General features: G+C 37.9%; 2 protein-coding genes across 2 annotated transcripts in view; one reads left to right on the forward strand and one right to left on the reverse strand.

Annotated features, from left to right (window-relative positions):
• Positions 1 to 8,104: 8,104 nt before the first annotated feature.
• On the reverse strand, positions 8,105 to 32,847 carry eda2r (ectodysplasin A2 receptor). Its single transcript, XM_056458088.1, has 7 exons — positions 32,719 to 32,847; positions 31,098 to 31,188; positions 29,846 to 30,024; positions 29,597 to 29,685; positions 15,519 to 15,686; positions 15,305 to 15,409; positions 8,105 to 12,125 (listed from the first exon to the last, which is right to left on the reverse strand). The coding sequence occupies exons 2-7, from the start codon at positions 31,179 to 31,181 to the stop codon at positions 11,740 to 11,742; spliced, it is 1,011 nt and encodes a 336-aa protein (XP_056314063.1). The 5' UTR covers positions 31,182 to 31,188; positions 32,719 to 32,847; the 3' UTR covers positions 8,105 to 11,739.
• Positions 32,848 to 55,988: 23,141 nt separating this feature from the next.
• ar (androgen receptor) overlaps positions 55,989 to 72,089 on the forward strand; it is a 126,900-nt gene continuing 110,799 nt past the window's right edge. Inside the window, exon 1 of the mRNA XM_056458089.1 lies at positions 55,989 to 58,109. Within this exon, the coding sequence (XP_056314064.1) occupies positions 56,626 to 58,109 (1,484 nt within the window). The 5' untranslated portion in view covers positions 55,989 to 56,625. The remainder of the gene's footprint in view (positions 58,110 to 72,089) is intronic.

The following is a 72,089-nucleotide window of genomic DNA, read 5'->3' on the forward strand; positions in this document are numbered from 1 at the left end:
CGCTGACTTACGGCATGTCTCCTGGGACAGTTCCCCCAATATAACAGGAGCTATCACTTGCTGGAATATTTTCCATATTGACTGCCAAAAATGCTGACTGTTTTGCCCTTTTCTTTTAAAGTTTTGCTCTTCCCTGACTGCACGGTTGGCTCCGCAGGCTGCAATAATCTTGATCTCCCTCCAGGACCTTCTTTGCCAGAATCAATCATTCATTTATTCTGTGACCTTCACTGAACAGACGATATAGCAGTGGAGGAGCCTAAGGCTTGCCTCAGATTCAGACAAATGTAATTGCTTTATTGATAATTCAAGTATTTTCTATGCTCAGCATGTCGATTATTTGTGATTTCAGTGACTCTTCTGCAGTTGACACTGGTGCTCCAGTAGCTAGTGACAGGAAACAAAACACTGATTCATAGGATGAAACAATTGAGGCACTGAGTCTCAGCACTATTTGCTTGAACAGGAGTACTCTCCACAAAAAAAAAAAAAAAAAAAAATGCATGAATTTGTTCTTGATCTTATTGTAATGTATCATCTCAGCAGGCTAAGCTTTAACATGTTTATCTATAAATATTAATTTAAGATTCATTTTTATTTTCAAAAATAGTTTTATCAGAGAAATTACTGGCAATTCTTAATTTTTTTTGTTTACGGCACTTTCTCTGTAAACAGTGACTGGTCTGTCGCACAGCTGTAATATGATTGGTTATCAAAGAGCGCACACAACTTGCCATTACACTTTCTTCAATGGTAGAATTATTGATTCTCTAAGTAATGATACAATCTAAGATTCCAACTTATCCAAAAAATCCATTACATCCTGATGAAATTTGAATTTTCTGAGAGCTACAACTTTTACTTTTTGACCTTACAACCTAATGTTTGCAGATAATAATGAAGAAAATTAACATGATTTTGAGATGGCCATGATATTATGCACATCCGTAGACTTTATAGCAAAACTATCAACATCTTAAAGGCACAGCATGACTCTAGGCAGTCTAATAATATGCACAAAATATTCAAATGTCTTTGGTGTTTCCTGTTTTCAAACCAGAAATCAAGGATGTATGGCATCATGACGGCACAGGACGGTCTGTCTCACTTCTAAAATAGCTTTTTCTGTGGTTTTGAATAGTCTTCAAAACATTTGGGATCATTTTAGTACAAAAGCCACCAAAATATGACACTGTTCTAGTGGTTTTTGACATTTTTATTTAAAAATAAATAACCCAAATTGTCCTGCAGAAGTCATGTCGTGGGCTTCAATAATTATTAGAAAATTCTGAGATTAAATTATACAAGTACGTAGAAGCTTTTTACTATTAGGGATCTGGTTATTATAATTCAAATGCACTTTTAATTGAGGTGTTTTGACCTATATTACTGAATAGGGTGAAAACCAGGTTCATCTTGAAACTTTATGCCATGTCATGCAAATGTGAGCAGTGTCCTGCATTTAAATTTGTCTGTTTTTATTTTTTCTTCCTCGAAATTACCATACCTATTATTGGATTTTAAATGTCACTTACGCAGCTCATAATGTAACTATACCAGGAAAAATAATCAATAATCATATTCATAAAGATTTTTTCTGCTGATCATGACTGCATGGTCACGGAGCAAAGGAAGCAGAGGAATTAAAGAGAGCAGCCACCAATCAGAATTTAGGACACCGCACAAGAGCACTGTGTTTAATGCTGCTTAAACCAACTGCTCTGCATCTGGTAAAATGCAAATAAATTATATCTTACCAACAAATATGTGAAATTAGTACAAATATTAGTCTATTTATCGATAAAAAAATAGTATTTCACAGTGTTTCATAGTATTTGTCATGTATCTTTTCTTCCAGGAAGAGCGTTAAAATATAAAGCCCGCGAAAGTTCGGTTGGAAATTGAAATGGTGAAGTTGGTAGGAACTCCGGTTCACGGATCACAGTTTGGCCGAGCATGTACTTTTGCGTAAGTTTGCTTTGTTTCTACAAGTTTCTACTGACCTGGTTGTGGTATTATGAGTAGCCTAATTAAATCATGCAGCAAGTTTCGTTCAGAAGTAGGCTAGGCTACTGATTCGTTCAGAAATTCACGTTAGGAGCAGGTTCTTTTTGAAGTATATATTTGGAGTTAACTGTCAAAACCACTCTCAAACTGTCTAAAACGTAAGTTACTCAATATTTATTTTGTACAAACATAAAATGAACATTTGTGCAAAATGTCACTGGCAATTGCTTTTAATTTATGGCTGTCTCAATGGGGTGGTAAAGTTGTTTATTGGACATTCATTTTACATTCATTCTTTAAAATTAGGCTTAACGTTATATGAAAAAAGTTGCATTTTCGGCAGTGTCTCGTTTAGCATAATTTTATGGCCTAGCTGCCATAAACAGTTCTACTGTAGCCTAATCAACGATGAATAACGCACAATGAGTACTGCACAGTTAGGGAATTCCTCAAAGGTGCAAAAAGGACAAATGTGTTTCAAATTAATTAGTTATTTTTATGTAGTAATTATTATGCTGGTAAATAAGTGTGTAGATATTAAGCATTTATATGTGTGTGTTGCTATTAAAGTTGATCAGTACAACAGTTGAGAATGCATGTGGAGTCATTGCAAAGTATAACCATATAATTTTTATGTGTTTTAAAGGCATGGAGAGTTTAAAGCAGGGGTGTTCAACCCTATTCCTGGAGATCTACCTTCCTGCAGAGTTCAGCTCCAGCCCTAATCAAACACACCTAAAACAACTAATTAGAACCTGAGCTGCACTTGATAATTGCAGGTAGGTGTGTTTGATATCGGCTGCAGCTGAAGTCTGCAGGAAGGTAGACAGTCAGGAATAGGGGTGGGTCACCCCTGGTTTAAAGCATTCAGGCACAAAAAAAGTACATTTGTAACTTTAGTGAAGAATTATTTTACTGAATTATTACAATGAAGACTATACAGTGTTATTTTACTTTTCATTATTCTATTTCTGGCAGCATGGTGGCGCAGTGTGTAGCACTCTTGCCTCACAGCAACAAGGTCACTGGTTCGAGCCTCGGCTGGGTCAGTTGGCATTTCTCTGTGGAGTTTGCATCTTCTCCCCATGTTCGTGTGGGTTTCCTCTGGGTGCTCCGGATTCCCCCACAAGTCCAAAAACATGCGGTGTACTGTAGGTGAATTAGGTAAGCTAAATTGTCTGTAGTGTGTGTGTGTGATGGGTGTGCAGCTGGAAGGGCATCTGCTGCGTAAAACATGTGCTGGATAAGTTGGCAGTTAATTCCGCTGTGGTGACCCCAGGTTAATAAAGGGACTAAGAATGAATGTATTTCGTTTCTGAATACTGTTCGACTCTATATGGAAAAACCATGTTTATTTTACTATTTTTGTTGCTCTAATATAATAATATTTGCTTGCAATTTGTTTATTATTTTGTATACATGATTCATATCCTTACAAAAATCACCCCAATCGATGCTAATTAATGATTTCTTTCCAAATAGAGCTATTCAAGCCATCTGGTGAAATTAAGGGTTAAGACTCGCTTATGGTGCACTTGTGCAAAAGGGTTTAATAAGACTAATTAGCTGTTTCCCCTGATGGTGCTTTGTTTACTGTTATTAGTTGTTACTAGGTTACTAAAACTACAGTCAGACACTCCTAAAACAGCTTAATGGAAATGCACCTGACAAGAATTTTGCATTTGTTTTATTTCTTGCAAACTTTGAAAAGATTGGCTTCACATTAAGATGGAAGCCTGGCTTATGTCGATATAAACGATTTGTTACTAACAAAATACTTTGTTGGTGCTTTAAAAATACTTTGTGACAATCTTGTGCCACAGTTAGAGGAAACCCATGCAAACACGGGGAGAACATGCAAACTCTACACAGAAATGTCAACTAACCCAGCTGGGGCTCGAACCAGCAACCTTCTTGCTGTGAGTAGGCATGGGCTAGTATAAGATTCTGACGGTATGATAACCTTGGATAAAAATACAATTATCACGGTATCATGATTACTGCTCTAAAACATTTTCTTTTTAAATGTCTGGGTTAAAAGCAAAAACTTTTACCCTTTTGAACACAATATATTTTATTTTGAGAAACATTTTAAATATTTTTGAGCAATAAACATGTCAGACTAAATTAAATATTGACTTCTGCTGTCATCGTTTGTTTTAAAAGCAGAATTTTTTGCAATGTAATACGACATCTTTAGATATATTTTCTGCTGGAGATACTGTTGTCCTAAAAAACGAAACAAAAAAATGTAAATAAAAAAATCATGCACATACCTTAGGAACTGTATTGCAGAAAATTTTGACAGGTAAAACCTTGACATTTCCAAACCGCGGTTATCGTCCCATGCCTAACTGTGAGGCGATTGTGCTACCCACTGTGCCACTGTGTTGCCCCCATTTTAGAAATATCAGAATTAAATTTTACAAAAGCATCATTGTTAGGTTGACGAAATCTAACATTTTGAACAGACTATATGTTTAACTCGATATCCCTAGCACTATTTCCCATCTAGCAATGACTTTGACAATTGTCATCTGCTCAACCATGTTCCTTTTTCTGCTATTTGCAGTGCTCTTAAGACTTTCACTGTTGGCATTTGACCCCAGTGAGACATAAAGTCATTGCACCGTGGGCCAAGAACTAGGATGTAATAGTCCAATGCTAGCTAATGCATTTTGCACTAAGTAATGGCATTTTACGATACATTCAGTCTCAATGCGGTTTTGTTTTTTATTGGCTCAAGTAGTTTGCAATGTCAGTCAAGGACTACAAGAAGCAGTCATGATCTGGGATTTTCAGAACAACCATAACCTTGTCTACTGTACCAATTTGAGTTAAAGTAACATAATTTTTGCCTTGGGAAACTCACTCTCGTCATTTGTCACCAGCCTTCCGACTTTTACTCCCAGAACACCTGCAGCTTTAAGATTTCCCACTCTATATAATTCACTAAAATCATTCCCTAAATGAAAGCTCTTGAGTTAGCTGTTCATCTAGTCCTGCCAATCACAGCACTGAAGCATGGCCTGTAATTAGCCTCAACCCCATGACGATTTATCCAACTCCAGCCTCGTTTTTAATCTGTATTCTGTATCCTATATAAATGAACGTATTTTAATTAAGTAGTCCAGGGAGGAATTAAAAGCACTACAACTTTACCTTCCCTAATACAGCATCATTACAAAGAGATAACAATGAAATGTAATGTCATTTAATAAAACTAAAATAAATATACACAAATTGGCTTGATAACGTTGAAATAGCTTTTTAAATTGTGGATGGATGGATTCACATTTTAAATAAATATAGTAATAAAATACATTATTGTATTAGTATTATATAGTATTATTATAGTATTATATATAAGTACATACAGGATTCAGAGAGTGAAATCTGACATTTATAAGACTCTTTCCATACATTAAGACCTCATTGCCACTTTAGGATTCAACGGTAACATTGGTGACAATTTAACTTAATATATTTACTAATTACTGATTGTAAGAAGGGCGACGCGGTGGTACAGTGGGTAGCACGATCGCCTCACAGCAAGAAGGTCGCTGGTTCGAGCCTCGGCTGGGTCAGTTAGCATTTCTGTGTGGAGTTTGCATGTTCTCCCCGTGTTTGCGTGGGTTTCCTCTGAGTGCTCCGGTTTCCCCCACAGTCCAAAGACATGTGGTACAGGTGAATTAGGTAAGCTAAATTGTCCGTAGTGTATGAGTGTGTATGGATGTTTCCCAGTGATGGGTTGCAGCTAGTAAGGCATCCGCTGATTAAAACATATGCTGGATAGGTTGAATGAATGAATATTTATGAAATGAACACACTGTCATTAACATCATAAATGAATGATTGTATGAAACTAATCCTCAACTAAAACATTATTAACATACTGAATAAAAATGCTAATCCAGCAGGTGGCGCCTACAACAGCAGGAATAATGGTGTTGTCTTGGTTACAGTAAACAAAGCACTGCGACATCAAATCCAGCAGGATTTTATCGATTTCATAAACTACGCAGCATCTTAATAGTCGCAGATTAAATTCAAGCAAACTTTAGCATACTAATACAAAATGTAAAACATTGTAAAAAAACATTTAAGACTTTTAAATACTTTTTAAGGGCCTTACATTTCTCTAAATTGATTTATCAACTTTTAATACTTTTTAAGACCCCGCGGACACCCTGTACATGTTTGTATGTAAATGGAGCTTTGAGAACATCAACAATTCTACATCGACATTGTCAACAATTCCTTTAAAGAAGTGAAAATTGCCATGATGAGATTAATTAAACTTGAAGCAATTATGAAATAGATGTACAGCATCACAAGACATGCAGTGCCAAGATGTGGAAAAACAAAGTCTTTACATTCCTTGTGACAATAACATTTCTACACTGAACACACTGTTCCAACCACCATTGCGTCATAGTGTATAGCAAATTTATGTTGATGTCAGAGATTACGCACTAGCGTTCATTGCACAACTCTACTAAATACCGCTGGCAAAGCCTTAGTTAGTTCATATGAAAAGAATTCTTACCTGTATGTGCTTTGTAGTTTGTTTCATTTGAGTATTTATTATTTTAGTATATTAGTATTTTCATTGGGATTTTATTTATTTTAGTTTTGGCATTTGATATTAAAGATATTTCAATCTGACAAAGAAATATCCATCATCTTTTTAAATAAAATGACACATATAATTAGTCTTAAGTTTAATTTAGTTTAAAAAACTGTTGTGAATCCTCACACTACATTGTAAGCAGAGTGCCTCTTTTCATCCCTGTACTGTGTAACATCAGGAAAGACGGATCATGTTAGATTTATACTTATACACACTCTCGGAAATAAAGATATGAGAGATGTCACCAGGGTAGGATCTTTTCAAAAAGTACATGTTTGTACCTAAAAGGTCCACATTTGTGCCACATTTCTACCTTAGTGCCTAAAAACTACAAAGTACCTTTTAGGTAGCAATGATGATTAATTAAGTACAAACATATCTTTTGAAAAGGTACTGTCGTGATGACGGCTCTTAAACTTTATTTCTGAAGATGTTTTTTTTATGTGAAAATCTTGTTAACATTATAAACCTCAAAGAACATTAAAAAAGATTATTTTTAAAAATGCAGTTCATGACCGGTTTTAAAGAGTTTATATCTATAACATTAAAGTGGATCGCATAGCTCAGATAATTGCTTCTTTTTTCAAGAGTTTGATGATACATTTTTGAGACTAAATTCTCAGACGTTTGTTTGCAGACTTTGGTATCCCGCTATATCAAATTAAAACATTTTTTATTGGGGTCTTTTTCCTCAGCAGTGTAAAAAATAGATATAAGCATTTTGTGCATTTCTTCTGTGAATAAATGCAGAACACAACTGAATGTTATTTAATGGAAAGTGAACGTTGGTTTTTTTTTGCTTGTTAGATGCTCAAGTGTCTCTTGCTTCTTTTTCGTCTCAACCAGCACTTATCAGCAAGGGTTTTTTGATTTAATGTTTTGCAGTTAAGCTCATGGCCCAGTAGGGGGCTCTAGACACTCGGTTTCGCATACAGTACAGGCCATCAGCACCTAATTCACCTGCGATAGTGTTGAAATGTTTTTTCCTCTTCTTGTAGATTTGCCATTAGCACACACATTAGTATGCTTGATTTTACCTGTGTTAGATGCACATAAAACCAGTTGCTTGTCAAAAGTGAAAATGATGTGAGAAATCTGGTTGCTACTTTCAGGTAAATGATTTTTTTTACCTGAATTATATTTCTCAGCTCTCATATTTTTGGCTATCATCCTTTTATTGTAAAACGCAAGTACACCTGAACATATCCGAGGATAAAAGAGGCAGATCAAACTACCTAAAGTTTCTGCATTAAGATGCATTAAACAAAGCTTAGTCTAGTGCTCACAAATGAACAGTAGGTGGCGGTCATATCTTAACATGTGATTTTGTGTCAGTCACGTATATTCCTTTGTCAGTCTGATCTCTTTTTTTAAATTAATGTTTTATAGAGTAGTACTTTGCATTAGTGACACTCTTCAACTTGTATGTTGAGAGCTAAACCAGCAAACAAAGTAAATGTGATATCAAAAAGTAAAAAAGCAGTTTATTTGAAATCTACTCAAACAAAACACTGACAATAAAAGCACCATTGCATGTCCTCCACAATACTGGTCCTGATTCAAGAACACTTTATACATTCAGGTCAACAAATCAGTAAAAAAGCAACAACATCATATTTCTTACTTTGACATAATAGGACGCCACACTCAACACCGATGATAATCTTAGAAAAAAATAAAACTCTGATATATATATACAGTACACACATATATTACAATCAACAGAAATCACTGAAGAATCAGAACATCACAATGCAGACGTACAGAAAATAAAATGTTAACTAGCATCATTTTACAGTACAAAAAATCCCATTTTATGCTGAAATGTTCAAGCTATTAAATTAGCTTTTTAAATGAAAAGCAATATTTATCTAAGGTGAAAAAAGAGGAACAATTGCTTTAAATGCCTTTTTGGATGCAGTCCATTTTGAATAGGTCATCGCTGTGCCTCATTCCCAGCGACTTAAAATGCCAACTCTGAAACTACTCAGGAAATAGGTCTAATAAACTGATGTGTTTTTGAAATCCACTTCAACATAACCTGAATAAAGCAGAGAAGATTGTATCAAATTGTTCATTTCAAGATTTGTTTTTTGTTGTTGCATTATTTTATAGAATGTATCTGCTTTAACTTTCAAACTCAAAGCCTAAGAAGTGAATAATGGGACCATTTTAGGGAATGTCTCCTGGAAAGTGTTGTGCGTGGGCACTTTTTAATAGTCCTCCTGGAAGGCAATTCGGAATGATCTGGTGTGAACTCTCAATTTAATGAACCCAACACCTTCTAATGATGCTTGCCACTCGGGAAAACCGCGCACGTGTAAAAAATCCATTTGGTCTTCGGCATTCATTGCAATATTGTATAATTAGACGGTTTTTGCAGTATCTGCTACATCCAACCAGCATCTGTCCACCAAACCACCTCAAACGCATCTTTGTATATTCGCAGACACACCTGTTGACTAAAGTGCTGGCATCAGCCCACACGATAACACTTGATGTCTTAATTCTCATTTGTACTTACAATAGGCTTCGCACCTCAGGCGAATAACAGCAGCCTTCTTCAAAGGACAGTAATGCATGCATTTTGAAACAGGTTTGCACATGCACGGTTGTTATGAAATTAAACAATGTTTTTACGAATATTGAAAACATTATGTCCTTTCTGCAGTTCATTTACTGTACGTTAGTGGTTGTGTACGTGAAACCTGAGTTATTGGGCAACTATTAAACTTGAAGTCTTCATCCAGAATCTTGGAATGTTCACGCTGTGCATAAAATTACAATGGCCCTTTTATCACCTGCACTTTTGCACCGCTATTAAATTAAAAAAGTGGGAAATGTGATTGACACATGCTCACATGAGTTTCCCCCGCAGCGCTGACAGGTTAGAGATGCTATGAATGTGTTGAAAAGATGCATTTAACAGTCTCAACAGAGCATCATGTGGTTCTTGGTGTTCAAGTAAGATGAAAGCAACTGATGAGAAGAAAGCTAGATTTAGACTAAAGCAGTTTTTCAATATTGCATTTGAATTTTTTAAATAGTTAATTATGCTAATCCACCATACCACATCTTAAACTTGAAGCTTTGAGGCATGAGATAATTATTCATAAAGATTTTTATGTTTAAGAGACATCTAAATATAGACAGCTGGCAAAAGCAAGGCTAAATAAAAGATTAGGCCAAAAATAGACTAGTCATCAAATAGACCGACTTCTGTAGTCATTCATTCCTTTGTATTTGATGACTAGTCTTTTTTTGCACTATTTTTTCATCGACAGCCCAAATTTTAATCTGTTTTTAGCTAAGTAATCTATATTGAGACATCTATTATACATCTACCTGACCTCTTTAAAAAATGAATAAATAAAATGGGTTCCTTTCCCTGAAATAATTTCTTACACGGGTTGAAATGTAGAGTAATATTAATAGCTTTTCATGTTTTGTTGGTTTTTAGTAGTAATGCGCTGCCAAGTTAGGATAATGCAGCATGTCTAAAACATAAGACGGTTAGATTTGTTTTGGCAGCGTGCTAAAATTTAGTCCAAACTGAATAAAGCTTCGCAAAGTAAACAATATCTCAGGTACTTCTAAACTGACATAAGAAAAATTGTAGTGTTAGTTGTAAATCAAGTGATCATCGTAAACAGTATCTGGAGGTTAAAGAGGATTTTACAGCAGGTCTGGTATGATTAACTGAACACAAAGCAGCAAACATGTTCAGACCAATGCAGAACCTGACCTGCATCACTGAGGTGCAGTGGCAGCTGCCTGTAGCTTTTGGCTTCAGGAGGATATGATCCATTTCCTGAGCTTTTATTGAAGACAGCAGGAGTGAGCTTACTGAGCAGAGACATACTGTACAAAATTTAAAGAGGTACACCACTGTTCAAAATTTTGGGGTTGGTCCAGTTTGTAACCTTTTGCTCATTCAGGCTGCACTTATTTGATTAAACACAGTCATAACTGTAGTGTTGTTAAACGTTATTCCAACTTATAACAGCAGTTTTCTATGTTAATATATTTAAGAGTGTAGTATGTTTAAAGACGTCATTTCAGCATTGTTACTCTGGTCTTCAGTGTCAAATAAACAATCAGAAATCATTGTAATACACTGATTTAGCGTTCATAAAAGTTACAATTGTTGTTGTTGGCAGTGTTGAAAACAGTCATGCTGTTTTAATCAAGGTTTTAATTAGAATCTGACTGTCTTTGCTGTCATTTTGAATCAATTTTCTGTGTTCTTGCTGAATAACAATGTTAACTTATTGAAAAAAAGCTTGCTGACCCAACTTTTGAACAGTACTGTAGTTCATCCAAAAACTTGTCATCATTTGCTCACCCTCTCTCGTGTCATTCCTGTGGTTCTATTTTCATTAATAAAAATGAAAAACCACGTTTTAAAGAGCTAATAAAAAGTTTTTCCCAGCGACAATATAGCACCCACATCTATAAAATATCAAAAAGCATGGCTAATTACTATAAAAAGAATATAAAAGTTACATGTACGGATGGTCTGCTCTATTTCAAGTTTTCTGACTTTTCCTTGGAGAGCAACAATGAAAAGTGTCTGAATCCAAACTCTGAGTCAAATTGTAGCAGCTTATGGGTTTGGAATGGCACAACAGTGGGTAAAGATTGACAGAATTTTCATTTGCGGTGAATTATTCCTGTAAAGTCGTCATTATTGATACACATTATTGATCTTTTTATGAGTAATTCAGCCAGGCATTTCCTTAAATCGACTACAGGCTTGCATTCAGATCTGCCTCACTCCAATCAACAACCAATGGATGGAACCAAGCCCCTTTTTTCATGGTCTATAAACAGTTTAACTCAAATCTATATCAACATGAGAAAAAAAAAGTCACTTTTACTGTCACATTATGACTTCACTACACTGAGGTGTTACTTCTGACGTAGCAAACAGATTATAACACACTTAAATGAACTCCACAAAATAAATATCAAACACAAGTTGGACAGAGCGTGGGAGATAGATCTTTTAACGTCTCATTACCTTACATATGCATCTGTGATCTCACGTTAACAATCTGCTTTTCCACTTTCCCTTCTCTCTCTTTCTCTCTCCAGCATCAGGCCTGAGGGTGCACTGGAGTCTGAGGCCAGACATTGTGGGATATTTCTGGCTTGTATGTCTGAAGGTCTGGGCTGCTGGAGAGGTGCTGAAGGTCTAGTTCAGAGCACTCTACCGGAGCATGAAGCCCCCAGGCCGCCCGCTGCTCCACGGCACAGCAGGGTCTCACAGTAGACTGTCCTCCTAGCAGAGTGAGAATGACATGCTGGCTGGAGAGGGCAGAGTCCGAAGAGCCAACATCAGGTGTTTCTGTGGCCTGCCTGATGAGTGCCGTCGCAGGATCAGTGGAGGCCGATTCTGGTGCCAGAGGAAGAACCTCGCACCCATGCAGGCGAAGATCTGAGGTCAGCAGAGTGGTGATGTCATTAAACGGCAGGCGGGGATCTTATAAGACAGAGAGCACAAGTAAGACGCACAACAAGGTTATTATAGTTAATGAAAACAAACAAACAAATGAAAACTAAAAATGAAAAACATTTTCGTTAATGGAAATAAAAATAAAAACTATAAAACTATATATCTATAAAAAATAAAAACTTTCTTTTAAACTAGAACAAACTGAAACTATTGTGTACATACAAAACCAACAAACTAAAATTATAGCAAAAACGTCCTACGTCTTTCTAAATGTATTCAATACATAAGCCTACTGTATGCCTTTTAGAAGTAAATCAGTTTACTTCGGGCTGCCAGGTGTTTGACCTGTACGGCACCCCAGAGTCTGTATTTCTGATGCCATTTGCCAGACCGACAATGACAAAAACAATGATTGGACATGACAGAAGCACAATGACCGCATTAAATACAACCTGAGCAGACACTTACAATTATTAATTTAACACATTTGTGCCCAATAATGGGTTTTATTTCCGAATTAGTGATCCTGATCACGAACGAATCTTTCTTTTTAACTGTGTTGACGTAGTTCACCAAATCAAACTGAATCATTTGAAATGATTTGCGTCTCCAGTAAGCACTCTTATCCACAAACTACTTACGTTTTAACATGCCTGGTACTTCCTCTGACTCAAAATAAACATTTCCTGAGTTATTCAGGTATTAGAACAGTACATAGAGAGCCGATTTGAGAAGCAGGGAACAGATAACACTGCACATGCGTGATTCAGCAGGTGAACCGAACACAAACAGTACATGACAGCCTGGTGAGACCGAACTAAACTTGAACAACCAAGGGTTTAAATGAGAAGATCTGGTGAAACGCAAGTTTTTTTTCATAACAGAAAGTCATAATGGAATTTAAATAAGTGAATCATGCTTCAGTTGGGTTGCAAAACTTAATTGTAAGAAACCTTTTCTGATCATGCTGATGTTTTAACTGACTGAAATTATAATTGCTGACTAGGCTACATATTTTTGGTATGTTGAGTCCAAACATGGGAGGATTGTCACAAAAGTTCCCGTTAAATATCCGAACTTCCCATCACTACTGTGTATCTAACATCAGAAGCAGCCTTGCACACGTATTGTACTTAGGGCTATCTTGTAGGCTGTTGTATTTGAATTTGTGGATGAGTAGATGGTAGTGGTACATGGTAATGTTCATGTGTCCTCTGAATACATGTTTCAAAAAAATTTATCTTTGGTTGAGTTTTTATTATACAATATTTATTCTGATGATTTTGAATCTTGCACCTAACAAATATCCTTATTTAGAAAAAAAACATGTAAAACTAATACTGAAACTTATAAAAATGAAACTAAAACTAAGCAATTTCAAAACATAGAAATGAATAAAAACTAGTAAATATGCCTCTAAAGCTAATTCAAACTAACTGAATTTGAAAACAAAAAGTTAAAACGAAATAAAAACTAAAACCACTGAAAAATCCAAAACTATTATACACACACGATCGCTGTAAGCTTTTGAAATATGTCATTACAATACAGTATAAAAATTGTGTGCACACTATGTTTGGTGCAATACAGTGCTAACATTATTTTCTATGGAGACCCGGAAGATACGTGGTGGTGGGAAAAAAATTGGTGGAAGAAAAAAAAAAAACTGGGTGGGAGAAAAAAAAACAACCGTTTTTATGTAGTTAAATAATAAAAAAAAGGACTCTTTTTTTTATATCAGCTCAATATGATGGTCTATACACTATACCTACACACATGTCTGTCCAAACAGCTTGAAAAGTAGATTTTTCACCGTACTGTAGGTGCCCTTTAATGTAAAGAAAGTGGGATAGAATGGTAAAATATGGGAGAATAGGTGTTTGTGGAGAATAACGCAAAACATCTTTGCGAGGGAACGCAAAAACCTGAAAAATATGTTTTCCTATCACTCCGTTTTTTTTCTCCCACCCAGTTTTTTTTCTTCCACCAATTTTTTTTCCCACCATCACGTCCCTTTCGGGTCTCTGTAATTTTCCTAGTAAATAGTCTGATTACTTAGGTAAATGAACTTATTAACAATATGAATTTACTCTAAGTATAATTGGAATATCAGAGAGCATTTTGTGGTAATTTTGCTAGATTCTAGTTTAGTCCTAGTCCTGTGCCAAAAGTTCTTTTTATAGATTTTTTTTTCATATTTAATCTAACTTTCCTGTTTTTGTTTAATTTTAGTTGAGCAAATGTGTGAACATTTCAGTCTAGTTTTAGTCAATGAAAACATCTGACGTGACATTATGAAATGGCTAAAGTGTTATGAAAATAATTATATATTGTATTAATGTTTTTTTGTTTGAAGGACAGAAAAATCCTTCAGTCTGTGATATTATGGCTTAGAGCTTGTGCAAAAACAAAAAGATCACGGCTCTCATATATAAACATGACGTATGACCTAAATGGAGGGGTAAAATTTCATATGCCACTTCTCACTCAAAGATTGTGATCTATAAAAAAACAAACTTGACAGGAGAACGTGTGCAGCTGTAATTAAACTCCTGGTAAACATCTTTAACTTAAAGCCTAACTTTATTTAAACTTTAAACTCACTTTAAATAGTAATAGCCATGATCATTTATTAATTATTAGCAATTTATTCTAGCGCATGTTTAATTTTAACAACATTTAATTTATGAAACGTTGTCTAGAAACCTTCCTAAAATTAAACATGCGCTAGAATAAATTATTAACTGTGAGAGATAAAAGAGAACATCAGACAACATAAACGCCCAGTTGTGGAATTTTGAGGAAAATATCTGCCAAGATCATACTTTTGAGAAATACGTTGCAGGTTGTTTATTTATTTATTTAGAAAATTACCTTCCATTTTAAACTGTGAGCCTTTCTTTTCAGTGTCTCATTGACCGAATTTAAAGGTCATTTGAACGCATAACAACAGAAAATAGGATCAGGTTTATTTCATTTCCATGGTAACAGATAATGAGATAACACGACTAATCTGTGTTCAACGGGCCCCCATTAGAAACCATATTGTCATGCTGAGAGGTCTGTTTTAAATGGACTTGGATCTCTTTCTAAAGGTGATGTTTTGCCATGTGGTGTATAATAATGCGTTACAGATGGCACTGCCTTTATTCCCACTTAACATTCTCTAAACAAGTTGTACTTCATAGCATGTCATGCAAACTTACTTGATCTATTCGCTTCTGCATCCTGTGTCACTGTGCGTAGAGTTGACATTACAACTGATGCTGCATTACTGTCATAATGACCGTCACTGGCCGGTGATAAACAACCTGAACGTAGATTAGGATGAAGATTGGTAGAGGTTGAATAAATTGACTCAATGGATCAATGAATTACTGGTTTTGTATGTATGTTTAGAGTGAGTGAGTATATACATACGTGTGCACTTTTTCCTGAGTGAAGCTCGAGTCTGGTAGGTGACGCACACAATGGCAAACAGGAATGTTGTTAAGATGGCTGTTGCTGCACAGGCAGTCACAATGGAAGAAGCATTTGTGAGAGGGGGTGCTGAGGTCTGGACTTTTGCCACACCAGTCACTTCTCCTCCTAAAAAAAACAGAAGAATCACATAGAATGCCACAGATGTTATTTACACATACTTTTTGATGTGAAACAACTGATTCTGTACTTTTAAGGTTGTATGTTTTAGGTCTGTTACAAATGTTAGTATCAGCAAATAGTAAAAAAGTTAATTGGACAATCACTGAAAAACAAAAAAATGTACAAATTGCTAAGATTCAGTACATGATTTTGTGTTTACATAATTAAATACAGATTTGTGTTTTAAAAGTTGTTTTTACATAGAATACAATGTTTTGAAAAGGTTTGAAAAGTATTCAACACGTCACCATTTTTCTCAGAAAACATATTTCTAAAGGTCCTGTTGACTTTAAGTTTTCACCAGATGTTGATAACAACCAAAGAAATGCAGGTATGAAAAGAAAACAAATCTAATTAGTTTACAAATTAGGTTCCCCTTCGGATGGGGAACTCCAATGCTATGTGGAAACTTCCACTATGGGGATTTCGTCAGAATCCAATCATCTGAAAGAGTATAAAAACGGGCCAATGAAATGCCAATGAGTTGGCAGCGTCAGCGTGCACAGCTGGCGTCAATGACAATCAGTCATGCTATAAAGACGCAGCCAGTGCCATGCTCGACATCCTTTCGCTTTCAGAGCCTTTCACGAAGCTTCTGAGAGAGTCTTTGAGGGTATCTCCAACCTGTGTCTACAGAGAGAGATCGAGAAGCAGCTTCTCCCGGTCCAGAGCGCGTATACGCAGTGGCAGATGGTCGAGCTGGGTATTTCTCCCTTGCCTGGCGTCCTTTGGGTCCGGTCCTCCAAGAGCGGTTTGTATATAGGAAAAAAGCTTTCCTAAAAGAGCAACACGGTCGTGCAGCGCGTCTTTTTCAAGACGTCACTCCGACCGTGCGTTTCTGGATGCGGTGGTTTCCTATCCCCGGATGATGGGCACGAGCACAGCGTTTCATGTCTGGGGGTCCAGCATGTTAATGCGGTGCTCGCGGGCAGTGCATGCCATCACCGATGTCATGTCTGTTGCGCAGTTAAGATCGCGGCTCGCTCTTGCAAAAGAGCCACCCACCCCAGTTGTCCCCCGCACTGCGGTTGGCACTCGGGCAGATCTGAGGGTTTCAGTGAGAGTAAATCCGCCGCCCCCGGGCCGTGGACCTCTCGCTCCTCCACGCGCTCCATCCAAGCTTCAGGTGAAGAGAAGCGCTCCGTCCTTGGATGGTCGCTCTCTCACCTCATGACACCGGGGGTCAGATGTCCATCGCTGCATCGGAGGATGGGCTGTCATTGTCTGATGAGGATGCGAGCCCGCTCGCTCCCTCCCTCCGGGGAGGAGAGCGCGGCGTTAGCATCTAAAAAGCAGACGTGATGGCCGTGCTTTCTCGGGCTGCTTCGGCCCTGGGTCTGGTGATGGTTTATCCCCCAGCCCCGCGGCCGGACCGACTAGATGGGTGTATGTGGAGGATATAAGGAGGCAAGACCTTCAAAGCCTCCCGTCCCCTTCTTCCCGGAAGTGCACAGTAAGCTCACGCTGTCCTGAGGGCACTTTTTTCTGCCCGATCTGCGTGCACTTCCATCCTCACCATCCTTGGAGGTTGGGCTGTCAAGGTCTGACGAGGATTCGAACCCGCTCGCTCCCTCCGGGACTTTGAGCGCGGCGTCGAATCCAGAAGCAGACTTTGCGGCTGTGCTTCCCCAGGCTGCTTCGGCCGTGGCTCTGGAGATGGTTTATCCCCCAGCTCCGCGGCCGGACCGATTAGAGGGGTGTGATGTGGAGGATGAAGGCGAGACCTTCTAAGCCTCCCCATCCCCTTCTTCCTGGATGGGCACAGTAGGCTCACGCAGTGTGCTGCGTGCGCCTTCCCCCTCACCATGCACGCTATGGCCACCTACCAGCGCTACCAAGCGCAGGCGCTGGCCCGGCTGCGCGAGGATGGTTCTGACCCAGGACTGAGCATGCGCTCCGCACCGCAACCGACTATGCTCTTACAAAAAAAAAAAAAAAAAAAAAAGTCGGCTGTGTGTGCCCTGGGAAGGACGATGATCACATCCGTGATCCAGGAATGCCACCTCAGGCTAAACCTGGTGATGTGCGTGACGTTGACAAAGTTCGCTTTCTTAACTCACCCATATCCCAGGCTGGCCTGTTCGGCGACACTGGCGGTGAATTCGCCCAGGAATTCACGCCGGTGATAGAGCAGTCGGAGGCGATGGGCGAGGTCTCTATCGGCGGGATTGTATGACCGCTCCCCCCCGCCGAGCCATCCACATCCACTGCTTTTTCGCCGAGGACGCCCGCCCGCAGCTTTGCTTCGCCGCCCCCGCCTGCGCCTCCGGCCACGCGGCTGCGCCGAGCATCGCGCCGGCAACCAGCGTCCCCCGCCCAGGGCGCCGCTAAGTTCGGTAAAACGGACCGCGAAGCGTCCCTGAGGCGGGCCATCTGGGGAGGAGGGAATTTGCTCTTTCCCCGCTGGAGGGCGGGGCACGTTATTTAAAGGCGTAAAAAAAAAAAAAAAAAAAACGCCATCAAAATCCTCAGTGAAAGAGCACTTTTCCCCTCCTCCGGATGTGACAGCCCGAACACTGCCAGTCTGGGACGCTATGCCTTCCAGCTCGCAGGATCGGTGCATTTCGCCAATGGCTCATGGAGCACGAGAGAACGGTCTCCTTTCTCTCCACTCCCAGCCCCTCTCCTGGAGTTTGAGTGCGAGACGAGAACATCTCCTCTCCTGTGGGACCCCAGCGCTCCCCGGATGAGCCCACTCACTCCACGCTGCCCCGCCGCTGGCACGTCAGCGATCGTGCGGGTGGGACCATTTGCGGGGGCTCTGCCTGCCTGGTTAGCGCGGGCCAGCCCATCGCAATGGCTCATCCATACGACCAGACTCGGCTATGCGATTCAGTTCGCTAAACGGCCTCCCAGGTTCACGGGCGACCAGGGTCAGTCCTGCGTCCGCCCCTGTCTTGCGAGAGGAGATTGCTGTCCTCCTGGCGAAGGATGCAATCGAGCCGGCCCTCCAGCCGAGATGGAGCGCGGGTTTTACAGCCCGCACTTCATCGTGCCCCAAAAAAAAAAAAAAAAAAAGCGGTGGGCTATGGCTAATCCTATATCTGCACATTTTGAACCGCTGCCTTCACAGGCTGCGCTTCGGAATGCTTACGCAGATGCGCATCACGCGATGCGTTCGTCCTCAGGATTGGTTTGCAGCAATAGATCTGAAGGACGCGTATTTTCATATCTCCACACTTCCACGCCACCGGCAGTTTCTGCGGTTTGCGTTTGAAGGTCGAGCGTGGCAATACACGGTCCTCCCCTTCGGGCTCTCTCTGTCTCCGCGAGTTTTCACCAAGCTCGCGGGGGGTGCCCTCGCGCCCCTTCGGCTCGCCGGCATCCGCACGCTCAATTATTTCGATGACTGGCTGATTTTTAGCCCACTCTCGGGAGCAATTGATTATGCACAGAGACAAGGTGCTCCGGCACCTCCGCCCGTTGGGGTTTCAGGTCAACCGAGAAAAGAGCAAGCTCGCCCCCGTGCAGAGCATCTCCTTTCTCGGGTTGGAGCTGGACTCGATCACTATGGAGGCGCGCCTCTCACGAGAGCGCGCCGAGGTAATGCTGAACTGTCTGAGAGAGTTCGACAGGAAAAAAAGTGGTCCCCCTGAAATTATTTCAGAGGCTCCTGGGGCATATGGCATCCGTAGCCGCGGCCACGCCGCTCGGATTGCTCCATATGAGACCACTACAGCATTGGCTTCACGATCGGGTCCCCAGACGCGCATGGCACGCGGGCCCACACCGAGTGACTGTCACTGCGCTGTGTCACCGCACCCGCACCCCCTGGAAAGGACCCCTCCTTCCTACAGGCCAGTGTGCCCCTAGGTCAGGCGTCCAGGCAGGCTGTCGTTTCGGCAGATGCCTCCAGTATGGGGTGGGGGGGCCGTGTGTAGCGGGCACGCTGCTGCGGACCTGTGGAGGGGAACCCAGCTGCATTGGCATATCAACTGCCTAGAGCTGTTGGCAGTGTTTCTCGCTCTGCGCCGCTTTTTACCGGTGCTGAGGGGGCAACACGTGCTGGTCAGGACGGACAGCATGGCCGCGGTAGCGTATTCCATCCGGATGGGGGGTATACGCTCCCGCTGCATGTCTCAGCTCGCTCGCCGTCTGCTCCTCTGGAGTCATACGCGGCTGAAGTCGCTGCTTGCTATTCACACCCCGGATGGGCTCAACCGTGCGGCCAACAGGCTCTCACGGCAGCTCCTTCCCCGGGAGAATGGCGACTCCACCCCGAGTCATGCGTAAGTATGCACTCCCCCCAGTGAGCCTACTCGCGCAGTTTCTGTGCAAGGTCAGGGAGGACGAGGGGCAGGTCTTGCTAGTTGCGCCCCTGGCCCAACCGGACCTGGATATCAGAACTCTCCCTCCTCGCGACGCCCCCCCTGGCGAGTCCCTTTGAGAGAGGACCTACTCTCTCAGGGACAGGGCACCATCTGGCACCCTCGCTTAGTTCTGTGGAACCTCCACGTGGGGTCCATAAGACGCGACGAGGAAGACTTAGGTAACCTACCGGTGGCGGTGGTTAATACCATCACTCAGGCTAGTGCACCCTCTACGAGGCATGCCTACGCCCTGGAGTGGAGTCTATTCACTGAGTGGTGCGCTTCTCGCCGAGAAGACCCCCGATCTTGCCAGATCAGTGTTGTGCTTTCTTTCCTTCAGGACAGGTGGAGCGAAGGCTGTCGCACTCCACACTGAGGGTTTACGTGGCCACCATCTCCGCTCATCATGATGCGTGGATGGCGGCACCGTGGGGAGGCATAACCTCATCATCCAGTTCCTCAGAGGTGCGAGGCGGATGTTTTCCCCCGCCCCCCTCTCATACCCTCTTGAGATCTCGCGGTAGTGCTACGAGCCTACGTGGGGATCCCTTCGAACCACTCGACTCAGTATCCTTGAGATTTCTGTCCTTGAAGACAGCTCTGCTGGTCGTGTTGGCATCGGTTAAGAGGGTTAGGTACCTGGAGGCATTTTCAGTCAGTGACTCGTGCCTAGAATTCGGGCCGGCCTACTCTCACGTTGTCCTGAGACCCCGGCCCGGCTATGTGCCCAAGGTTCCTACCACGCCGTTTAACAATCAGGTAGTGAGCCTGCAAGCGCTGCCCGCGGAGGAGGCAGACCCAGCCCTTTCATTTTTGTGTCCTGTTCGCGCTTTGCGAATATATGTGGACCACACTCAGAGCCTTAGATCCTCTGACCAGCTCTTTGTCCATTACAGTGGTCGGCAGATGGGAAGTGCCGTATCTAAACAGAGGTTGGCCCACTGGGTAGTGGATGCCATCTCCCTCGCCTTTGGGCCAGGGTGAGCCGTGTCCCCCGGGGGTGAGAGCGCACTCCATTACGGAGCATCGCATCCTCCTGGGCGTTAGCACGCGGCGCCTCTCTGACAGACATTTGTAGAGCTACGGGTTGGGTGACACCCAATACATTTGCAAGGTTACAATCTGCGAGTGGAGCCGGTTTCCTCAAGGGTATTAGGCAACCCTTGGTGATTGAGGAAACGATTCGGTTGAGGTGTCGAAACACGCTTGCTGCGCCACTCTCCCTAACCCGGAGATACGTGCGCTTTTTCAGCTTTGTCAGTTTAGTTCCCCATTTCTTTGGCGAACCCTGCAGAGTTCCTCCGAGGCCCCCAGCACCTGACTCAGCGGAGGAGTCAGGTGTTGGCCCGTTACGTTGTCGGCATGCCCGCTGGTCAGCCCGCGTTCTGGGTATAGGTGCCTGCTATGTGTGATCCCCGCTGGCGATCCCATACGTTCACACAGCCACGGTATAGTCCCCCCTTTTAGGGCAGGCTCGTGTCTTCCCTCCCCGCTAACCATCCTTATGCTAGGACCCCCCCATCTCTGGGCTGGTCCATAGATTGTCACCAGGTCTCCCCTCTGGGTAGCAGGTGAGCTCCGCAGCGTCCTCCCTATCGGGACTGAACGCTTTCCCAACGTACTGTCGTATCAAAACCTTTTTACAGGGTTATTGCGACTCCCCGAAAAATATAACCGTTTCTGAACAGGTAAGTGAGGGCCAGGGGACACGTTGGAAGACTGTGTCTCGGGGCGTTGTAGGTGCGCTTGCTCTACTGCGTGGCACACCCTTCGCCAGGGGCGCAGTAAGGTTCTTTCGTTGTGGCGTTTTCCATAGATTTCCCCATAGTGGAAGTTTCCACATAGCATTGGAGTTCCCCATCCGAAGGGGAACGCTACGGTTACTAAAGTAACCCTTCGTTCCCCGAGGGGGGGAACGGAAATGCTATGTTCCTTCGCCACAACGATTGTCCCTTAGCTGTTGAGCGTGAAAGTCTCTTCAGCTAGAAAAGGATGTCGAGCATGGCACTGGCTGCGTCTTTATAGCATGACTGATTGTCATTGACGCCAGCTGTGCACGCTGACGCTGCCAACTCATTGGCATTTCATTGGCCCGTTTTTATACTCTTTCAGATGATTGGATTCTGACGAAATCCCCATAGTGGAAGTTTCCACATAGCATTTCCGTTCCCCCCCTCGGGGAACGAAGGGTTACTTTAGTAACCGTAGCGTTATGTGTAATAAAAAGAAAGGACACACAAAAAAAGTACTGGACACATGAAGAACGGGAGGTGCAAAAAGGAAGTGAAAGCCCAGACAGCAGCTGAAATCTTTTCGAAGTTATTCAGCAACCCTGTGTAAATTAATATTAGCTTTGTTATATTTTTATGTTTGTATCATTTGTGTTTTTACCAAAATCTGGTTTAATTCCATGTCAACAGGTCATTTGGAAATATTATTCCCAGGAAAAAACATGACGTGTTGACCCCCCACTCTATACATGACCGTTGTTAAAACAATCCCCTTCACACAGATCTTTAAAAACAACTTAAAAACCCAGCTGTATTATGCATTCCAGTTTATTACACCTAAAGCTTTTTTTTTTTTTTTGATTTTTGACTTTTTGGTGAAGTTTGTTTTTTTCCACTGTTGCCATTGGCTTGCTTGGTTTGAGACTTGTGAAGCTGCGCATTGATGGATTTTCTCTTCAGTGTTTGAACTTTCAGCAGTGAAATTTTAAACCACACTGAACTGAACTAAATTTCAACTCTGAAAACTAGACTGACAGTTTCAATTTACTAGAGCTTCTATGTTAAGCTGATTTGACACAATCTACATTGTAAAAGTGCTATAGAAGTAAACATGAATTGAATCGAATTGAACTTTTGTAAACTGTGGCATGAATATAATTTTATTGAATTATAATATAAATAATATAATATAAATTGTATAAAAAATATAGATAAGAAAGGAAAAGGCAAACAGCTTTCTAAGATGAAGAGGTGCATGTTTTTTAACGTATGATTACATTAAAAACTAATTTGCTCAAACTTATGTTCTCACTCTCCCAATCGCACATTGCTGCTTTTTCTGTAACACGTTTCCTGTTATGAATTAAGACGTTTACAGTTCATTGGTCTGTGGGGTCAAATTGCTTTCTCACCCCAGCTGAACCACAGCAGAGTTTGTTTGCAATTTGGCCGAGACCACTTCGTTCAGGCGATCTCAGACCAATTATTTTGGTGTAGATTTGAGCATGATTGCCATGATTGTTCATATATGCTTAAACAAACCAAACAAGGGAGAAAACGTGCCAGGTTCCAAAACAAACTCTGCAAATGAGCCAGGTGTGGAAATACCCTCACTCAATAACCACTGCATTTCATTACACAATGATTCTCACTTTTAAAAACACTACAACCACAACTGCCATTTTCTGTCCGCTTTCCTCTTTCTTAACGTTTGCCTCTTCTTGTTGCTGGCAGTGTATCTGATCAGCAGAATGCTAAAAGACCTCTGTCAATGCATGATGGAGTGGGTTAAGGGAGGATCGACCCTCAGTCCGTGCTGAGCACTTTCACAGGGCATTGACTGATCCGTCCTGGATAAATATCTCCCCTCTTACTTCACTCGTAATCACATTGAGAGAATAAAGAGAATAGAGATAAAACAGCGTGAAAAGAGGGAATAAAGAGGCTGAAGCACAGATAAGAGCATGAGAGAGTGCAGGGGTGAAGAGACTATAAGAGCGTAATAAGCATTGAAAGGACGAGAACATGATGAATTATCTTTGAGCATGAAATCAAAATATGAATGCACATGTTAAATGCACATTAGCCTTGGTTTGTATTTCTGTGGATGTGTGTGAGAGTTTTGTCATCTTGTACTCACTCTGATGTTGTACCAACCTGTCTGTCATGAGTGGAGCCAATTTAAAGGTGCCATAAAATGAAAATCTGTACATACCTTGGCATAGCTGAATAATAGGAGTTCAGTACATGGATATAACACTCAGTGAGCCTCAAAAACTGCTTTTTACTTCTTATACAAATTGGGTGATTGTAAAATCTTTGTGGAAAAAAGGCCAATTAGAACAAAGTCAGACTGTTACGTTCATATGGGATCATTATTATGCATGCCCAAGGCATTTCATTTTCTAGTGAGATTTTAAAATATTTAAAAAGGCATTTATTCATTCATTCATTTTCTTTTCGGCTTAGTCCCTTTATTAATCCAGGGTTGCCACAGCGAAATGAACCACCAACTTATCCAACATGTTTTAAGCAGCTGATGCCCTTCCAGCTGCAACCAATCTCTGGGAAACATTCACATTCATTCTCATACACTACAGACAATTTAGCTTAACCAATTCACCTGTACCGCATGTTTTTCCACTGTGGGGGAAACCAGAGCACCTAGAGGAGACCCATGCGAACGCAGGGAGAACATGCAAAGTCCACACAGAAACGCCAACTGACCCAGCCGAGACTCAAACCAGCGACCTTCTTGCTGTGAGGCGACAGCACTACCTACTGCAGCACTGCGTCGCCCTTTAAAAAGGCATTTACATTTATTTATTTATTTTATCTTATTTTATTTAGTTTTTTTTTACAAATGAAGTATGATTATGTTGCATGTGTTTACTTCAGTACATCACAATGTCTGTATAATGCTGCAGTCACACTAGAGTTTGAGCTTGCGAAATTCTGTCGTATGGTGCTATGAAAAGAGGTGGTATTAAACAAGATCATTAGACATAAAAAAGCGAGCGATTTCTCCTTATTTTAAATTTCTGTACAGAGAGATCATGTTTTGGTCTTCGATTGGTCTTATTCAGTCACGTAATAAGATTTTGCAGGTCAGAGTTCACCAAGCTTAAACCTTGCAACGCAATGAACTGTGAAACTTCTTGCACTAGCTTGTGCTGCCGGTCTGACACATTTGCCTGTGTATGAATTAGGTATGGACCAGTATAAGTTTAAGACGGTATGATAACCTTGGATAAAAATACCACGGTTTCACGGTATCACGGTCTTGTGATTACTGCTCTAAAATAAGTTCTTTTTAAATGTCTGGGTACATAAATAAATAAATACAAATTTTCTCCACTGAGCAATATATTTTATTTTAAGAAACATAATATTTTGAAACAGTAAACATATCCAGCTAAATGGTTAAAATAAGTCATTTACTTCTGCTGTCATTAGTTTCAAAAACACAGATTCCTTTACAACACATAAAAATACATTAGGGCTGCATGATGGCGCAGTGGGTAGCACGTACGCCTCACAGCAAGAAGGTCGCTGGTTCAGTTGGCATTTCTGTGTGGAATTTGCATGTTCTCTCCGTGTTGGCATGGGTTTCTTCCGGGTGCTCTGGTTTCCCCCACAATCCAAAGACATGTGCTATAGGTGAATTGGGTAGGCTAAATTGTCCGTACTGTATGTGTGTGAATGAGTATGGATGTTTCCCAGTGATGGGTTGCAGCTGCAAGGTTATCCACTGTGTAAAACATATGTTGAATAAGTTGGTGGTTCACACCCCAGATTAATAAAGGGACTAAGCCAAAAAGAAATGAATGAATGAATGAAAAATACATTAAAAAACCTTAAGCCTGTTTCACACCGCAAGCGTCAGCAGAGCGTGAGCAGCGCGTGTTTTTTCGGCGTCCATGTTAACAGATTAGAGCTTTCATACCGCACACAGCAGCAGCGCGTCAGTGCCGCGATAGTTTCGGCGCTGGGTCTATTTTTGCCGCGCTGCTCACGCTCAATTAAAGTGACAGTGCATTGATAAAGACCAAAACACATTGAATGACAGTAAAAGTAGCAATTTTACCCAATAAATGCGGTAATAATATCCACTGATTTATATATAGTCAATCAAATGACCTTAAACGATTAAAAACTGCAACAAACATTTATTTAGGCCCAAAATATTTATTCTCGCGAGTTGTAGTCCATAGCGAAGTGTATTGTGGATAGTGTAGTTCGACACGCATGCTGGATGATGTGAGCTCGCCGTGTGCTATGCTGCTGAAGCAGAGGAAGAAAGCTTTATTCGGCTTTGTTTTATGTTCACTCAAGTTATTCCACCCAGGAGCTGTTTTGTACTGTGAACCTGACAACACGAAAATAGTAAAAGAAGGGCATCCATTGATTACTTTTGTACGACTCATCCTTTGCACGAGCTGTTACTCTGCCACTGGACATTACTGAAGCGGAGAAAGTAACACTAGTTTGATCTTGTATAAATATCATTATAACTATATTGAATAAAAATTATTATAACTAGGCCTAAAACAACCTGACAATCAAAAACCAAATGACATGAATGACACTCCTCATAAAGCTTGAGAAGCATGCAGTACTGTATGATCTATATCATTTGTAAAATAAAGACTTGCAGGTTAAAGAAACAGCATAGGAGGAGGTTGCCGCGAGCCTTGGTGCAGATGAAAAGTTTTTTTAAAAGTGTATTTGTATATAGAGAGAGATAGGTAACCAGATAGAATAGACAGAGATAAATTAAGCTCTGCAGCAAGCAGCCAAAGAGCTGCGCGCTGCAGACGCAGCTGGTGTGAAAGGCAAACGTCTGTGTGCTGCTTCTGCTTTTCATACGCGCTGCGCACGCTCTGCTCATGCACTGCTTTCGCTTGCGGTGTGAAACAGGCGTTAAATTTACCTTGGGAATGGTGTAACAGAAAATTTCTGCAGTTTTAAAACCTAGACTTTTCCAAACCGTGGTTAACCTTAAAACCAGTTATCGTCCCATGCCTACTATGAATGCAAATCTATGGGGAGAAAAGTTTAGTGTGACCGAAGCTTAAGGGCAGACATTGGCAACAGATGTGGAGCATCAGATCAGAGCACATTAATATTCATGATCTTTCTAAATATGGTCAAATCTGAGAATTTATTTTAAAGGTAACTCCTGAGGTTATACATGAACAAATAAAACTTTCTGGAGAAATTCTAAAATTACCTAAGCCACATCCCAACTATGCAGACATCAGAGAACAGTTAACTGATTTATTTAAATGCACTTTGCGGCACATTGAAGGAATATCCAAGTGGGTGGATAAATTTATGTCCCATTTCCACTGAGCGGTGTGGTTTTGTAGAGTACGGTACGGTGCGGTACTTTTTATATCAGTTTCCACTGTAAGAAGTATCAAAATAGCAAACTGTACCATACCACATTTTTGGCACCCTTTTACAAGGGTATCTGCCTAGCACAACATTACAGTACTAAAACGGGGGAGCTAGATGGCTGAACGTCATCGGTTTACAGATAATCGTCACCAGCGCAGACAACAAGCCAGCAGAATGAAAACACAGGAAGTGCTATTTTTTAATACACAGCAGAGATAAAACTTTTGTTAAATTAGTAAATGTAAACGTAATACAATGATGGTGTACAGCAAAGAACCATCCTAAAACAGCATGTCGTCATCTTTACACAAACAGCCACATGCCAAGATGCAAGAACATGATCTGCTGTGTGTCGCTCACTGCTGTTTACGGGACTGTTCACATGTAAACATGGAAAGTGCAAGTCGCGCCACTTCCTGTCTATTTGCTTCTACATTAAAAAAAATGAACTCGAGAGCTAAAAAGACACAATATGTGAATAGTCAGTATGGCTTTAAACAAGGAATTATATAATCCTAGCACCAATGCATTTACCGTAAACGTGGTGGATCTGAGGGCATAAATGGTCTAATCATGTGACTTCAGCAAACAATGATTCATCTTTTTATGCTGTTTTGAACCTTGGCTTCAAAATGTTGTGAAATTCTGATGGTTCAACGTTTCAGACTGATTCGATTTACTAAACTCTTGAACCAGTGTCTCATATATAGTTCAGATTTGTTCAGTGCATATTATAACAAAAAAGGAGAGTAATATTCATTTATTTTTAAAAAAGTAATTAGCCTGGTAATAAAGCACTGCAAATTAATACACAAACACAAATTATACTGCTACTTCATATTTATAGGTATGTAATGATTATTAGATTATGTTTAAGAGATTAGACTTTCATAGAAACCTTTGTAATTTGATTGTTTTTCTGGGCTTGTTAACATTAACAGCATGTCAACAAGCAGGTTCTGCCAGTATGTGATTTCAAGCACTTTGAAAGAGTGAATCATATTTAAAGCATGTGCTTCTAAGAAAATCGTTTGATTTCTCCATCACTGCTACACCATCCAGAATGTTTCCACAGTCTCCAATCCTGTAGGTGGCAGAAATGCAGATCTTATGCTTTTTGGTCAATTGTCATTTGAAACACCAATATTGTGCTCCAGTCCTCAATGGATCATTGCTATGTCTATCTCTATGCAGAGTTTGTCCATCAGAGTGGGAGGTTTGAAGGGATCAAGGGATCTCCGATGAAATGCATTACAGCATCTCAAATTAAACAAGTGTAGAAAATCCTACCCTTTAAAATCATTTATTCCACTGGGGCCTTTGAAGTGCCAAGTGTGGAACGACCCTACAATATGGCGGTCATAGCTTGTTTTTAGTCAGATGTACCCTTTGAAGGCAGAATTATCCTGTTTGAAATGCGGTGATAGAGTGTGAATAAAAAAAACTCTTGTTGCCATCTAACCACACATGTAAAGCACTGGATGGTGAACAAAGAAGCAGTTGTGGCAATCAGAATTTTACTAATAAACCATTTTTGTATGGCAATTTGGTCAAAATTTACCTAAAAAGATTTTTGTTGAAATTATCTTTTGTTAAAAGGAGGAAATTTATTTACAGGATAGTTCACCCCTAAAATTTAAATTCTGTAATTAATTACACACCCTTATGTCATTCAAATCCTTCCTTTCATTTTCTGAACACAATTTAAGATATTTTGATGAAATCTGAGAGCTTTCTGATCCTCCATAGACAGCAAGAGTAATGAAACTTTCAAAGCCCAGAAAGGTACCAAAAACAGAACCATCGAAACCCTCGTCAAAAAACAGACAATTTATATGAAGCAACAGGAATACATTTGTGCACGCATCTCTTCAGTTCAGGACGAGTGTATGCATCCCTCACCTAATGTACAAACAGAGGAAGTCTTTGCAAATGTGTGAAGATTTCAACTAAGTTGCATTTCACTTGCATATTTTTGCCCAGCCTTACTGATTCAAATCAGAATAAACAGATGTCAGCTGAAAACTGAAAGTGATTTTTTTTCACTCAAAGTTCTTGGTGCCTTTCTATGGAAGTTCAGAAAGCTCTCGGATTTCATCAAAAGTATATTCATTTGTCTTCCAAGATTAATGAAGATTTTTAAGTTTTTTAAATGACATGAGTGTTAGTAATTATTAACATGTAGAACTATCGCTTTAAGAAATTTTCCTGTAGCATCAAATCCACTACAGTTTAACCCTGAAATGGCTCTTAAGGGGCAAATAAATAGGATGTATTTTGTTCAAAAAAATACAAAAGATGGGTGAAGTGTAACAGGGTTGAGCAGAACTTAGGGGTCCGGAGACATGCTTTAAATTTGACACGGTGCTCAGACTGAAAAGTCATGCTGGTGTGTTTTCGGTTTGGTACTCACGGCTACACTGTATGTTTCGGAAAGGGGTGGGTCCACAAGGAAGACATTCCAGGTCTTCTAATCCATCCAGCCGCATTTTGCTGTAGAAACTTCAGTAAGAAATAAAAGCATTTATTTTTTGAAAACCAAGATACAGGTGTGTTCTTATACAAATTTGGGTGTGAAGTTGTGTTTTGTGTGGGATGATCGCAATTATCAGCTAGAGAAATCATGTTTGGTAGTATTGTTCCGTGTGTGAGAAAGTCTCACCCTGGGAGGCAGTTTCCACACACTGCGTTGTCTGTGTGTGTGCAGCGCTTGGTTTGGTGTCTGTTGAGTCTGCGGCAGTTCTGGCACAATCCACAAGGGTGAGAACCCCAGTCTTCTTTAAACCACCGTACATCGCAGACGCCACACACAGCCGGCACACCTACACCATAACCACAGTCCTAACAGCCCACATGCACACAAACATATTAAGTAACATGATAAGTGCATTGGATGTCAAACAGTTTCTGAGAACGCAGCTTTTGTAACCAAGCCCAGTCTTGAAGTCATTTAAGGTCACGCTTAAGCCTCTGGTGGCAGACATGTGACATTGCAGCATGTTCACATTGTGCACATGATGTCTTTAAACATAAACCTAGGTCCAGACTTTTAAAAAAACATCACATTTAAACAGTATTATTTTGAGTACTATTAATTTTATATGTAAAATTGCACAGAAAGATATTTATTAACTGTTCAATTGCATTTTTGTTTTGTTTTTAGGATTATTAAACTATAGCAAACTATTGAGGACAAATATAATTAGAACAACTAATCTTTAGATATGTTATATTTTAGTCAAGAATTATTAAACCAGCAGTCAACTATAAAAATATTTTTTATGTTAAAGCTATTGGGGTAAATTATTTACGATAACAGTATTGCAGCCTTTCCAATTAAAAGTTTAAATAAAACAAAATTGAATGATTTTTTTGTGTAATCAGTCATGAATCTGACAAGCAATTTCTGTTTTTACACCATTTTCTACAGCCAAAATACAAGTGATATGTGAACATTTGGAAGGGCAGGGCTGCTGGCTGGCTTTAGAGTGGTTTTCATCTGGTCAGGCTGGGAGACCAATCTGTTGACCAGCTAAACCAACTGAGCACCATCTAATATGACCAACAAACCATCATTGGCTTGCTGAACCTGTTCACCCTATCAGTATGAACATTTACAGCAAAATCAAATATTTATTAATACAGCAGTATTATGTTGCCTGCATACAATCTTACAACTTTAATCAAAAAGGGATGTTGACATTAACTGCAGGGGATCATCCATGCCAGATCGTCTACAAGCATTTAAAAATAAGTGAGGTTAATTATATTGTTAGCTGTTGCTTTCTTCAAATAACCCCTAGGCTTGTCAAATGTTGATTATTTGAATCGAATGACTTTGCAAACATTTGTCTTACAGTAATATTTCTATCACACTGTAGGGCATTTTCTCTCTCTCTCTCTCGTTCTGTTACCTCTTTCAGCTCTTGGCCGGGTGGGCACTGTGGGCACTTGTGACATTCTCCATTGTGATAATACTCGTCTGTCAAACAGTCCATTCCATATCTGTGTGAAGGTCAGAGAAAGAGTTCAAACATGTCACACTCACAACTGTGCATGACAGCAAACACAATGGAACAACAATAGTTTAACATCACATTGTATTTTACTTTAAAATAATGTATATTTGGTTTGTTAAAATTAGTAATTAAATTGTAATCCACAGTGGAAAAAAACGTAAAAGTATCCAGTGATTCTTGTCACATTAAAATAGTTTTATTTATTTATTTATTTTAATCAGTATAGGTGTTTCAGTACTTTTTCTGTTATTAAGTAAATGTTTATTATGTTACTTTAGCATCATGTGATGGTATACGGTTTTCATGTGATTGGTCATGCTATTGGTCATGTTTTACTGACATATTTTATACATTATCAGTACATTTGGAGGCAAATTGCATAACTTGATTTTTCAAATGGATATTAACATTATCACTTGATGGAAAACAGTTATAATTTGTAAAATATGCAGACAGCAACACAATGTGCCATTCAGTAAATTCTGGATAATTGTCAATATTTGTTATACAGTAAATTTCCTCACCCACAGCTACCACTTTTAAACCAGATTTTTGTACAGGGTAGTTCAGTTTTTGTCTTTGAATTTGCAAATAAAAAATTTATTCAAAACCCAATTTAACCTAGATAGCTTTTAAATTGTTGTATAATTTATATCTGTACCATTACTGGAACATATTGAACTATTATAGTTAATAGTAATAGTAAGTTTTAATTTAAGGAACATTACATTTCTTTTAGGTTAATATTGTAATTCAGAATGGGATTTAGTTCATTCATTCATTCATTTTTTTTTTAGGAAACGTTAAATATTACACAATTGTTTAAACAGAATCTGCACAAATGTAGAACTAATCAATTTAAGAAGTATTTCACAGTCTATTTAATTTATTAGCTATAGTGGAACTCTGAAAAAGCGGTTTAGATCATACTGTTTAAAAATATATTAAAATAAAACAGTCCTTTCTTTTATGTTTATTGTAGGCAATCTAGTGGAAAAAAGGACTTTTTGAACGAGTTATAAATCACTACTAGTTAAAACTATATAGATTGTTAATAACAGTAATATTTGCAGCTTTTCATATCCTCAGATATATGCATATTAAATCGACTAATTGATATCGCTCTGCTAACTGAAAATAAAAGAAACACAAAAGAAAAGAAAACAGTCCCGCTTATTTCGTGGAATATAGGCTACACCGTATAGTCAGCTTCAGGGTGTACATTCGTTTCGATAATAAAGATTAATGTCCATTCGCGTTCATTCATTCTCAATCTGAGAACACGGAGAAACAGATCAAGAGAGAGCGCACATTCAGGTGCCATCTAAAACAAAAATACCTCCGTTAAATGATCTGCTGGGAATAATCTTCCCGAGGCATAAAACACAAGAAAGGTGCTCAAACTGAACTAAGTAGGGCGCACAGCTACGATTCAGAAGTAGAGAGCAGCGCACCGGCTACTAATCATCAATCTCCTGTAAACTCACGTATTAGGGACACTTTCATCCGCACTTACATTGTAGCAGGGGCAACTCTCGGCAGTCACTTAATTCTCTGTCCCATTAAAGTAAACGTCTCCTGTGGCTTTGGGTAAATTCGGTCCAATTTAGCTTGTGGTTGAAGCTGTTGACTGGCACATTTGCCCTGTGCGCTGCAGTGCGCTGCGCTCGGGGACAGACAGGAGGCATGTCAAGACATGTTCACACTAATGCGACTCAAACCCGCTGCAGTCTAAGGAGAATTGGGATGCGCGTACACCATCTCAAAGTCATCTCATTAAGAAATGTGATTGAATAGAAATTGCTATATAGCGGCATTTCTGTTATACGACTGAATCTGAAACAGAACGATATCTGTTTGGTATCTTGTGGCACATCAACTCAACCACAGACATCCTGTATATAAATGTAAAGTGCATTTAAACCAAACAAAACGAAAAACAAATATCTAAACTGATTAAGATTAAATATTTTTTTCAAATGAAAACGTTTAAAACTTTTACTCGAAGTTTTTACCGCAGCAACATCTTATGAACGCAAGGTGGCGATAATGAACGCATTGACCTTTGAAGTGGCTTTGAATGACCTTACGTAACTAAAAAAGATTTAAATTACATAACAATTCATTTCGGTTTACAACATGACAATGCATCATATTCATTTCAGCTCATCTCATTGTGTAACAATCATTATGGTACTCTGCATTGTGTTGCATTGCATTATTAGAGTGCATTACCTTAAGTTGAACGCTGCAGCTCACAGCAGGTCATGTTTACTTTCATCTTCAGATCAATTTTCTCTGCAATTATCGCACACAAACTATTCTGAAAATGTTGAGCTAAGTGAAGAATGTTTTGTGCGAGCGATTGTGGTATACGTGTTGATGAAAAGATAACTGCAAAGACATGTATATTTTTGTGAGAGAAGGAGAGAAAGAGAGAGAGAGAGAGAGAGAGAGAGAGAGAGAGAGAGAGAGAGAGAGAGAGAGAGAGAGAGAGAGAGAGAGAGTAGGAGGGCACTGTAGCCTTGCATAGCATTCGTAGTGGTTTTGGCAAAGGAAGAAATAACAGATAGGGAAAGTGGGAGAGAGTGCATGACAGAGTAGTTTTATATTTTGTCAGGGTTGTTGTGTCTGAACTTAGACCAGGTCAGAGACAGTGTTATGGACAGGTTGTTTTGTCCCTTAACCAGTCTTAAGCAACTTGAATTACAGAACACCAGGATTTTATATTAACAGAAAGGTTTTACCAGTCAAACTGATAGTTCAGTCATTGCCGTTGTGTGTTGTAAAAATATATATAAATTAAGTTTTTCATATTTTGTGATCATTTTTTAATCCTGGTTTTGAATTGTATTATTACATTGATCCCAACAACTTCTTGTGAAATGTTGAAAAGTTGAAAAAGTGCATTTTATTTAGAAATTTGAATGGGTAATTTGAGTGGGTTGCTATTGTAAATAACATTACTATAACCTGCTAATAAACTTACAGTAATATTTTCTTATTTTACTGATTTAGTTCCTGAAATATTATTTGTAATAGTTTTTTCAAAGTACTAAAATTCACTTAAAAATTCACTTAAAAAGTCACTTTGTTAAACTCCACAGTTGAATTTTTAACATATGAAGTTGACAGAACCGTAAATAAATAGATAAAACAAACAGTGAAGTGCGTAATACAAAACCTGTTAATTAACTGATACTTTTTACAGTGTAGATAAAGACATGTGTGCTCACCTCACCCTGAATCTTATCATAGCTGTTCCTGTCCTCTTCCACATCACACACTTCCTTATCAGAAGTGTAGATTTGCTCTGACCTCCAAAAACATGTACGTGTTTTGACGTCCAACCTCATATTTAAGTCTAAGGCAGATATGATTCTATGAAGGAGCCCCAGACAGAGTCCTTCAGACTACAGGATAGCAAAAAAAAATACAAATAAAATAATGCTGGAACTGATTAAGAGGAGAAAAAAGAAAGCTGTTTAATACATTTGAAACCGGAGCGCTCGAATTTTAGGATCGTGTCTAACAGAAGGCATGTGTGCCTGGCTGAGTGTGCGCTTGTGCGTCTTTTGTGGGAGTTTTTAAGTATGAAGGCCGTAGAGCAGAGCCAGACTCGGGAATAGTTCAGATAAGACCCTAAAGACCTACAGTACGTAGTTCTCAACATTAACTAGTACAGTTACAAGGGCATATTAAATTATAAGTGGTTTGAGTTTAAAAGCTAATTCATCCTTGATACAGCCGCGCAGATGTCCCTGTGCACCTGCTGTTGACAGAGGAAAAACTATGAAAAGTGGCATAAGAGCCCCTAAAAACACTGGCGTTACTCACAGAACTAGAGTCCAACTCAAGGGATTTGCCTCAGACCAGCAGCATAGACATAATGAGCAAAACAACACTGAACAAAATAGGATCTTACAGAAAACATACTTTTGTTTTTACTAAGCATTTTACTACTTTTGTTTTAGTCGATAACTGACTTCCAAACATGGCTTTCTTCTGTGGAATATTTAAGAAGATATTAAGAAAAATATGAGTGTTTTCCTTTCTTTCTGAAGTAGGACTTGGTTATATGGCTAAAACATTGTTATTATGATGACATGTTTCAAACCACTTAATATTGATAAATATTGATAAATGTCAAATCTCTATTACTTTCATGTTTAAAGGCAGACTAAATGCAAACTACTCAAAACATAACTAGATGAACCGTATAAACATTTCACAGTCTGAAGTTTATGGAAATTTTTTGGGCAGCTTTTTTCCTTAACAAAATATTTTATTATTGAAATTAGTGTCTTAGTTCTTGTGTGATCAAGTGGTTGATGTAAACTCAAAAACAGGTTTTTATTCCCTGAGTTCTTGACACAAAGCAGATGTAAATTTATGTTTAACGAAACATTAAAATATCTATAAAAAGGATCTCTATGTAATTAATGTAAAAAAATTCATGTTTATTTCCCAATCCTGACACAAAACCAGGGTGCAGTTACTGGTGCTTGGTTCTATAGTAAATCTTTGGATAATCTATGGTAAACTCTTTTAACTGGACTGTTCATTGCATAGTGTTTCTCCTGTTTGTCTTGTTCTGTTGAGATGCTGTACGTCTAGCTTTAAACTAAATCACAGAGACATTTGAGCGCTTTGCTTAGTTTCCAGTGCTTCTCTTTTTTTTGGAGCTGCTCGGGTAATGGATTCAAGATCTGAAGAAACACTTTTTTTTGATTTGCCTATTTCTAAGGTGCCTATTTCTTGTTGAATTGCTAAATGCCTCTTCAGTTGTAAGTCGCTTTGGACAAAAGCGTCTGCTAAATGTAAATGTGAGGTGTATGTGTGTTTTCCATGTGTTTTATTTTTACAATGTTTCGTACTTGTTTTTTTTTATCTCTATAACTTTGTATAACCTCTGGATTACTACTTTCTGTCATGCTTGTCTATTAAGTGTACATTACTTTGAGAAGGAAGTTTTAAAGCCGCTACATAAAAATAAATGTACAGTATTATTTTTATCCATCTGTGTGTTACAGATAAGTGGTCCATGTGGCACAAACAAGCATGGACATTATCAGGCCTTGACATTTACACTCGTCGACCCACCAAATGTGGGTAGATTTTAGCTGTGGTGGGTTAGACAGCCACTCCCACTAGTCAATTTGGCTGGTTGAAAACATTAATAATAAAAAAATTCTTTTTGTAATGTTAACCTCGTGTGCGCGATTATTCTTTTATTGTCGAAATATTTATTAAATATATTATTTCATTCATATTTCATTATGTAAAATAAAAACTAAATGCAATGCAGCACTATGAAACCATAAGTCATTTGCTCATGCATATTGAGCAAGGTCATACGTAACACATAGTTAAATGAATAAGGAGTCATGTGGCCATAACACAAAATCTAAATCAAGTAATTTTAGCATGACAAGTCAAATTCATACACATAAAATATATTTTCTACTAGCCCCAGTGGTTGGTGATCAAAAAAGTGAATGTCATGCCTTAGACATTATATTACATAGGATATTATAAATTATACATATATATATATATATATAACATTTATGAAGCGCTTGTAATTTTTTACATTTTTTTATACTTTATTTTTATTTCTCTTTTTTAAAGGAAAAAACAAGGGAAAAATACAAATAATAGATAAAAAAAAATAAAAATTAATAAAATAATAATAATACATAAAATAAGTAGTACAATAAAACACCGGAACTTAAATGAACAGTTGACTGGTCACATATTTCCTTACAGGTCACATTAACAAATACATATAGAAATCAGATTACACTGTGTAAAGGCATAAGTACAATCTATTTCTCCCAATATTGCAGGTATTTGTCCATTTGTAGTTTTAAAGAAAAAGTCATCCGCTCCATATTTTGAACATTAGATATGATATCCAACCATTCAGATTTTGTAGGGGGTTCCAGTTGTAGCCACTTTCGAGTCACAGTTTTCTTACTGCTTGCTAAGAGTATTTTTTAATAAATACTTGTCTTTTACCATTAAGTTGGCTGCAATATTTCCCAAATAAATTGTTTTTAAAGAAAAATCCACATCATCACCAAAAACATTTCATATTGCTTGCATAACGTCGTGCCAGTATGACTGAATGGATGGGCAACTCCAAAATATGTGAAAGTGGTTTGCCAAGTCTTTTCCACATTTCCTCCAGCACTGTCCCCTGTCCTTCTCCCATGTTTGTATGCATGTTAACTTGGGGGTTATAAAGTATCTAGTAAGATTCCTTCAGCAAAAATTTCTCCATATAAGCGCTTGTAATTTTATTGAGGGAATATTATATTGTAATAATTGTTGTTTTATTGCCCACCTCTATCATGTACAATGAAAGTCAGCACAATTCAGGATTGTTTTAGACCCAAGCTAATTTTGAATGCATAAGATCTCATCCATATACAGATCAGCCAGATCAGTCTGCAAATCTCTACAACAAGAGACAGTGTTGAGCGCAATGCTTTCAGATTATGTCATGCAATTTACATAGTGTGCGAGGAGGATAAGCAGAAGTATGCAAATACATAGGTTGACAATCAGGACATCCGATCATCACATTCAGTCTCAACTTTATATGGTCCTGAGACATTCACACAAGACATAAATGTTTCTAGGACTATAAAAAGCCTTTGATTGCTTTCCCCACTTTCTTTTAATCCTGATATGCCTTTAACATTGCAAAACACTGTTTTTTCAGCATGGCGGGAATTAGGCATCTCTCAAATATCTTGTTTATTTTCAGAGGGCACCATAAAGTCTTTCCAACAGATGGTAGATCAATATAAAGTTCCAAAATCCAATTTTTATAAATATCTACAATTGCAACATTTTTTAAAACCGAAGTTGGACAAAGGAGAGCTGAGAACCAAAACAACAGAGATTGAATACCTTTTACTGAATCCATCTTGTTAAAAGGACTGATAACAAGGATATATGACATTTTTTCTAACAATTGCATTTCTGCCTGGCTAGGACTTAAGGATGTGTGGGAGAAGGATATTGGTTAAACTATTGAAGAAAATGACTGGGAAATTGTATGCGATAATATATACCCGAAATGTACCTCTCTTGGGATCCATGAGCTTAATTTTAAATTTTTTAATAGAATATATCTTACACCAATGCGTATCAAGAAAATGTTTGCCAATGCCACAGACTTGTGTTTCAAATGTAAAAAAGATAAAGGTATATTCATTCATTGTTTTTGGGACTGTGACAAAATTTTGCCATTTTAGAAGAAAATACATAAGGCAGTGGAAAATATTCTTAAGCAAAATTTTGATATGATCCCAGCTTTATATTTATTGAATGTTAAGGTGAACAATCTGTTTGAAAAAGATGCATTACAGTTATTTATTGTCTTGGTACATTTAGCTAAAAAATGTATTTTGCTACTTTGGTCTGCATCACAGGCTCCATCTTTTAAAATGTGGATATCACAAATTGCTACATGGTTACCATTAGAAAAACTTACCTATGACAAACATAATAAATCTGACAGATTTTGGTCAATTTGGTCTCCCCTTTGGGAATACATAAAATAGCTCTCTTAAATTAACACAGGATCCCCATCATTCATATACAATTTTTGTTATAACCTACACTTAAAGACTGCTCTAAAATGGTGTGATTGTACTTTTTACCTATTTTTTTTTTAATATATTAATTCCTTTGTTACTTTCCATTTTTAAGACTGTACACTCTCTGTAACACATTTATACATTTTGATGTTAATATTTTGTGAATATGGGCATACAATAAAAAAAAGCCCTTGATGCCAATTAATTAATAGCTCTATTGTTTTCACAGAGTGCTTCAATTAGCGGTTCTGTAAATTACAGAGAAACACCTTTACTTAAATAAAAAATTCAGTTTAGTGCAATAACTCCCATGAATTATGTATTTCAGAGAAATTGCATCATTTCACTTTAAGTTTTAACTGGCACTCTTTTCTCAGTGTCAAATATAATCTTATAATGGAGGAGATACTTTTAATGTGTGTGAAATCTCCATAGCATCTGGATGCAGCCTTGATGATGCAAGCTGAGACTGCATATCTTAGTGATGCTTTGTCAGACACAATGTCAGACACTCTATTAGGGATGCACCGATATTGATGTTTTTGCCGATATTGATAAAGATAACTCTTAAGATTTTAAGACCCATAACCGATATATTAGCCGATAAGTATAAATATTTCAAAATGTTATATTTTTATAAAGTAAACAACTGATTTTATTTAACAAAAACATCATAATCTTATGAACTGAATAGCACACTCAAAGCAAAAAAAGCAGTAATTTCAAAATTCCAAGGTGATTATGTAGACCTATAATCACGATTTCACATAAATCAGCATGCCAAAAATAAATTACTTCCTTTTCTTCGCATAGCAAATTGACATGCATCTTGACTGTTGCATAAAAATAATAGATTAAATAACTGAACTGAAACCAGCTCATATGTTTTTGAATAAAATGTTACAGTAAAAAAAGTTTTTTGAAAGGTGTTTTGACCGTTCAGAGCCACCGTACAAGCCATTTGGCTTTTTAGCTTCTTTTGAACACATGTAGGTGCTGCTTGTCAATCAGACAAGGCTTCTATGTTTGTTCTTGCTGTCAACTGCTGGAAAAATTATCGATGAAAGGTTTATGATAAACCACTGTGATTTTTGAACTTTAACTACAGGCGGTGTGTGATGTACATGCACGCGAAGTGGAGTCAGATTTTGTCAACACCTGAGCATGACAAGCACAGTGCATAATATAAAGACAGAATGTGGCGAACAGTAGAAAACCCCTATGCTTGATTCATTGACAGGCACATGCCTCCCCTGTTAGGCTGCTGTAAAGGCTTTGTCAGATCACTATGTGTGTGTGTGTGTGCGGTGACAGCCATCACTTGCGCTCATTATAATCATAAATATGCCGATCAAACCGAATACAATCTTACATCAACAACACATGACAAGCAACACGTTGACAATAACTAATAATCACATTAGATTGCAAACAACCCAATGTGCACGTTCGCTGCTGTTCTGTTTACAGATGTAATATTTTTCCTGAGGCGATTTAAACCAAAATACAAAATGACACTCTATCAAACATCTACAATGATAAGAAATAAAGTTACTTACTGAGTTAACAACGCACAGCAATACCACACAAAAAAAAGGACAGACTTGTGAGGAATGCTCCGTTATAGTGAACTGAACAAGTTTGACCCACACATGCACAAGGCTGGCAGTTATGTACAATTATGTAATTTATCAGCTTAAAGATTTCGGCCTAATACTGATATCAGACCGATAACGATAACATTAAAAATAGCATTTATCGGCCGATAACGATATGGCCGCCGATATATATATATTGTGCGTCCCTACACTCAATGGAGCTAGTGATGTCATTGTGAGGGGTAGAGTTAGGGGTGAGGTTAGGTGAGTGCATTAAAAAGCATTGGATGCAGCTCAGATTGCACTGCACCAGGTCTGCATCCAGACCCATTTCAAAATCTTTCTGTTTCTGAAATTTTGTTAAATTTTCTCTCACGTATGTTCATCTATTTGCACTGTTTGATGATGCTTGCAAACTCACTGAGAGATAATCTGATGTTTGTGTGTAAGAAAATATATTTTGTGTTAAAAATAACTGTGATAAAATGTGAATGTGAAAATAAAATGTGTTTCAAAAGAAACAGGCACTCAGTTTTCAGGTGGTTAATGCGAGAGAAGCTAAATTACCCAAGGTGTCGAAATTGCCCTTCTTCTAAAGAAAGTATCAGAATAAAATGCTTTATCAAAAATGTACCTTTTTATTTACCAAGAATTTCATAAAGCATATTAAAAGAGAGAATGGAAAACAAACAAAAAAAAGAAATGCACAATTCAACATTGAAACCAGCTACAGAGATTTTGGGTTTCTCTTTTTAATTCTTTGTAATTGGTTTGGTAATTCTCCCTAACTGATTAACTTCAGCTGGCAAAGTAATGTTGCTGTTTGTTCTCTGGGCAGAGCTGGGAAAGCTGTAGGCTAAAACATCTGCTCTCTGAACAGATCTTCTTTGAACTTCATTCGATTAGACATTAGATCTAGAGTAGAAACATGATATTGCCGTTTACTGTCACTATCAAGAATTATTTCTTCTGTCAGAAGAATGTCATTTAATGAATTTGTGAGAATATAGACTAATTATTGATTGCCATCCCAATGCCTAATTAATGTCATTCTAATGAAAAGACTTTCAACCACTTTATAAAATGTTTATGGAAATGCTTAGCCAGCTTAAAAAATTATTTAATTAATTCATTTATTTTTTAGTCCCTTTATTAATCAGGGGTTGCCACAGCGGAATGAACCGCCAGCTTATCCAGCATATGTTTTACGCAGCGGATGCCCTTTCAGCCACTACCCAACACTGGGAAACACTCATACACACTTGCATTCACACACATACAATACATCCAATTTAGCTCATTTAATTCACCTATAGCGCATGTACCTAATAACTCAGCACAGAGATGTCAACTGACCCAGTCGGGGCTGGAACCAGCGACCTTCTTGCTGTGAGCTACCCACTTCGCCACCGTGGTGCCCTAAAAATGATTTAAATGAACTTATTTTATGTGAAGAACGAAGTCATACAGATTCAGAATAAAGTAAGGGTGAATAAAAAAACACTAGAATCATGTGTGAATTTTTGTCTCTAAGTTGCTAAAACCTGTTATCTTGTTTCATATAATGATAGTAATTAGCTGCTGATAATTACAGACACAATTTCCAGCACTGTGAGGGATAAGTGTCACTTAGTTGAGATTTCATGAAAGTGAGGGGGATTTTTACACAAGCTTGGCTCACTGGAGCTTTTCAATTTACATGATTTGAAAGTTATAAACATCAAAAAGCACTTAATTTTGGACAAAAAAAGCATTCGCTCATATAAATGATTGGATTCTGCCGTATAACTGGTAAAAAATTAGTTAGATTTTTTGAGGTGGAGAAAAAAAGAAAAGACATGACAATTCATACTGGAACAATACATAAACCGGACTGAGTTTGGAAAAACACGTCTTAAATTTATAATAGTAATTTATTGCCAGCATCTTGCACGTGTGCTGTTGTTTTTCAACCAGTGTTACATAACTCGGGCTTCAGCTTTGCTGGATGTTTTATTAACTGAAAATTTTGACTTGTCAAAACGAGACATTTGTGGCCAACACATCGTTTCAACAGATCAACAGAAAGGAAAAAAGCTCCAGGATAAAAAGTTCAGTTTGACAGGACCCGGATGTGGAAATTGTGAATTTGCTGCAGAGGTTTAAGGGTTCAGAACAGCTGTAAAACATTCAAACAAATGTGATTGCAGGTGTATGCTGCTTTGTGAGGAAATGCTTTAACTACAACCAGGCTCACACTGTGAGATTTTTAATTGTCTTTAACGAAAAATCTGAGCTGGGATTTTCTGCTGTGAAATATCCCACTGCTTTGGTAAGCCAAATTAACTTTAAATGCACCCTCATTTTTTTCAATAAGAATTTTTTAAGAATTAAAGGGTTAGAATGTATTTGTAACTGTTATAGGGCACATATTCACAACAAAAAATTGATGTGTGGACTGATTTGTTTTGTTTGATTTGATTGGACTTGGGACTCTTGCAGAAATCCTGTTCCTCCTGTTTATGAATGAGCTGAAGTATTCAAAACTTATTATGTTAGTATCAAGCAGAGTAAGGCTGAAAGCGAAATGAGGCCACTGAAGCAATTGCTGACAAGCATCTGAACAGCAGAACTTTTATTATGCCACAGGCGGTTCTTTCAATTATGAGTTATCGGTTCTTCCATTTGTGGGTTTTATCATTTACACAGCTCTAAGTGGATGACAACATCTTGCAGATTTTTAAATTTGAAGGTGTAACATGTATAAAGTTCTGTACTCTCAAAAAGAAACAGTCAACTCACTCGTTAATAGGAATCATCATCCTTGTGGGTCTTTAGCATTGTGTTATGACATCTGAATAAAACATTGCTTGTTTTTTGTCCACTTGTACTCACAGACCCGGGAAAAACTTGAACCCTCCACACTTAAATATAGCAGGTTGTTGGGGGTGAGACTGTATAATGACATGAAAATGCTGTGCATTGAACAGAGGGAAAGTTTCTTCTTCCTCCAAATAACAGCCTATAAGTGTGATTCAAAATGGTTGTTTTCTTGTTCTCTGCAGCATGCAAAATACGTATTCGGTTGTGTGGGTTGTTCAATCCATAGCTTGTACTGTAGGTATCTCGTTATCCAGCTAAAGGTTCTTTTACACCAGATGCAGAAAGCACGAATTTCATTGATTTCAATTACTTGAACATGCCAACTAAAGTTCTCATGCAGCAGAATGAACCTCTGGCGAACTTTGGTTGTGATGGAGTAAAGAGCAATACGATTATGTGCAAAAATGTAGTGCTTCATCAATACTCTGCCTGCATTGGGCTCACACATCTACTTGTTTGCTTTAACACTTGCAGTATAAGCTGTGATAGGCATTCTGTTTCTGACAGGTGCTGCATGCAGTATACCAATCGCAGCACACTGGGTCATCGGAGCAGTCACTGCAGGTTAGCTTCACACAAAGGAAGAAAAATTAATCCCAGAACAAATAATATGAGAGTCGCTGGTACAATAAGGTAAAAATAAATGCACATTATAAGACATCGAAAGTGGTTTTTGATCTTGCATGCATATCTGTTTTTCGGGACTCCCAAAACTGAAATATTACCTTTTATAATCCATAATTCAGGCACTTTAGGGTTCTGTTATAATGCTGCTTTGTGCAGTCTATTAAAATGCAGAACATAACTTTAAAGATCTTTAGTGTTTTCCTGGTTTTAATATATAAAACCAAACCAAAGTTGAGGGTGTATGACATCATTAAAATGACAAAACACTATCCATATCGTTGAAACATTTGAGATAATGTATGTGCATATGCATAATACTCTTCTATTGGTATATTTTAATGAAAAATCATTACATATTGTGCCTTTAATGACAGCTCTGCTATTGCGTTTTTAGCAGCAAAACCAAGGCACAACATTATGCTTTTGCTGCCAGAGGGGGCATTGGAAAAAAAAAACATATAAAGGTGTGCTTGATAATGCCATGGCTGAGTATGGACTCATGGGAGTTGTGGTCGTTACCAAATCTAGGGCTGCACGATTAATCGAAAGAAGATTGCAATCTTGATTCGACCCTACACACGATAATTCAGCTTTTCTATGATCAAATTATATTTTTAAGGTCAGGAGAGAAGCGTAAAGGCAATCGCACAAGTCTTCACATTGTTTTATATACATTGCTCAGCAACATGGACACCTCCAAAAAGGCTTAAAAGTGTCAGAGGCTGTATTTATAACATACAATTCACCCAAGAATGTAACTTGTCTTAATATAATGACATATTCGTAGCTGCGAAATCACGTGTGAGCTGACGCACTGTTTGTTTACCACTGAGAGGACGCGCGCCCGCCAATAAAGTCTACTTTAATGAACAGAACCTGCATAGGCTGTAAATGACTGGTAATAAAGTTGTAAATAACATTCAGTTTGTTGCACAGAGCGATCGTCCAGGAGCTGTGTGGGAAATATGATTTGCATGTATGTTTTTATTTCTCAAAGTGACTGCAGCCATGAAATGAGCGCACTCTGCAGTGAAAGTGAAATCGAAATCACGCACATCATTTAAACGATCATATTGCATTTAAAAGTTATGATTACGACAAGCATTTGATATGTTTTTCTTTCATAGCGAACACTTGTGCATAAAAAAATAAAAAATGATTACAGGATCAGTATAACTACTCTAGCCTATACTGCGTTAAATATAATGCACTTTAATAATATTCATTAAATATAATATTATAATTAAAAAAATAATATTATAATTAATACTATAATATTTGCACTTTGTCATTATAACTTTGTCATTGCGTAAAGCACATTTTTCATCTAAGTATGAGATCTCAGACATTACATATAATGCCTTAAACATGTCTCATAGCCATTTAGTGTGGGCATGTAATGGTCAGAAGCAGCTTTACAGAAAATAATAAATAAAACATGAAAAAAATGGTAGAAAAAATTAATTTGGAAACACTGCAGATAATGGAAGATGAATTCAGCATATCTCAATCAAGAAATTTTTTTTAGTGAATATCAGATGCATAAGAAGTTATAACACACACACACACACACACCTATAAATCAATTACTTCTTTACTAAAAGGAAATAAGTCTATGAACTACTGTGTATTGCAATAAGTATATTACAACAAGTTATATTATTAATTATTTAAGTAAAAAAAAATATTTCCCTAATATTTCGAGCCAGGTTTTAGTGAGCTTGCAATATTGTTGAAAACACAGAACCTTCAGTTCTTATATGTAAAAAAGCTTAAATACAGGCAAGACCGTTAAAATGTTTTGCTCATCACCAACTATAGCAGCACAGGGATTGTGCATCTACTCTGCTTGTAAACTTGTAAACAAACACTTGCAATCGGTTCATGAGATTGGCCAGATTAGTGAGTACCGATTGAGTCATGAAGTGTGATTATCGGCTGATGCCAATCTCCAGCCAGATTGAAATTCTTACTAGTACAAAATGCAGTTTATGACGAGTCATGCTTTTAAAACTAATTTGGCGTGCCATAAACTTCTGACCTCAATGCTTTCCAGTCCATCTCACATCATGTCAAGGTTGCATATTCACCACCTGAGGTGTGAAGAGTTGATAACATTTTGTGTCACTGTGCTAATTATGGCAAAAAAACAAAAAGACCAGCTGAAGAAAAAACATACAATTACGGTAACCTTATATATCGTGCTAAAAAGCTAATATGAAGCCAATAAAATTCATACAAAATATATCCAAATTTTAAATTATCCTGCAAATATACACCCATGTTTGAGACTAAGGTAGTGTATCTGACATTTGTATATCCAGAGCTCTCCAAACAATATTTCCTTTTTTAGCTGTGTAAAAAAATTGATACAGTGGCATTAGGGCTGGGCGATAAAATTGGTATCGATATTTATTTACTGAACACCATTGTCAATATTGAAAAAAAAAAAAGATTTGGAATGAAGTTTTGGTATGAATCGCTGTAGTTATTAAAATGTGGCTGCTGAGCACGCGCCTTGGAAGCAATGCCAATTAGCTCAGGGTGTCAGTTTGTCATTCCGAATGGAGGCGCTTGACTTTCACAACACGCATATGCAAGCAACGCGCACATGTTGTGCAAGCGGCGAGCACATCAACTGTGCGCATTTTTGCCGCACCTTGAAAACGTCTACTTAAATGAATTGCGGTATGTTTGCGGCATTTGGAAAAGTTGAGAAGTAACCAATCTGCTTCACACTTTGTATAGAATATACACATTTCCGTAATAACTAGAGACTAATGTCCTCAGAAAAACACAGCACTTTTTACTTTTTTCCATAAAGTTGTATCAGAGCTGCAGCAATGATTTGTCCGATTGTCATCCTCTGAGAAAACGCTTGATGGTCGCCTAGTTATGAGAGACACCAGGGGAGCACAAGAAAAGTCCGTTGTAAATGGTCAAGGAATCAACACGCCCGTGCTTGTCACTTCAGGTAGAATAACAGCACATGTGAAAATAAGTGGGGTATAGCAGCAGTGAGGAGACTGTAAATACAAAAGGATTTAAGGATGTCGCCCGAGGGGCTTTTTGGTTTCTTTTCTTGTGCATCCCAGCCACTAGCACCCCATCTGAAAGATTTTTTAGCATAGAATGTGATATGGTCAGCCAACTTCACAATTTGTAATGTTGCGATATGTATTTGAATCATGATGGTTGGCTCATTTACTTGAAAGCTCAGATTTGATCATCATAATTTGTGTTGTTGACAAAGTTTGAGGTTTACATTATCATTATGATTGACACTTTACAGTTTGCTTTGATTGTTCAGTATTTACGCTTTACCATTGCACACACTTTGTAACATTTTATTTTTCAAGTTTAGGAGTCTCTTTAACACTTATGTTATTTTATTATAAAGAGATCGGATATTTGGATTAAATATTTTTGTTTTTGACTATTAAAACTATTTGCCTTAGTAATGTTGGTAAGTTAAAATGAAGTGGTTACAAAATCCTAATATTCCTAAAGGCATTGTTAAAAATATTCAATAATTATCAATATCGAATGATATGAAACATAATATTTTTTATACATTTTTTTGCACTATCGCCCAGCCCTAAGTGGCATGTGCAAACACTCATTTTCGCTCTATAACTCATCAAGTTCATTTTGTTTCTGCACTATCCACATGACTCCTTCAACATCTTGTCTGAGGTACTTTGAACATGTCATACTAATTGCGTCATTAGGTTAGGTGCTCCTATTGGTTCTTATTGTGACAGTCATTGTAGAAAAAGTCAGACTCCAAGAAAGTGTCTCCAATTTTCTCAGTCTCAAATGTGGTAAATCTTCTGACAATTTTATCACAGGAAGAATTAGATTGCAGCTGATTTAGGTTTATTGGCATTTAGTGAGATTATAGCTGAGAATGATAGGAATCTTTTAGAAAATTGAACAAACCATGGCAAAAATCGTGCAGTGTGAGATATTATGCAACAGCATGACACTGTGGGCGGAGTCACGCTGACCACAGAGCAGCCAGTATATAAAGAGGCAGTTACATCACCTGCTTTGACAACTTTTCCAGATGCTCAATAATCAAAGCCAGAGAGGTTGTAGTGATCATCCTCTAGCACGCGGGAGAAATGTAGAGAATGTCCGCTGACCTCAGAGGGGACGAGTGAAATGATCTGATTATGTGGACTGAAGATGTTCGCTAATATAATAATATGGTTGAAAGACTAGCAGAAGGCCATTCATTTATTTCAGCTTTGTACATGCATGCTCTCACACATGGGATGCGCGTTATGAAACACCCTGCCTCATTGATTAGTCCAGACCACATTGCATTGACAGATGTTAATCCTCAGTTGTTGGCGTGGTATTGACACCACAGAGAATGATATACTTTATACAGCTTGTTATGTTCTGTCTCCATTTATATCTCTCTCTCTTTCTCTCTTCTACATGACTGGTATGGATTGGAATGTGTAATTGTTTGCTTGTAAATGAAAACTTGACATTATGGACAGACAAAGGGTTTAGAGGGACCCAAAGGTGGTTGTGTATCATATGTCTTTTGTTCTTCACTCCTTTCTTTCTTAAAAGATCTTAAACGTGAAGTATTTATGTGGATGTAGAGACAGAGATGGGAAAAGTATCAAACACGTTTTCCTTTTGTACTGTGGACTTGTAACCATGAATTATAAAATGGAGAGATTTTTTCCCTGGAAAAACTTTTTTTTAATCTATCACGCTCATTCAGCTTTTTTCAGTTTCCTTGGTTGCAGTTTTATTGATAATATAACAACAAATGAATATGTGAACATGTGCAGTAAACACACTCCTAAAAAAATCCAACTTGGTCTCATACTAGAACTTTTTTCATTCGTATAGTGTGAAAAACATTTTAATAATCCAAAGAACCTTTATGTCACTGGAAATAATGGTTCCATAAAGAAGCTTTTCAAGGGCACTTATTTTACCCCTTTTTCAAGATTTAAGGTAAGTCTTTTGTGTCTCCAGAGTGTGTCTGTAAAGTTTCAGCTCAAAACACTCATCAGATTTTTTATTATACTTTTCCCAATGTAGCTGTTTTTGTTGCCTGTGCCTTTAATGCTAGTTCTCCCCGCCCACTGTTCCCACATGCCTGTCAGAGTGTGCCACAATCTCCGCCTCGGCTGCATCAGATAAACAGCACAGTGACAGATAGGGATGTCCCGATACAACGTTTTAATACGATACCGATATTGCAGCCTTCAGTACGAACCGATACCGATACAAATCCTATACAGTAATCAGCACAAATCATGAATACTTTACTTTTACCTATTTCGTTGAGTGCCTTGTATGAACGACTAGATCAAACTGAGAACAAAAGTCAGCAACAATGAGTATGGAAAAAAACGACCAATTTATTAACTATTGGTTGCATAAATGTGAACCTTTTACATAACAGTATATAAAAATTAATTAAAGAATAAATATTAAGACCCTGAAAAATATCTTAAATTAATAAACAAAAAAATATTTTTTAAGTGCAAAATACTAATTAAAGGTTACTTCAGTTATTTATTTTTTACCATCAGCAAATGGTAGAAACAGCTGAGAGCAGGAATATATGAAAAACATATTGTTAACTGACCAACTGCTAAAGGTTGAGTGTCCAAAGTTTCAATTTCACACAGCTTCTTGATGAATTTTTGATCCAGTTTCGAGCTTAACATATCTTTTCAAACTGGGCAGCAGAAATCGGGAGTTATTGTTATAAGATATTGTTACGTTAATAACAATGTGCAGTATGGTTAGTGCAAACATTTACATAATCAGATCTATTTAATCTGTGTTTGTATCATAAGAAGATTTTGGCTGTATCAATGTTCCCAAACAAAACATTATTAATTTTGTAATAATATATATTGCACATATTATCTTTAACATAAATACACGTGCAGTAGCTGGATTAAAACACACCTTTTCTCCACAGCACATACAATAATGTGACTTTTAAGAATAATTTTATTTATCAAAATTCATTTTATTTGCATAATATATTGCACAGATTCCACGCTACTTCCCACATGGGAAAAGTACGACAATGTAAAAGACAGAACTGCAAACTCATGTGCAAAGCTGACACTATTTATCAGAGCACTTTATCTTTCTGGGCTTTTTAAAGAAGAGTTAAATATGGGAATGCCGTTAATTAAATCTTCCTTCTGCCCGAAAGTAATACCATTCTTTCTTTTAAACTGTAATGGCCCTCAGCAACAGAATGATTTCTTATTCGTATTTAACAGACAATTAAAACAACAAAACTGTTTAGCATTTAACACCTTTTACATGACAGCTATAGAAAGCGAAAGCAGACTCCGGGACATGTTAGGTGATTTAGAAATCCTGGCTGAATGCATTTTTCAGTCCCAAATAGAGGACATGTCCGGGAAAAGATTATGTATTGTCACCCTAAATAATGAGCTGTATCAGTCTATTTAGTAAAAGGCTTTAATTCTCCGCGTGTCCTCTGGCTCTTCTCAAAGCTACTACCAAAGTCAGAACAGATGTCCAGCACGTCTCTGTGGGTCTGCAGCAGCAGAACATCCGAGTCTGGCGGAGTACTCTCAGGTTTCCCATGCACACAGAACCGGGCTGCTGAGGTAAAGTCTTATGTGTGGGAAGCGCTGGTGTTGAATTGGGTATCACACTGGATGAACCATGATATGCCATGACCGAATTGTAAACGTTTTAAATAAGGCTCGCACGATGTGCACTACTTCGCCATTCGGTGCCTTGCGTTGCTTAGCAGCGTATACAAAACAATGTAAAGGTCGCTTGACGTGTGCCGTTGCTGATCGTGTCAGCGTAAGCTACACATTTCATTAGATTTCTGTTGTAATACACCATAACTTAGTGTGAAGAGCATGTTAAATCTTAAAGGGACTTTGCTAGCAAGCAATGTTGTGATCACGTGGGTATATCCACTGCTGAATGGATATCTGTGATGTTAATGTACAAAATATACCTATACGGGATTAAAACATCTTCTTTAATAATTGTACTGAAATGCCCCTGTGGTGATGAATTACAGTAATTTTGCTGTATTTATTAAAAACATGCACTGTTTTAAAAACGTTTTAAACTTGTAAAACTCATTCTTGATCACATTTGATGATGATTGATGATCACAGAGAGCTACAGAGATCTTTAAATCCCAGTTGCATTGTGCACATCCTGTCTTGTTAATATGATTATATGCGTTACTATGGAGACATATTAATACACGGCTGTCAATCAATTAGGTGAGTGTGGAAACCGCACTCCTACATCACGTTGCGGTGGGCCTCAAAATGGGAGGGATTTGGATCCTATTTTAACATCAGGAAATTAAAAAAAAAACTTAGTGTCTATATATCACCCCAGTTTAACAGTGGACACACTATACCTGCACACAGTTCTGTCTAAACAGATTTTCATCATAGGTGCCCTTTAACACCAATGGAACATTTCCATTAAGCTTCTTAAATGTAGAAATCTCTTTAGATTGTTAAAATGTTCTTCAGAAATAAGTGGTTCTTTAAAGAACTGTTGACTGAAAGGTTACTTGGGAGTTCTTCTATGACATGTCTGCAAAAACCCTCGTTTGGGATCTTTTTTTCTTTAAGAATTTATGGATGTTAATGTTAAGTCTAGTTCTTTTTAGGAGTCAATGTCACAAGCTGCTCACAATCATTGTAATGTTTTGTGTTTTTCTCTCGCTCTAACCGCAAACATTTTATAGCAGCCACACCTTCATTTTACATTTGTATTAGTTGATGTCACATGTTCATGACGCATCAAATACTCGCATATGGCATGAGTGCACATCACCTCATTCATTACCAATCAGATTAATTTTTTAACCATTTTGGCAAAACATACATTTTTAGAGGAGAAGCATAGAATATGTCCTAAATTACCTAAATAAATTAATTAGGCAGAATTACAAGCATTTGTAGAAATGTCTGGCCTGTTCATTTATAGGTGTCTGAGAGATATAGAAAGAGAAAGACTCTTATTTATTAGAATATTTACAGGTAAAGGTTAACACCAGCAACCCCAAAAAACTGCTTTATATAGACACTCAAACACATATGGGCAGTCACCTGAAGAGCTTTACTTTGCTACAGAGTTTGTTATCAATCGTTTTAAATTGCACCTATTTCACAGAGCACATACTTTGTTTTGTGGGTTTATTCATGTGTACATAATGCCAGTAACCACAAATTCAATCATCAGTAAATAATAAAATCTCAAATGACAGTATTTGTGGCATAAAGTAATTATCTCAACATTTTTTTTGACTTTTCTTAACGAAAAATAAATAACAATACCAAAACAAATGAATAGGAGCGAATTTCTAAAAAGCAGATTGTGAAGTTTAGGGTGTGTTCTTGGCAGGTTTGCTTCATTAAAACGAACTCTGGTGCAATTGTATGGTGTGATACATTTGAATAAATGAACATTGCCATCCACACCCTGGTGCATACCAAACAAGTGGACTGAGACCGCTTTCAAACAATCTTGATGTGGTTTGACTAAAACATGATCACAGCATTGACTAAAGACAAGTCATAGTCACAATGTTGCCCATTAAATTTCGGTAAACTTATCAGACATACTGTCTCTTTTTACATATCCACCTTGTCCACATGAAAAAATACTGTAGTAGCTTATAATAAATACTATAATGTTTATGAACCATCCTAAAGTAAAGTGTATAATTGTATACTGTGGAGAGATTTTAACCTGGGAAAAAAAACTCACACTCAGATTTATTAATAATATAAAAACAAATGTATATGTGATTGTGAACATGTACAGTAAACACACTCCTAAAAAATCCAACTTGGTGTCATAGAACTTTTTTTCGTTTGTATAGTGTGAAAAACATTTTAATAATAAGAATGGTACACATTCATGGTATATTTGTTGCAAACTATTAATACGAGTTAAATTTAAACAAACTTAATTTGTTTGTTTAAATTCAGCCCAAATAAATTGTTCACAACCACTTACCTTAAAAGAAATGAGTAAATCCAAGGAATCATCTGTGAATCTTTTTTTCCTACTAGTTTTTACTACAGTAAACTGTGGTGTATTGTAGTATTATATACCTTTTACATTAATTGTAGAAAACTTTTACAGGATAGGGTTATTTGTTTATATTACTATAGTTGTTGTATATATTATATATCTGTTAATTCACAGATTCTGTATTTAGTTTTTTCTGCTTATTTATGTTTGTGAATTGCATTATGGGTCCTTATTCTCTACTCTGTCGACTTCTGATGTTGGAAATTCCAACACAATCTCACGGCAATTCGTAACTGTTTGATTTAGTTGCTAATTCGTACGAATTCGTACGATCTAATTTGTACAATTTAGTACGATTTGCTCATCCCCCAATGACGGTTGGGTTTAGGGGTGGGGTTAGGTGCCACGCCTCCTTTTTAAAATCGTACAATTTCGTACGACTGAACTCGTACGAATTCGTACGAATTAGCCACTAAACTGATAAAACGTAAAATACTTAAGTTTTCTCGTGAGATCAGGCTGGAAATTCAACTGTACAGTTTAACGAAGTGACATTTTATTAGTTTGAAATACTACATTGTATAAGAAATAATATGTAGAGAAAAAAAGTCTGTAAAATAACAAAAAAATGTACTCGCAGTTTATTACAAGGTTTTTGTATTGTAATATACAACACCAGCCCAGACAATATATCACTTTAAACTATTACAAATGTTCATAAAATTCACTTTTTCAAACTGTTCAAGGTTAAAAGTTGTTGGAAGAGGGATCAAGGTCCCATAATGCAATTCAAAAGCATAAATTATTCGGGGAAAAATAAAAATAAAAGCATGAATTGCAAAATACGCTAAACTGCAAATTTATGGATATCTTTACAGTTTACTCTACAATTAGTAGTCCAGCACATAAAATTGTTCACTCAAGTTCTGATGTAATATGATGTGTCAAAGACCTTTTTTTATTATTTAGGTTCTTCATGTAAAATGACAGTGTGAATGCTAAGTAAACCAGGACTAAAAATATTTTCATTATAGATGTTTACAACCAAACTACAAATCCTAAATCCTGTTTTATAAAAGAACGTACATTAATTCTTCTAATAAAACTTGTACTGTACAGTTGTCTGTTCTTGTTATTATGATTGTTATTGTGTTTTAATGTGTCATGTTGAGCATGTAATAACTGAATACAGTCTTATAATATTTTAAATACTTTTTCATTTCTATAAGGTTTTTATAGAAGAGGAACATGTAACATGTTCAGAAGAGGAACTTGTTCAGTGATCAACATTTGCTTCATGCAGCATCCTGTTATGTTAAATTTAATTTGTACTGAACATTGAATATTGTTTTCAGAATAATAACAGCAGGACCCATAACAAAAAACTATTTCAGAGAAATACAGGAAAAATTAAGTTTTTAATTAGAGTAAATAGGCTGTTCTCTGCCGTAATGCTTCGAGTATATGTGGAATTTTAGTTACTAAGCAACAGGTGCCACACACACACACACACACACACACACAAACTCAAGCGGATGTGAATGATCAAAGAGAAAAAAAGAAAACAATATGAGTCCACGAGGGATAGGTAGACCACCAGTTCCTAATGTTAAACAAAAATGCAATGATGAAATGTGATGACCAAATCAAGCCTAAACTCATAAACAAAACAACTGAGTACCTTCCCTTTATCTCTCCCATCTTCGGCCAGTACAAAACAAAACCAAACAGCCCTCTCAACTTCCATCCCTCGCTCTCAGCTCCTCCCACAGACGCTCACCGATTCATTGTGAATAAGCTTCTCATTCTGAATAAGCTAAAACACTTCACTGCAGCATTCATCGCCCAAATCGCAATATCCTTTTCCTACACTGCATACGTGGCACACTCGCTGCGCTGCTCTAAACTCCTGCTTCTTAACAGGGCAAAGTGTCTGCTGAGAAATCATTCTCTGCATGTAGTGTTTGACATGAGTTACGCCTTATGTTAAAGGCTGAGTAATCTGGAGAAAACTGATAATGGGGATTAATAATGAATAGCCTCTGACTGAGGACCATTGACATCCCCTTCTGGCGAAAAAAGTAATAAAGGTCACAGTAAGTTGCAGTGAATAAAAGGGATATTAAGAGATGTCCTTGCCTTTGCAGTAATATAAGTTCTAGTATAATAATATTACTTTTAGTAGAACTAATAATGGTCTCATGTCTGGATGTGAATGAGAAAGCACCTCAGGAACTGACTTTTGCACTACCGTTCAGTATAATGTCATTTTTGTCTGAGTGTTTTCTCACTTTCTGGAGCTTTGATGAAGAAGTTAGAGTAGTCCCTTACTTTAGGGAAAGCCAAATATAAATAAGGTGATTTCATAGATTTATTTACGCAGAGTTTGTTTATCTTTCACATTCAGACTTTTTCTCATTTCCTTTTATTGGCCAGTCAGTCATATTTCCCATATTTCACATTCCCATCTCAATCCAGAAATCCACGTTCTGTCTAAAAAGGACATTTGGCATGTTTTATTTTTATTTTTTTTACTGATCTCATGTGTTAAGTTGATCTTAAATTCTGCAGTGTAATTAAATTGTCTATTAAAAGCATTTAATGGTTTTTCATGTTTATTTTAAATGTCCAGGCAGAGCCATTTGCTCCAGTAAGGTTAAATGTGAGCATCTTCTTTGAAAAAAATAAGAAATAGAAAATAATAATAATAGTCATTAACCTGCTTTGCTCCTCAAACAGGTTTAACAGTCCCAGTGTGCATTTAGTGTGCGCTCAGTAATAAATGTCACGAGAAACATTTCCACATAACAAAGGCCCAGACCCCTATAAAGTGCGCACTGTGCAGTCTCTCGTAGAGCAGTGGGGCTCATTGATTTTATTGTATTTTTCACCTTCTCTAAACCTATGATATTTATAGGCATCTGTTTTATTTTAATACTAAGTAAAAGTGAGTTGTGATCCCCCGCTCGTATTTGTAGTGCGCTTAGTCCTATTCGGCCGTCCTGGCGCCGTTCCTGTGCCTGTATAATTTAGTCCTGACAGTAAAAGCGCTCAAGGACTTTCCCGAGCGAACTCTCCGTGAAATTACTGCTTACACCGGCAAAACACCGTGACACAGCAAGCTCTCCCCGCATTACCTGCGTCCGAGCCCAGGAGAGTACCTGACACGGGAGAAAAGGGCCGTAACTGTACTTTGGAATAAAAGTATTGGTCGTTATGGTGCACACGGGGTGCTACTGTACCAACCGCCGCCTCTGCTGGGACTGTCCTTTGCAAACAAAACGGCGCTAAATCTTATCGCGTGTTCTCAAGGTAGACGGAAAAGTACTCGAGCGGCGGACAGAAATTCCCACCTCCCATTGCCATTACATCTGCTCTTTTATGGATAACACGCGTGCATGTATGACTGGGACCGAATAAAGCCCCGAAGAACAAATCGCGTGCATTTTCGGAAAACTTTTCTCGTTGACGTCTATTAAGAGCCGCCTATGCGTCTCCGGCTGCGATTACATGCGCGTCCGTTTGCTTATTTTTGCTTACACAGTGTCGCGCTGCGCAGCTCACTCGTGTCTGTCTGACTGGAACTTTTTCAAGGATTTCGTCGATGAACTTGTTGCGGTGAGTCCCCTTTAAACCCTCACGGCCTGTGTTGTACTCTGTTTTTAGACTATGGAGGTTCCGGTCGGGCTGGTGGAAGCCTGCGAGTCCCCAGACGCAGTTTTTCACGGACCTTACCAAAGCGTTTTTCAAAACGTGCGCGTCGCGAGAGCGAGCAACCCCGAGAGTTTGGATATTTCTAGCTCCAAGAAGTGCGGCTGCCTACAGGAGAGCTCGTCGAGGGAAATGCGCTTAAGTGAGCTGTCCTCAATCAGAAGAATAATATGCTGCCCCGAAAAAGAGTACGAGAGTGCGAGTTCGGTGATGCAGGCGGCGGCGAGCCGAATTCATTTTCTCAAGAGTTCATCAGGAAGCAAAAGCGACTCGTCTCTGTCATCTAGCGGCTCGGGCCGCACAGACGCCACCGAAAGCAGCGGTAGTCGCGCAGGCTTCCTTCGGGGCGTCGAGAGCGGACAGAAGGGCTGCGGTGCTGTTGAAGTTCACACACGAGAGTTGGGCTCGGGCCGTGACGCAAGTGTGGCGAGTAGTAGTCGCGCGTGCACCACCGCCACCATCACCTCCAGCAGCAGCAGCAGCAGCACCACTACCAGCTGCACCATATCAGAGACAGCGCGAGAGTTGTGCAAAGCCGTGTCCGTGTCTTTGGGCTTAGCTATGGAGTCCAGCGAACTGGGCGAGGTGGGACCGCACCATGCACCGCCGCCACCGCCCCTGACCACTGAAAGTAGTAGTGAGGAGATCTATTTGTACGGAATGCCTTTGCTCGACTGCTCAGTGAGCGAACGGGAGGCAGGAAGGAAAGACCGAGAGTACGCTCTCGCGGCGGGACGAGACAGAGGCGAAGAGCTCCGAGGCAGAGACAAAGTGCTCGGGATGCTTAAAAGTGGCGACCTGGAGCAGCTAGCAGGTGAGGTGACGACCTTGCAGTGCAGCAACGCTTCTCGAGCGAACTTGACCGCGGATGTGCAGGAGGTGCATGAGTTCGGCAGCCTGTCCGGGGACATTGCCAACCTGAGTTCAGAAGATACGGCAGCGCAGACAGCACCGGATATGGACGGACCGCGAGCGGCTTCGTGCCAGTTCGAACAACTGTTGCCCGCGAGCATGACCCATTATGTCCACCCGGAGCTCGAAAACGGACCGAGCCATAGCTTCGTAAAATCCACGGCGATGTCTGGGGAGTTTGCGGGGCCCATGGAGGATTACACGAATCTCTATAATGTCAGAATCAAGACCGAGATGATGCCCCGTGATCTGAATGACACCTGGGCGTACCCGCATAGGTACGCCGAGGACTCTAACGGCCACTACGGGCCTCCAAAGCAGAGGACACCTTATGCTGCTGCCCACGAACCCCCGTTTATCTGCAACCCCTACGAATACGGCCGAAGTACGGCTCTGGTTCCGCGGGAGCGACCTCCGCACGAGCAGTGGTACCCGGGTGGGATGCTGACCCGTCCTCCGTACCCTAACGTGCCTGGCGTGAAAAACGAGGTGGGCGAATGGCTGGATGTAACATCGTTCACGGATGGCAGGTAAGAGGCGGCTCTGCTGCGTTTTATTTGCTCTGCGCCACAACCAATTTATTTAGTTTAAAAGTTTATTTCCAGATCTGCATGCGCGCTTTAAAATTATAGCGCGCGCATTCGCACCTCTCCAAAACGGGACAAGAGTTTTTCCAACATAAAGAAATGCTTATTTGCATTTATATTTACTCTATGTATTTACTCTATGAGTGCATAACCGAAATGAATAATACACAGTGCACAGGGTTTATAGAAAATAGCAAAACAGAAACATAGAGTACATAAAATTCTTTAAGGAAATTTCAAAGCCAGGGATTACCCAGACAGATTTTCCGTCACTTCGAGGACCCGCAGAATAATCATAAGTATATCTTGATAACGTGACAACTTTAATTAAACTATATATATATATATATATATATATATATATATATATATATATATATACTCATATATTATATACTCATTACATATTATATATTCATTAGCTTAGATATGCCCTTTTAAATAGTTTTATTCATATGTTATATATTTTATAGAACAAGGTTTTCTTTAAATCCTCTCTATGGACCCCTTGTAGTATTTTTTCACGAGGGTCTGTCTTGGTCTTCTATGCAGTTTTAGTTCTGTATAGATTTTTTGTATATATACGTCATGAATGGATCAGGATAAGTAATGATTTAGGACTGTTTTGTTTGCTTGGAATTAAATGTATAATTCCTGGAGGAAGCGCTAATTTGCTTGAAATGCATCTCTTTGTGTTTGCAGCCAAGTTAACTAGTACACAGAGACAGCTGTACGCATTAACACAAACTTGTAGTCTTTAACACACAGGCCAGCCTCCTCCCTCAGGGTTGCTGGGTTCCAGGGATACTGCGATCAAGGCAACCCCACACGGTTGTGTCCAACACAAAAGACACTGTGCCAAGAGCCTCAATCCTTGAATCTCCCTGTATTCTTGTTCCATTCCTGAGTCATTCACACATTTAATAACTCACAGACTAAATATGGAAGGGGCACACTTAGTTTTACACACCAACACGCAGGTCCAACTGTCATGTTATCCATTTCAAATAACATGCAAACGCATTGCTTAAAATGACAGTTTTAGCATTAATTACTTTTATTTTATTAGATCGCTTTGATATGCCACTTTGTCATAATTTGTGATTTTACTCTTTAAGTATTATTCTAATTTGGATTTACTTTGCAACAATTTGTTTGAAGCAAAACTTTATCTTAAACTAACTATCCTGAAATTAGAAACAGTGACCTGTTTCTGCATTTGTCAAAAGAACCTGAGAGAACTCTTGCTGTTTCAATCTCAGAAATAGTTAAACAAGCGTTTTGATCAAGGCTAGTGTATATGGTGTGTGTGTGTGTGTTTTCCTGAAAGGAATTTGAGCTTAGTTGTGTGTTTAACCTTTGATTCTTTGGGGTTTGAGTTGGAAACAGAACCACTTGATCTTTGTGAAAAAGCATGGAGTCGGACACGAGACCGAGCGTGAAACTAACACACGCAGACCCAAATAATTAGACAAAGTGTGAGAGTCTTTTTTAAATTAGTCTTGACCTCATATCACACATAATAAATCCCTCGTAAATGAATCCTACAACATGAAGCCACATTTAGGTGGGAAAAAAGTGTACTGGGAATACCTCGACAGCGTTTGATGGCTACACTGTATTTATTTGAGTAGGAATTGTTCGTACTTACATGTACAGTTCACAGTATTAATAGTATGTGGTGATTGCGGTCGTCATGTTGACCACTAGCAGTATTTTAAGGTGATTTTCTTTTCAAAACATTGAAACAAAAGCAAATTTTTTCAGTCTGATCAGTTGGAAAAACACTGAAGATAGATGGGTTAGTGGTACACATGTTCATTTTGATTATACGTCTATGAGTGGGACAGAGAGGGACAAAGGGGGGAGAAAGAAGCAGGGGGAGCAAAAGAGTTTTTGTGTACGTGTGTCTCGGTTATGTAATAATCTGAAGTACACCTTGGTCAAATTCAGTTCTGGTCAAATGGCATTCCAAACAAGGCAAAGGTTCCTTACAAAGCATTCTAGGTAGAACCGTATCAGGGGGCTTGTACCAAGAACCCTGAAAGAGTTCACTGTAGCCCCACCCAGCACTCAGTTCTGAGAACCCTCTGTCCAAGTTCTTATTCTTATTGAAGATTACATGTGTAGTTATAGTGGTCATATTTAAAGTTTGCCTTATGTGCTGTGCAAAACACAGTGCTTAGAACAAGTGATTTCTGTTTTTGTTGGACCGTTCATACACAACAGTAAAATTTATTTTATATTTACTAACGTTCATGTCATTTTGAACCTGTGACTTTCTTTCATCTGTGTAACACAAGATATTTTAAAATATGACCACATAATAAAAGTTTGTGGACTTTCTTAATAATAGTCTTCATATTGACTAAAATAAGTCATACAGGTTTGGAATGAGATTAGGGTGAGTAAATTATGCTGTCAAGCACAATTGTCATAATTTCATTTGCTTGTGTTATTCTTTTTTTGTGATATTTTTTATTTATATTTTATATATGTATATTAATAAAGCTATTTTCTCATATTATAGTTCAAAGTGACCGTGACTGTCAAAGACCAGAAAACACTGATATTTTTGTGAAAAATGAAAATGAAAATCAGATATTATTCTGTGCTCATATGCAATTTCAGGTTAAAAAATGGCACATTTGACTGACAATGTGTGATGGCATTATACTGAAAAGAGGGTGACTTATTAAAAATAAAAAATAATTATACCTAGAATTATACCTGTACAAATAAGCCCCCTTCTAACTAGGACTACAATTTCACTGTGACTGTTAAGTAGATACCTGTACCATTGAGGTCAGCTGAGTGAAAGTCAATGTTTATTGCTCAGGAGAATCTAAAGGAGTTGCTTTAGGTGCCACCTGTGCTGTGTTTTTGTGGAAGTCAATGAAAGAATTATGTGCATGATTTGCTGTGGAAAAGCTTTGACACTGGCTTTTCACTTTGTTTTTGCCCCACAAATGGATGCGAAATTGTATCAAATGCCAATGATGTATACTGAGAGCAATGCTGTTATTCACTCACTCACACGCACACAAGCACACTTGTAAAGCTATAGACCCATAGACGTAAATTTTTATTTATTTATTTTTTTTTTTTTTTACTGTACAGACTGTATATTTTATTTTCATACCCCTAAACTTAACACTCACAGGTTATAATCTGCATGTTTATATTTTCAATACTTCATCAAGTGTGATTTATGAGCTGTTTTCCTCAATCATAACATTTTATGTTCAATCATAACGTTTTTGGTATAATTGTGGTCCCCACAATGTAAGGAATACAAGTTATACCCACCACTATACTTGCTGCCACTGCTATCTACACAAGCATGAGCTCTAATCCAGCATTCTTGCCTTTGGAGATGTTTTTTGTGGCTCTCGTACTTTTATCTACTCTTGTTATGTAGTTTTTCCTTCTTCTGTAATATGCTCTTTTGTTTTTTGGCATTTTTAAATTCACTTTTTTTTCCTCCAAACTGTAAATTAATGTCAGGGAAGGTTCTTTATGCCACTGTGGCAGTGTCTGCGGTGATGCTCATTTTTACTAGTTTTAATAGCAGTTCTTCTTAATAATATTGATTCGCTGTCACAGCCCTTAAATTGAGATCCAATGGAAGGCGATGTGGAGATGAAAAATTACATACAGTGTTGCTGAATAGGTGTTAATGTGTAAATGTGCGCACTTATATTAAGTGCTCATAGACATCACGTCACAACCCTGCATATTCTGAACAAGCCGTCTTTGCAACTCAGCATCAATATAGCCACGGCAGATTTGGAAGGGAGTTTTGGCTTCTGAAAATAGAAATATAAAATACGTCAAATATTTAGTAATCCCTAAATTAAATGAGAACTATCCCGATTTCCATGAACTTGTGTATGGTCTTATTAACCATGTAAATGGGGCATATAATTAATATAAATATAATATAAAAGGTATATAATTAGGTAAAATTCATCATCAAAATGTAATACCTTATTAAAAAATTTTAGTACTGCAAAAGGAAGAGTGGTCAAACGTCCACAAATGTCTTAAAGGGGTCATGAACTAAGAAATCAGCTTTTACTTAAACATTTGATAAATAAGATGTCATCATACTAAAAGAATATTCTGCAAGTTTCAGAGTTCATTTTACTGAAATAACAGCTTTTATTGACAGCAGGCCCAAAAAATACCAGCTCCATAAACGTACCTATGAGGTTAAAGACCACCTCATCTGAAGAATATCAGTGTCTAATTTTGATGTTCTGCCCACCGATTAGTACATGACATGATCAGATCAAGATTCAAGCCACAGGGAAGCAATAAACATGTCGTTGAAGGTCGTAAAATATCGTGCAGTGCCTGGTTGTAGATAAACACTGCCTAATGTTTCCCTCAGAAAATGATGGAGGGGTTATACAAATGATGTAGCACTTTTTTTATCTAGCCATTTATTTATTTACTTATTCATTCAGTCAATGATTTACTTTTCGGTTTAGTCCCTTTTTTAATCTTGAGTTGCCACAGCGGAATGAACCACCAACTTATCCAGCACGTTTTATGCAGCGGACGCCCTTACAGCTGCAACCCATCACTGGAAAACACCCATACACCCTCATTCACACACATACATTACGGACAATTTTAGCTCACCCAATTCACCTGTACCGCATGTCTTTGGACTTGTGGGGGAAACCGGAGCACACAAACACAGGGAGAACATGCAAACTCCACACAGAAATGCTAACTGACCCAGCCAAGGCTCAAACCAGCAACCTTGCTGTGAGGCGACAGCACTACCTACTGCGCCACCGCATAGCCCTTTATTTACTTATTTATTTTGTTTGTTTAATTTTAATTTGTTAGTTTGTTTGTTTATTTATTAAAGTAATATATTCGATTTTTTTATTTTCAAATAAGATATTTAATTATTTTTATTCACATTTTCACATGTATTAATAGCATAGGACGAATAGGCTGTATAGATTATACAGTTATTAATTTCTGAAGGCAACAGATGAGCAGAGACTATAATTTTTTTGTTTATCAGCGCACAGAATAAATTAAAATCAGAAATGGATGACCATCTTTGACCCATTTAAAATACCATATCTTTTCATGGGTTTAATTTTACGGTTGCAAATTGCTGCCGCCTTTACCTGCCACACTTCTGTGAGAGGAACAGTACAATTATTACAATGCAATACATTTATTATTTACAAAATGAGCACTAAGAAGATGCCTACACAAATGTGTTTCACTAATATAATACATGAACAAAATCAAAGAAATAACTGCGTTATTGTTTTCATTTCTGATTCGATTTACATTCAGTGTTTTAAGAAGAAAATGCTGCTTTTTTGTTTTAGATGTTATTGTGAGCTTATAAAAATATTCTAAAAAACTTTACAGTAGTGAATGATTTATTTTTCCCATTTGTACTATCAAAATTGCTAAATATTTTAAAGGTCTGAAAGGTCTTAGACCCATGCACACATAGTATTTCATTTATATAGTAAAACCTGACATAGTAGCTTGATCACGTTCAAAAGCAATATGCTAAAATCTTACTTGTCCTAACTTGAGATTGTCATGGGATGTCACATTTCACACCGGTAAAATTCAAAAGTGAAAGCAAGCCATTCAAAAGCACACCTGTCCTTTTGACGGAAGTTTTGTGAACACAGATGCATTCAATTGCAAGCGTCGACGAGAGTTGTTTTACTATGCAGAATTGTGATCCAATCATAGCAGTAGGTGTTTTTACCAAACCGTCAGAGCGGACCACCCTTACAATCTGTGTGTCTCGTGAAAAAGGTTATTATAAGGTTATACTAACTTATTGACTTTATTTTTAAAGCATGAGCATCTTAAGTGGACCTCAGACAATATGAAATGTAAAAAGAAAGTTCATGAGCACTTTAAATAATACAGGATGTTTTGAAGAATGCTTACCAGAAATTTTTATATTGTTTTGAGGGTGAAAAATATATGTGGTCTTACAAGTCCTGATTCTAAAACAAACCCAAAGCATTTGACATAGTTTTCTGGCTCTTAGAGCATAAATGAAAGCTGCTGCATTCTGTAAAATTTCCGTGTGTATGTTTGTTTTTAGATTATTTTAATCATTTAAGCATAGGAGCTAAAAAGGCAATGCATAAATGCGCCCATAGACCCTCCTCTAAGAAATCAGAAAGTGTAAACAAGTGTAAACAAGAAAACCGCCTTTGTTCATTTGTGATCCAGTCAACGTATAATTTTGAATTTGTGACGTGTAAAAAATACAGGTTTAAAATGTTATTTGTTATCCTAGTGGTAACGTTATAAGTGAAATGGATTGTGTATGCCATTTTTTAAAACCGCCACATTTAAGGTCTGATTTATTTTAAAATTAGTGATCTTCACTGCCTGATAGATGTACGATATAAAGTGGGTCTCAGATTGGACAAGAAGCACTACATTAAATTCCATTTCTTGGAATCCGCTGATCCGGCACTAGAGGTCTTTCATCTCGTTTTAGGCTTCAACAACTAAATGAATGCTTAAGTCTATTTAACTGAATGTATTGTAATCACATTACAACATCGATGCTGTAAAAAGAACCTTATGAAATTGAAAATAGTCACATTAAAGGTGCAGTATGCAAGTTTGACACCCAGTGGTTGAACTAGGTATTGCACTCCTGGATCAAAACAAATGCAAGAGCTGGTTGCCAGATTGAGGACAGGAGCGAGTGATTTAAACAGGGTTCTAAATAAATGCAACGGCACCCGATAGAAGGAATATTTTCCTTATTTAAAGGAATTTTTGTCCTAACCAACACCTCGAATTGATATATTAGAAAGGGCTTCTATTTCTCACAGGTGAACAACAGAAAACTATCACATTGATCAACTCAGGTACATCTCATGTGCTTTATTCAGTGTTAAATGCTAGTAATGAGAGTTTGAATGCCATTTTACAGTACATTTATTGCCATATACTGAAAGCAGCAGCAGATAGTTCACCTCAGATCTTAAAAATAAAATAAACCTTTTGAAATTGAACTTTAGAACTAAACACATATGAGTGATTCTGCATGTACAATTAATAATGTTAAAGAGGGTTAATGTATTAAATAAATTATAAACCTCACCATTTCGTTAGTGAGTGCATATTCTGTGCTTCTGAATGTTTTTAAATTTCTGTCGTGTTCCATCTGGTGCAACTTTCTTATCACTGCATATCTCGTCATGAAGCGTGTTATTAGAACACATGGTTACAATGTAACCTGATGTTTACATTGGTAATATTTATACCATTTGCTAATTAATAACCTCATGAGGAACTGAATATGCGCCTCATTTCTGAGTCTGCTACTGTCCACAGGAGGTCGCATAAAGTCACAGCTTTCAAAGCCTTTATGAATGAATTAATGAAATACGTGGATTTCCACCAAGGCAACCCAGGGTGCTGAAATATAATTGGCTAAACTGGCATTGGGCAGGTTAATATTACCAAAACAAAGACCATGTTCCGGCACGGAAAACACATTTACAAAGCAAAATATCTGACTTCAGCACTGTTTTCAGATAAACAAGTCTGTTCACTTGCATGTTCACTTAAATATCTGCAAACTTATTATGATGTTTTTATGCTTTAGAAGAGTCAAAAATTTACATACAGCACCTTTAAGCTTTCACCTGAGTTTTATGATTGGCGGAAAAACACTAGCTGTGCATATAGCCCATTGTACTATAACATGAATGTGACGTTTAGGAAGCAGCTGTTGCTGAGTGTAGAACATTTTTATTAATTTCCCATAAGTGTGTTTAGTTGGTTTGGATCAGAAAATTTCTATATATCTTACCTAATTGGAGTAAGGTAATTACTCAAAACATTTTTCTACAGAAAAACAAACAAACTGTAGAAGTTAGCAAATCAACCAAGTTATTAAAATCTACATTTTATGTAAATCACCATTGAAAAGTACTAAATTATTTATAAAAAATAGATGATTGCTTTGAAAGACTAGCCACAAGTTTCACTTTCAAATATTGCAGGAGTCAAGACAAGTTATTTTCTTAAAGATTGATGTCTCTGGAATGTTTTCTGTTATCGAACTTGCATTTTATTTTAGCCAAACACAATTTTCCAAAGTTATAGATACATCAAAAAGGAGAAGCTTTGATATCCATGCGGACATCTTTCTCATATATGATGATTTAAATGTCATTGTATTCTTTAGCTAATTTGACAAGTGTGGGCGACATTTGCTTCAGAGCGTTGCAACAAAAAAATGACTCCACTCATCATGCAGTCAAATATTGGCTTAAATGATGAAAAAAGCCTTGGCAGCCACTAATCAAGAGGAGATAATCCATATCAAAGGCTGCAGTCTGCTTTTATCCTAGTTGGTAAGATGGTTCTGACATATACCTTTAGCTCAGTACAAATGGGAGCATTTGTTCCAGCAGCAGACATCTGATGTCTTTTTTTAACACTAAAAAAGGAATAAAACGTCTTTTCGTTAAGAGGTTATAAATTTTAACCTGGCTGTTTAGGGTTGTAGTTTACAAATGTGATGTTATTGTGTGTGGCTTGCCATATGCTCCTTTCTGTCTCTATTAGTTTGTTTATTTTGTTGTGTGTGTTTTTTGAGGTTGATTCACCAGTTATAGTATATGACGGTCAAACACTTAAATCAGCAAATCTATTTAGATGTGTTGTTTAACCAGATTTAGAGAGGCCAATATCATTCTCTCCCTCCTTGGCTGACTTCTCTACCTGCATGTCTATGCCGAACTCGGTGCACCTTACCTGTGAAAAGAAGCCAAAAAGCCAGGGGGAAACAGGGAGGTCTTGCTGTTATGATCAAACTCTCGCTGGTGGCAAAAAAAATCTCTTCTGATCTTATTTGGTCACTCCAAATCATGATGTACAGTAGATCTTAGGCATTTGTCATATGGTGTCTATCGTATCCTGTTTGATCAGGCGTATGTGTGCTCCACTCACTGTGTTTGATTGGCCCTGCGTGGGTAAGAATAGCTTTGGTCAATCCAAGATGAGCTGTGTGAATAAGGCTTGTATCCTTAAAGGTGCCATATAATAAAAATCTGGATAATAAAAGTGCAGTACGTGGAAATGGCTATACTGTGAGACTTATACACCATTGTTTCCTTGTGCTCACATAAATCGAGTAAGTGTAAAATTCAGGTGAAAAACAGAACAATCAGAACACAATACAGACTGTTACGTTGTACATGGGCCTATTCATTAGCACAGAGGGAAGAAATTAGCAGAAGAAAAATCTAATTTTCCTGGTGGATTAAAGATTCAAATCAGTCAGTCAAATGTCAGTTAAGTTGAAAAATTTTACAAGGTATCTACTCAATTTGTTAAAATATTTTTTTAGACAAGAAGAATGATTATTTAGCATGAGTTTATTTCAAAGTGCATTGTGTTATGTGTTTGTGAGTGAGAGAGCAGGCTGAGTGACTGAGCTGCGGGAGCATCAGAGAAGAGCTCATTTATATTCGCAACCTTTCCAAATATGGTAAATATGGAGCTTCTGATTCTAGGGATAATTCCTCCATTTATAATAGAGCATATAAAACTGTTTCTGGAGAATTTTTTAAATGACCTAAACCACATCTCTACCATGTAGATATCAGAACGTTTTATTTTATTGAATCAATGCACTATATAGCACCTTTAACAATTTCTTTACTTCGTGTTCTCTGTATTTACTATTCATTATGGAAACCTGGTTTACTGCTGAAGAAATTAATCTGTTCATATACATTTTTAAATTTCCTGTGAACAATAGGAATGGGATGAAGATTGGCAAGAGAATATTTTTTTGCTGAGCCTTTAAAACAGATACATATAACAGTTTTGAACTTCAACTCCTGTCTCTGGGCTCTGTTAATCGACTGGTCTGTTGACCTCAAAAATCTCATAAAGACTTTCTTGCTGATTTTTAAATGTTATTATAATTTGGATTCCTAAATTGTTTGTTTTTTGGCAGACTTACTAATTTGGTTTTTAATCCTTGGAGATTTATATGTTCCTGTGGGCTGTCCCTGTAACTTTCCAAGGACTACATTAGTCTTATAGGGCCTGTTTACACTTGGTCACTTTATGTGTTTTTTCTGATCTGATGGCTCTCTGATTTGTAAAAAACAGTTTACATTTACACTTGACCACATAAATGTGTCGCTGCTAATACGCAAATTTAATTTGCTTACGTTGACAAAGGTGTACTCACACTTGGCACGGTTGCCTTGATTCCCCCCCCCCCCCCCCCTTGACCTGCACTCACACTGTATTTTACCTTCCGAGCCCAAGCATGCTTACGTCATCGATGAACTGACTGTTCAGTTAGGATGAGAAGTGCTCTCGCTCCGAACAATGGAGATTGCTTTAGTTATATTGTTTAATATTATTTTAAGCCAATTGGGATAATTGATAATTGTAGGAAATAATTCCAAAAGGCAGTTGACTGTGTAAAGCCACAGAAAACAAAACAAACGTATGATGTATATGCTGAGTACAGCGGCTAATCAGCCGGAATCAGCTGAGGTGACGAGACAGCGAGACCTTGCTGTCACTCAAGTGGCCACGCCCTTAATTATGCAGACTTAATAAAACTTAATAAAAATGAAACGGATGAGTTAAAAAAAAATTCACCCTATGAACAAAAACCATCTTTTGTACCAGGCTGTAAACATGTTTTATCAGCTGTAAAATTGGTAGGGGAAATATAGCACAATATGAAGCCTTCTACTTATGATCCTGCTGTTTTATCAAACCACAGGGCAACCTTTAGCCTTATTTTCTACATGAGATTGTTAATCAACTAACGCTGTCTGGGTCTCCTTGCGATGTGATATTTCTCTGTCCTTGTAAAGTTTTTGATGCGGTTGACCCCTATTTTTCTCATTCTTGTCAATAAATCCCTGGAATCAGAATTTCTACCTGATTGTTTAAATAATACAATGGCTAAACCTTTTTTAAAAAGTCCTAGTCTGGACCCAACAGTTTTATGACAGCACTTGTAAAAGGTTTAAACTATGTTCTAATGGCCGCTGACTCAGGTGATTGGTGAACTGGTATTATTATATTTAAGTGTGACATTTACAACAGTTTGACCACAAGGTCTTGCTTTCTTGGCTTGAGCAAGTTGTGGGCATCAGGGGAACTTCATTAAGTTGGTTTCAGACAATATTTTTCAGGGGGTGGTCCGCCTGATTTATGGGGTGTTCTAAGTCTCTATTTTGACCCCTTTATTGTTTTCTTTATGATTCTTTTAGCCTCTATTTTGAAATCATATCTCGTACCATCACTGCTATGCAGACAACACTCAAACTTATTTGCCCCTGAAGCACAAAAAAGGTGTAGATTCCCTTTGTGCCTGTCCTTCTGTTGTCAAAGCCTGTATGTCTTTGAATCTTTTTAATCTTAATGAGCATAAGACAGGGATCATTGTGTTGGTCTCTTATGATGTTCCAAACATCTCTCATGTAAATTTTGGTGTTTTATCTTCTTTGGTGAAATCATATGTAAAAAACCTGGGCATCTTATTCAATAGTGCACTTACATTTGATAGGCAAATAAATTCAATTGTCAAGTCAAGTTTTTAACCAACTAAGATCACCGGCTAAAGTAAAGATTTTTCTTTCTTTTAAGCACTTTGAGTCTTCAATTCAGGCTCTTGTTTTTCCCCAGAATAGGTTGTTGTAATTCCCTGTATCAAAACAATGGTATATTAATAGCAGGTGATACAAGATACAAGTGATTTAGACAAAAGATTTGTATCCGCTTCCTTCAGAAATCCTACAAAGGTATTCCAAATTATGAAAAACTTCTCAGGTTTTCTCAACTTTTTATTTCAATTTTCTAAAGCCAATTTTTCTTCTTGAGACAATTCTTGCAACCCGTGTTTAAAATGAGGTCTTTCTGTATTTTTCCCATAACCCTCCTACCTTTCTGATCAGTTATGCGAATATCAACCAAAAAGACTTCTTAGGTCTGCCAGGTTGTTGATTCTTTGCAAGTCAAAATTGAAGTCTCAGGGTGATTATGATTTAACCTAGCCGCACCAAAGCTTTGGAGCATGATACCAATCCACATTAGAACTGCACATTACATATTTTTACATCAAAGTTAAAAACTCTATTTATTATGGCCTGTGTCTTGTGATGTCAGTTGTTGCTTGTTGTTGGCACGGCTTATATTTTATGTTTTTAAAGGTCTTTTAGAACATTGTAAAACACATTGGTCATCTGTAGTAGTTTCTAATTGTGCTCTATAAATGAACAGAGACTAGTAGGGTGGAAAACTTGCCTCTGCAGTGGGTATTAATAGCATACAGCATTCGATGCTTGATTAGTAGCATCTCTCTTAGAATCTAGGGAGTAAATACTTTACCCCATATAATTGAGATCTTCCCTTGATTATCAGCAACTCAATGAAATTATTAGCTGCCTAAAGAGGCAATGTTTATTATATCGACAAGTGTGCTTACATAAAACAAGTACAGCTTACAAATATCTACTGTAAAGATCCCTTCGATTTAAGAAAAATCTAAATCTTTCTTTTCGATTTTCCCATATATAAATAAATCTCCATCACATCGAAACGTTGAATGTTTTTTAACACAATTTAACATTTTTATATTTTATATTATTATTAATATTTATTTATTTTTATATTTTATATTTGAACTTTTTTTACATTGAAATGGTAATAAACACTTTAAAGTCCCCAAGAAATCAAAACTGACCATATGATTTTGTTAGCTCACATTGACAGTTTTGTGGTGACCAATTCATCAGTGCATGTCATTAAGAAATGCACTTCCTGTTTGTTTTCAGTTAAATGATCAGATTACATGATTTTGAGGTAATAGATGTGGCTAACATACTTAACCATGCCGCTCCAACTGTCAGTTTTGACAACAAACAGAAATGGTGAGCAGGAGGAGTCTGTTATGTTGTAATAACTCTTCTAAAAAGCCTTTCCCGATCTTTCAGAATGAAATGCCTGCTTTACCAAAACAAGCCACTCCCACTGTTTGCTCATTTAAATGCTGTTTCTCTAGGAACTGTGTCACAATACAAAAAAAATATCGATAGCAGCTTCCGAGTTCATGGGGACTTTAAAGGTTTAGCACTTGCTATGTGAACACACAAACACAAATTGCATGTGTCCGCTCCAGTGTTAGATGAACTTGTGCATGTCTGTTTCAGTTTTTCACATGGGTGCAAACACTCAGTCTCAATCAACTCAATCGCTTCATAGCTGTGATTCAACTGTGCGATTCCTTCATGAGGGCCGAGCGAAATATCTGTCCTATCAGAAAATCATCCAGCCATTCTATTGCCAATTGGGAAAGTTTAATCGCCTCTCCGTTCACCCAGTACACTGCAGGGGCACAGCATGACAAATGATGCAATGCTGAAATTCAGTCTGATTCAGAAGAAGAGTCACATGAGTCAGAATCGGCTCAAAATCAGACCTAAAAATCTCAGTGTATGCCCAGCTTTAGTTTCACTTTTCCATGATCTGTGACCAACAGAGGAGCATCAATAGGCAATCAATAGGCAGAACGGAAGGAATTTTAATCTTCCACAATGTCTATTCAATTGAAATCTTTCATAGTGATGTATTCCTCTCTCTGTTTCCACTTTCATTATCTGACTGATGGCAACAGTTCATCTAGTGCTGGAGCAGCTGAACATTGTGGCGACGGTTTTTAAAGAATTAATGCACACAAGCCAGTAAAAACAGTTCCCAAAAGACAACGTGCATGTTTGGCTAAAAAAGCCAGTTTAACATTTCTGCAGTTAAATCAGAAACTATTCTTTCATATTTTTAATAGTTTCTTTATTTTTATTTCATTTATTGATTATCTAATGGAGCTGTTTTTGATTCACATTTTGA

The sequence above is a fragment of the Danio aesculapii genome, chromosome 5, assembly GCF_903798145.1.
Source record: "Danio aesculapii chromosome 5, fDanAes4.1, whole genome shotgun sequence".
In the NCBI taxonomy this organism is placed as follows: Eukaryota; Metazoa; Chordata; class Actinopteri; order Cypriniformes; family Danionidae; genus Danio; species Danio aesculapii.

Excerpts from the sequence above, each read along its gene's own strand:
- eda2r (XM_056458088.1), bottom strand. The coding sequence starts at position 31,181 with ATGGACTGTTTGACAGACGAGTATTATCACAATGGAGAATGTCACAAG. Across the intron at positions 15,687-29,596 it reads CCGAAACATACAGTGTAGCC|GAGGAGAAGTGACTGGTGTG; the intron begins GTGAGTACCAAA and ends TGTTTTTTTTAG. Across the intron at positions 12,126-15,304 it reads TGCAGAAGCGAATAGATCAA|ATCCCCGCCTGCCGTTTAAT; the intron begins GTAAGTTTGCAT and ends CTGTCTTATAAG.